Below are 61,246 nucleotides of genomic sequence, written 5' to 3'. Positions count from 1 at the left end.
AAGTCTCTAGTGTTGTTTAAGTGGGTTTTGTTCTTGGGCTCCTGCTGTTTAACCTGTTTACAAATGAACTGGAAAGAGGGCATATGGTGAGAAGACAATTTGGTAAAGGCACAAAGTTATTACACATGGTAGGGGCAAGTTGCCTTAACTCTTTTCAGGCTAGACAAGTATTCTGTTGAGGTGTCAGTATATGCCTGCTCTGCTCTTTGAAAGGCCTGGAGAAAACTAAATGATCATGGGAGACAACAAAGGAGAGATAAGAGGAAGATCAATGTCAAAAGGTCAGGAACGTACAAATAGGGAATCAGGGGAGGATGCAGGGCACACCACCCTGAAGACATCTGAGAAGTCAGTGGATGGTTGCCACTGATGCTGTGCTGGGAGATTTCAGAGGAAAAGGGAATGGGTTTGGGCACCGCAGTCACCAGGACTATGTCACCAGGCTTCCTCTTTCTTCTGCTGGGGATGGTGGGGGAAGTTGATCAGGAAATCCCATGACTCAGATGGGGAAGACATAAAAAAACCAAACAAGAGGTCTGGAAGCCACCAGGAGAGAGGCCACAGTCTGGCATAGCTGGTCTACATGCATGGTGGGTCCTCTGATGGCACACAGTGGTCAGGACATCCTGTAAGACTTGCTGTGAGCACAGGCTGCTCCCAGAAGGAGTTTCTGACTTACGTTTCTGGTGGACCATGGGATCAGCTAGAAGGACAAGGTGATCTACTGGGATCCTTCATTTCTTCCAGTGTAAGAAGTCCCATGGCATGTATGCCTAGGGAAGTTGTACAGGCAAGAGAAAAGAGAGAGGAGCATCAGGAGTAGTAAACATTTCTACAGCATGATTTGGGGGCAGACCAGCTGAAGTTTAGATCTCTAGTAAAACAGTGCCTAGCTGGGTGTGATAAGGAGATGCAAGGTCCAAGAAGGATCTCTGCAAAGCTGGGACTATATGGAGACTACTCTTGCAGAATTCAGTAGAGATGGCATGAGTGATAATTTGCTCTTTATCTTCTGTAGAAGTCAGCATGGATGGCCTCACATGCAGCACAATCAATGTAGAGCACACTGAAATCTGCAAATTGTTGTCCAAGGTGTCCCTAGGCCTGGTGACACCAGCACCATCTAGCAAAACTGATGATAAAAGAGGATCCAGGGACCTGTTAAAAAGGAGATTTCAATGTGTATCTCCAGCAGATACTGCAGTTTGAATGCAGCACCTTGGCCCACCTGGCTACCTGATAGCTCACTGCCTGCTTCTGCAGACAAGATGCTGAATTAGGTGGAGCTTCAGTACAGCCTTACTCTAATTCTTACAGTTGCATGTTTAGACATGGGATAATCTCTTGCTCTCTTTTTGCTTAAAGACAATTCCTAAACTCCCAGGCCAACAGTATCTAAAGAGGCTTCTGATTTTTCATGCCTCCATTTTGGGTCTGTGCTTTGGGTCATGTTTTAATTTCTGCATGAGTGTGCTTAGTTCCTACTTTGCCAAAGAGGGCTGGCACATCTCAAAAGGCTCACTCCAGAGTCGAGGCATTTCAGAGGAGTGGCTGTTTGTGTATAATTAATTGGGTGTTATTTACTGAGCTGCCAGTGGGAGACAGTCTGTAGCACAGAGCTCTGTGCCACCCAGCTGGTCACAGTTCCAGTGTTTTGGGTTCTCAGTATTGCTGGATTGCCACTGTTTAAACAGCAAAGGCAGTCCCTGACCTAACATCTGCCATGAAGGGGCAGAGAAGAGAATTTTGTCCTTAAATTTTCCTTGCTCTGTGAGTAATCCATGTACCTATCACTAGCTGCAACCTGGAAAGTCTCAGTTGCTTTTACTTGGTGTGGTGAGTACCAAGATCCAAGCATGGCAGGAAAATAAATGCTATGACTGCAGCTCTGCTGGGCCCCTCAGAATACATGACTACCTTGCTTTTGTGGCCGTGGATTCTTCTGTCACTGTTCCTTTGGTTGACATTGCCACATTACACAAAATATGTAATTTAAAAAAGAGTCGTCTACTAAAATATAAAACAAAAGCCTTCTGGATTTGTCAGCTGAACTGAAGCAGACAGTTTTTATTGCTGCACAGGAGATAATAATAATAAAAATAAACAAAAAAAAACCCTCACCAGAGGCTTCACAAGAGACATGAGGCACACGGATGGACCTTATTCAAAGCAGAAACTTAAATGCAGTGGAACAAATGACATTTGATAATCATATCCCAAATACAGAAAAATCTGTGCCTCCCCAAAAATGCTAAATGCTCTTTTGGCACCATTGTCTTAACCTTTGATCCTTCATTGTGCAAAGCTCTATACTCTTTGCACCTAGAGACCCAAGGCTTTGCTTTTTCTTAAAAAAACCACTCACACTTGGGAGAAAATACATGAAATAAGAAGCAATCTTACATATATTTTGCAGCAACACACTGGAGTAAAAAATCAGAAAAATCCACTACCCAAGTATTTGAGGGATGTAGTAGCTACCTGATTCAAGGAAACAGGCTATGATTCCACAACAGCATTCTCCACGCACTATCAACACTGAAAAAATATACAGTCTTGACTTTTAACCTTATCCTATGAATCCAGCCCACATCCTTGTGCTTCTAGCCTCATTTCCCACAGAGAATGAAATTTCTGTGATCACGCCATCTGGCTGTCTATCAGCCAGTATGTTCTGAACCTGCTTTCTATCAAGCTGACAGAGGGATCGGGGCTCAAAGAGAATTGAGTGCCTATGAAATTCATGAAAATCAGCAGCTGGGTCAAAGATGAAGATCCAAATGAGTCCCCTTGCTAAGGGAAAGGTAGGCAGAACCCAGCCATTTTACACACTGCTTGTTAATGTCAGTCATCACGTGTGTGGCTCTGGACTCACCAGAGCAGATGGTGCTTCTTCCTCAGTGAGATCAAGGGCTTACAGTTGTGTAGGGAGTAGTACAGGCAAAGGAAGGAGAGGAAGAGGCAATAGAACACTCCAGTAGGAAAGCAAGCCTCATTAGGTACACAGAACAATGTATTTAATGGTAAATTTCTACTTATTCACATAACTGTGCAGCTCCTGCAGTTCCTGAGGGGCCTGCAAAGATGTGGATCTGTTTCTTACAGAGAAGGCTGACAGGCAATCACTGCCTCTTAACTCCAACACACAAAGCCTTTCCATGGAGCTACCATTGCTTCCAACTGCTCAGGACGGGAGTGAAACTCAAAGCAGGTTCCAGGGCTCTGGGGACAATAGACTTGCTCTTTGAAACCATAGAAAGGATATTAAAATTTAGGATGGAAAGTCCAGTCCAGTTCAAAGTTTCCCTAAAGAAAAAAATCCCAACCAGGGAAAGTTTAGAAACAAAATTATTTCTCCTCCTCTAGCAAAGGGAGTTTCAGTTTTTGTTTTTTTTATATCGTGCTCTCCTGCTTCACATAGCGTGCTGTGGAACAGCAGCTGAACTTGCAAATACTTCTGGAGGAAAAGGGCTGTTTTCCTTGAAGCTATGCCTGTCCTGGAGGGAAAACCTGTGTGTTTTTAGGAGTCCTGTATTTTACATGACTGAGGAAGAATGTTGTTTAATATCTCCTTGGCAAGTGTGTGAGGCATGTACATTTCTCAGATTAAACTGAAGCCTGACCCTTTATGCTTACCTTCAGTGCACTTCTCTGTAGCCAAACTTGTGACCCCAGCCTTAGGCATTGCACAGCCCCTCCAGACCACATCTGGTCAGGATGTTATGGGAAGGATTGCTCTGGGCTGACCCACACCAGAGGCAGGAGCTTACTATGGTTTGCTCTCTGGGGGTTTCCCCACAGTGAAAAGGGAGGTAGAGAAGTTTTTTGCCTCTTGACGCATTTATGAAGGGTAAATACATAGCTCTGCAGGACTCACAGAAAGAAGCACTTGGGTGAAAGCTGAGTGCCCTTCTAAAGGCTGGGCCTGGTGTTTGACTGACTCACGGGGGCAGAAAAGTCATCATTTTAGGGAAGAACAGATGTGAAATATATTAACTGGTGCCCTCTTCTCTTTAAGATTTCCTTCAGCATCTCCCCCCCACTTCTGTCTTCTCAAGGACTCTGTTATTTCACACAGGAGAAAGCAGTGAGACTTCAGGATTTTCTCTCACTCTCAAAAGATCCACTGGGATTTACATTTTACCTATACCTTCTAAGTAATGGATTAAGGTCCTTGAAACCAGAAAATACGAAGAGAAAAATAAAGCTTAGAGCCTGTTATATTTACCATGACGGTCAATGAAGATAGAAGCAAAAAGCTTTAAAAATAAATGGGCTATTTCAATAGTGAGGTCCCTGGTGAAATTACTGTCTGACTTCCTTCACAGAACAAAGTGGAGTTTCCAAAAGTGTTACCCACCCACAGTGTTTACTCATCTGAGTTGGACTTTTGCATGGTGAGGACTTGCCAAACTGACTTCTCACAAAGTTTTCTAGAGGTGATTTGGATTTAGGATGCCCAGACTGAAGTGGCTTCTGGGACCCTGGTTTTTAAAAGAGGCTAACCATTCACTCTCCACCCTTCAAATCTCACCCCCCCCTCCTAAATGGCTTCTCTCCATCGTGATCTCAGTAGCCTAAAGACAGCAGCCACAATGGTTTTCCAAAAATAACATCAGCAACTTTCAGTTTCAGGATTTGTAAATGCTTCTGTGATCAACCTTGAACTTCCTCAAAAATTCTCCAGGGGCAAACAGCTCTCACAGATCACAAGGAAAGGATTTCCCTGCCTCCCTCCAGATATCTAGAGGGGATGTCCAAATGGTTCCCCTTCTGGGAGCTGTCTTGACTTTTTTCCATGATGAAATTTTTCAGCACATAATTTGGTAAAATTACATCAGTCCAGATGCCCTTGTTTGTCTTGAAAATGACAAAATATACTAAGAAGAGGTGCTGTTCTACATGAGGAATTGAATGTGTAGCACTACAGAAATACAGATTGTATTGCTCAGCCGTGCCGAAAACTCCTGCTTAGCCCTTAGCCCCAAGTCAAAACATTCTTGTGGTGCTATGACCTCAGGGCTTAAATGTGGTTTCAGAAATGTCATTTCATAAGGCCAACCTTTGCACAGACTCTGTTCTGTTAGAGCTGCAGAGAGAATGTTGAGAGGGGATTTTGGGAGGCTGACAAGCCCTTTCCCCTGAGATTTTGTCACTCAAGAGAGATTCTTTCGGTGCTGATTTTGGTGGCCTTTACACCAACCCACAGTGGTCAAACTTAAATCTGTTCAGACAAGCACAGAGGGGGGAAAAAGGAAGAAAAAAGGGAGGTGAGGTGCTACCGGCACAAGCGGCTGCAGAAATGGGAGTGACCTGACACATTTAGGGGGAGGAGCCTTGTTTCCTGCACGTAGGGATTTTCCCTGTGACAAACCTCAAGATAAGTCTGGGGCATTCCTCAGTCTGCCTTCAGAAATATCACTGTAGAAGCAGTAGCAGTTTCACTCGGCTCTCACAGTCCATCCTGCAAAGAGGCACACTGTTGCTGCTCTGTGATTTGAGGCAGTAAAAGCCATGTCTCCGGTAGTCTACACTCTTCTCATCATCCTATGCAATGGTAAGTGGGCAGCTCTGCATTTTTCTTTCTGGTCTTTATTTTGTGGGGATATGTTTTGGGAAAACAGGAAGGATTTACATAAGCAATCTTTTTCAAATGCAATATGTACCTGTGCTTTGCAGTTTGGTGCTTGATCCTTGGGACTTCTGTGGCGGCCCCAGACATTGCTGTAAGGTGTGCTGAAGAAGCACTCCTGCCCTGTAAGGTTCTTCAGGACACCTCAATCGCCTACCAGACAGCATCTTGGTATAAAGTAAGAAAAAAAACTAAGTTACTTGAGCAGTCTGCTTTGCTTTCCTACCTGATGCTGACTTGTCTTGTACAAAATGGGTTGCTTTCTGAAGAGGCATTCTCCTGTCAGTGCAGCAGAGATAAGGCAGCAGTGCGAGCATTTGAGCTGATCACGAAAAACAGATGCTTTCCATGCCATTGTAGACAGACTATTTGAGTGTGATTCTCTGAATTGCTCTTGGCCTGCTTTTCTATCTAACTATTGCTGGCTTCCATGGATCGGAATTCAGATGATGCCCCATGTGCAGCCTGCCAATTACTACTACAAAGAAGGGTCTTTCCAGGATTTTCTTCAGAGCAAAAAATGGCATCTAAGCCTTGCAATATCAATGATGTTCCTTGGTTAATTCTCCCCAAAGATTTTATCTTTGACATAGAAGAACTAAAAAAGTACTTGCTACTCTTCAGGAAGATTTGACTAGTGAGGTGGGCATAAGGGCAGGGTGTGCAGAAGGCAGATGCAGAGCCAGAAATTCTGAATTATCTCTTTGTAGTCATGAAGTAAAAGTCACATCTTGACTGCTCCGATTCAGAAATCCCATCTACAGAGCAGGAGAGCCCTGCTGACCACCTGTTTGCAGGAGGGGTTACATGGATCAATCAGCTAATGAGCCAAAAATCCTGATCAACATTTTCAAGATAAAATTTCTTATAGATAGAGAGGTAGAATTGCCCAGTGGTGAAAGAAGTGACTGTTGACATTCTGTATGGCACTGTGTATTTGCATCTTAGTGCATGATTTCAGTTTACAGTGTGAGCCAAATTAACAGGAAAAAATGAAGGTTTCGTTCTCCTCCATTCCCCACTCCCAGCCATACACTCCTGCCAATCTTGGTGGTCCTCTTGTTGCCTGTTAAGTCAACTTTTTGTTGCTTGTTATAGTAGTGGAAAATCAATCTGTGAATAAAGATTTTGTGGGTTAAAGTGTTGAATTACTTTCCCATGTGATGGTAGAGCAATGGAAGCCAAGGGAAAAAAACCCCCTATTTATGGTGGGTGAAAACTGTTAATTTATCTCTGCCAGAACATAAAGCCACAGCCTTGGCTTCCTCAGCAGTTTGGTCAGATATAGTTTTAAAACCATTCCCTAGGGTAAACCAACAGTGTATTTAGATAGGGTTTCTGTGGTTGAAAATTGCAATGCATCTGAATTTCATTGCTAGTACAAGAATGAGCATCTGCCTACTGATTAGATGACAACTGCATCCCAAAAGAGTTGTTTTGAACATCTGGCTAACAATCCACCACCAAGTGCAGCATCTATAGTCTTCTTTTCCAAAATGCTGAACTAAGCATGTGTGAGAGACAGAGAGGAGAGAATAATGCACTTTGTTGAATTTTACTATAGGAGCTGGGATATAAGTCAACTTATTCTTTTTTGATTTCTGCCTCTAAAGCTGGATAAGTATCTGTATTTTCCATCCAGACACATGCTAATTGTTTAAGGCTCCATTTTTCTCACAGTGTCTAAGAAAGGCAGAGAGCTCATTGAATGCAAACCATGGAGTCTGGTGGACCTGGAGGAGTTAAGCAGAAATGGAGAAACGGTAGGGGGTGGGGGAGGAAAAAATACAGAGGTTGACTGGATTTGAGAAATATTGTCCCCAAACCCAGTGTTGGAAGTCAACAAAAACAGGCTGAGGTGTGGCAATCCTCCAGAAGCACATCCTTCTCCGAGTTCAATGGCAGTTGGGAGGCCCAGGCAGCAAACAGCATTCCAAAGCCATTGCCCCAATGAAGAAGTGTAAGGAAGGCATGTAGACCCAATTCCTTGTTTTCTTGTAGCTCTTTACAGTTCCACCTGGGCACAAAATGACTGCATATGCAGGGGAGGGTGGTATTTGATAATGCTTTTTGTGTGGGCTCTTTCCTCAGCAGCCCTCACTAGTGCTGCTTCCCTTTGCAGCAGTCAGGCTGTTACAGTCCAGACTGCCAGTGCATGTCCCCTGCCCTGTCCCTTCAATCTCCTTTCCTTCCATTTTCTCCTTGCTCTTCCTGCTTCACCCGTTTTGCTCAGGAAAAGACTGTTTTCCCAATGTCAAGCATGACAGGACCTCACACTTTTTTCTCTGCTGACATAAGAAGTAATAAAAGTCTAGCTATCGTCAGCTCTTGCCACAATTCTCAGGGGTGATGGCACCAGCCATGGTACCGAAGTCTTCTGGGTACTCGTCCCAGGAGAGAGGTGAGAAGTGGGGATAGGCAGGTTGTGATGCTTGCCCAAGCCGCAGTTGCAGCCATATTAGGAAAAGCAGAGCACCAAATCTAAAAAGCCTGACTTCGAGCAGGAAGAAGTAATTTAGGCTCAGTATTTTGTGCTGAAGAAGCAATACTTCTACTTATGGGCCTAGCTAAATAGGCAGCAGCTTGAAGATCTCTCCCCTCACCTCGCTAACTCTGTGCTGCTGTCCCCACCCAACAGTGCAAAAAGGAGGGTGGGGGGATGGTGGAGTGTGACTGGGCTACCCAACATTGGTAATTAATATGTTATTTAGAAACAACTACTGAAGGATTAATCAATAAACACCACATATACCCCCAAAGGGCTAATTAAAAGGTAATTCCAACAAATGGTATGAAATTTCAGGCTGTAAAGTTCAAGCAGCTGTTAGGTGAAATCTTTTGTATGAGGTCACTTTGAACTGTGAAGTAAATGCAAGCAATTAACCTTTGTTTCTGCTGCTTTAAAAAAAATGATGGTGGCAACATTATAGTGCTGCATGTGCAGCTGTTTGCACAGGATGAGTGTTTGGTGAATGAACCCCTCCTTCCCACTGGCATCTCTGCGTGCTCAGACCAATTAAGTGGTGCTTTTAAACAGTTTGTTACAATCTCCTAAAAAAAAAAAAGATATAATTTAAAAGTACTTGTTTTTTCAGTTCTGTATGGAGAAAACTGTTTACAGGACTTAATATTGTCATGTAAAAATTCAACTGGATGTAAAAAAGAAAGTTTGCATTCAGTAATTCCTTCACTTTTGCTAATGTCTCATACTCCACAAAAATAGCATGGATGTGTTTCATCTGTTGTGCATCCAGGATCATTGGAGCTAATTATTCTCATGCATGAAGTTACCTGTGTAAGTAGTTCTGTATAGAATAGGACCACAGTCAGTCAGCTCAGACAAAATAGTTTTAACTCAAAAATAGTTTTTAACTAGGCTGGCCAAACACACTGGGGAGAAGGTAGAGCACCAAGTCCTCCTCCAGCCTGATGCAGCTCTCATCCCATTCACTGTGTGGCCATGAAAAAGAGAACTCATAATGATGGTGGTCTTACAGTGTGGTACATTTTTAGGACTGCTGGGCAACCTACATGCCATAAAACCATATATAAGCAGTGTGGAAGTTTGCTAACTGAGAACTGAAAACTAAGTAATTTTTGCCTGAGCACTCAGGCACTGGGAATTGTCTATGGAAATACTGGTTTTAATCTCTATGGCCCACCTACACGACAAGAATCTGTGTAATGAAACTTTACTTACCTTTCTGCCTCATAGAGATATTGAAAACTGAACAGTTTCTCTTTGTGCAGAACACTGAAAATGAGAACCACTTCATAAAACCTGATAATTATCACTTTATATCCAGTTTGAAAACTAAGTTTAAACACACAGAAATGAAGTCCCAGTGGATATTTTGCTATTTTGTTCATGTGATAGCCAGAAAAGTCTTAATCTAAAACAAATCTTGAGGAAGAGGAAAGAAGGTTGCGCTCTAGAGGAGAGAAATCTGTTAACTTTATAACATTTCCCTGAAAAATATAAAACTGGGGCAGAATTACAGTGGGAAGTCATATTACAAAATAAGAATAAAGATTATAGACATTTAAAATTAATTGCACCTTTCTTCAAAGGAAATAGCTTCTGCTAAATGTGCCTGTCTGTGATCTATTAGCATAGGTAAATTACTTCAGTCTAACTTCTAACATATGCAAAACAGTGAGTGAAATGCTCCTCAGACATCTATTCATCCCCAAGTAGCTTCATCACATGGATGATTTAGACAGAAAGGGAGCAGTGGAAATTATTTCATGATCAAAACAATTCTTTGCCTGACATGCACTGGTGCTGCATGCCCTTAGCTAAAAAAAAACAACAAACCAACCAAACAATAAAGAGACTGTGTGACTGAGTCTGAGTCAAAGGGCTTTTCCAGCTGGCTCATATGTCACACATAGTTCCTTCGCTGTTGTTTTGGGGTTGGGTTTTGGATTTTTTGGGGGTTTTGTTTTGTTTTTTCTTCTCCTCTATGGCACACACAGAGTTCACTCACATGTGCCCACAATTTATATATGTTATTTGCAAATTTAACTTTGGTACCTCTACATGACACTGTATAGGAACCATATGGATGCACCTTCAGCACTAATCGAATGTGAAAGTGCTTTTGTGCTGAAAAATACACCTATTAAGTGGTTTCAGCTCAGTTGTGTTTCATTATTTGTTGGCTATTGGGCATGGCCAGAATTCTATATATTTTGCTTTGGAAAATAAATTCCTTCTGGCCATATGTAGGTTTTAGCTCTCTATAACAGAAATTTCAGCTTGGCCATTATGCCTGGTATAATTTTAAACAAAACCATTTTTACAACCATCCCACCCTCAGAAGGAAATAATTTGATGTTAATATGTTCCACCTTTAAACTGACATCAGTTTTGGACCTGAATCATTTTGTTTAAAATAAAATTTTGCTTTTATGGGAAAAGTGGATTATACTGGCACTTTGATTTACCTGGAAGATAACCTTAGTGTGGGAAAAGTTCAATGAGAAAAGGTATTTAATGACAGCAGAGAGTTTACAACTGCTCACTCTCACATGTTAATGGTAAAATTAAAATTTAATTGATTAGTTGGGTGTAAGTACTACAGCGTGGGTGAATTGCCTTTGTTTAGTGGTACTACCATGTAATGCTGTAGCACTTTGCAAAACTGCAGCTAAAACCCAGACAGCTAGGACTGAGAAAAGTGTTGCTCCTCCTTCTTCCACCTTTTTTTTAGTTCTCTGAAAAAGAAATATTTGCTGAAGAGCACTTAAATTTTGGATGTCTAATTATTCTACCTATTTCTCATAATTCATCCAGTCAGAGAACAGGAATATATCAGCTCAGTGGTATTTACAATCAAACATATCTCTTTTTAATATCCCCTGTATCAGCACCACTGTTCTTATCAAAAAGCTCCGGGCTAGGAGAAACTTAATAAGAATCAGTCAATTGATTAGAGAATATATGTGGGAAAATCACAACCTCTTTAGACCAGCTGTTTCCAAGCTTTTGGGAACTATAATAATTTTCAATTACACTCACTAAAAAAAGACAACTAGAGCTAGTTGCTCATGGCTGTGTCCGGTTTAGTTTTGAATATCTCAAAGGATAGAGACTCCCCACCCTCTCTGGGCAGCCCATTCAAGCGTTTAACCACTCTGACAGTAAAAAAAGCTTTTCTTGTGTTTAAGTGTAATTTCCTTAATTTCAGTTTGTACCCATTGCCTCTTATCTTGTCTCTGAAGGCCACTGAGAAGAGGCTGGCTTTGTTTTTTGCATCCCTTTGGCAATCAGGTTGAATCAATATTGATAAGATGACCCTGAGCCTGGTCTCCTCCAGGCTGAATAATCTCTTCTACCCTCTGCTCATATGTCAGGTGCTCCAAGATACTAGTCATCTTTGTGGCCCTTAGCTGGACTCTCTCTGCTATGCCCATGCCTTTCTTGCACAAGGGAGCCCAGCGCTGACCCCGGCACTTCAGGGTGTGTCTCAGCAGGGACTGAGCAGAGGGGAAGGATCACCTCATTTCAGCATCTGGTGAAGATGTTCTGCCAAGTGCAGCCCAGGACTATCAACCTTCTTTGTCACAAGGGTTTATTGCTGATTTGTGGTCAACTTGGTGTCCACTGGGACACCAGGGCCTTCCCAGCATGTTGTCCTCAGCCTGTTTTGATGCCTGGGGTTATTCTACCCCGGGGACAGGACTTGGTGTTTCCATTTCTTGAATTTCACAAGGTTCTTGTCAGCCAATTCCTCCAGCGCATCAAGGTCCCTCTGGATGGCATGACCCTCTGGTGTTTCAGCCACTGTTCCCAGTTTTATGTCACCTGCAACTAGCTGAGTACTATCCCAGTGTCCAGGTCCTTAATGAAGGTGTTGGACAGTATCAGCCCTTGGCGGGAGCATTTCTTCTCATTGCTATGGAGGAGATGGAAAAAAACAGACTTCTGTAGGTTTTTTTCCCCCAAGCTGATTTCTGAAAGTCTGTCACAGACATTGCTGCAGGTCAATGTATATGTGACAATAAACATAAACTTGCATTTCTTTTGTTTTTTTTTTTTTTTAATTTTCTTGATGGGTAGTTTTATGCAGATAGGCAGAATGATGCTGGCAACCTGCAGGTCCCTGTTTCCCAGAAAAATTCTTGATTCAGTAACCCCCATCAGACAGCATGGAAACGAGGCCCTTTTTATGCAAATAGATTCACTAGAATTTCTACCTGTCCCCACTTTTGAATTTTGGTAAAGCCATTAGCAGCAAAAATGGGAGCAGGAACAGACCACCTCCCTTTTCTACTCCATTTGGAGGTCAGGAGCAGGGGAAGCTGGCATGCTGCAGCTGGCTCACCAGCAAAGTGTAAAGAAAATGAAACACAAATGAAACCTGGGCAGAAAATATTTTTTCACTGATTGGGAAAGGCATGGTCCCTACACAAGTGGATTGCTGTCACTGACAGCGCTTGCTTCGATCCCTCTAAGCATGTGTGGAATTAATTAGGTAAAACCCCTAGCAGTTACCTTGGGCTGTGGTATCACCTGGAGGACACTTGGCATGAATTAGAGCTGGTTTATCATAAAAGCTTGAGCTGCAAAATGATCTGTCTAGTGATAGTCTGCCAAGTAATTCACAGGAGGTGGCAAACAAAATGGCATTTTTGTAATTTTAATTAGGTTTGAGGGGAAAAGAGGTCAGCTTGAATAGAGCAAGAGGCAGAACGATGACCTTACTGAACATCTCACAGACTTCCTTTTATAAAGCTGGGATATGGGGACACACTGCAAATTTGCTGAGATGTTTCCTCTCTACTTTAAGAATTTTAAAAGGGAGGGGGAGGTTTTTTTTTTTAATAAGATGACAGGGGATAAGACTGCAGTGGAAACACGCTTGGTTCAGGCATCAGAGAAGGGCTTGCTGTGTCCTGAGTAGAAGTGGATGCGCTGCCTGTAGAGGCTGGAAAAATGCCACCAGATGTCTCTGCAGCCTAAAAAACGCTGCTGGGCACAGAGCACCCCCACAGACTGCCTTGCTTGCCTTTGCCCTTAAGTAAAGGGGAGATTTAATGAAGAAAGAGATGCATGCAAACCCCCAATTAAACCCACACATATGACCCCTTCCTCCTCCTCCTCCTCCTCCCCAAATGCAAGGTTTGCAATCCCCATCCAGGTCGCCACCGGTTTCACCACAAGTGGCAGAATCAGATTAGACCACAAAGTAACTTTTTCTTCTGTTTTGGGGAAAGGCACCTTGTTAGTGCAGCTTCATCGACACTGTTTTGCCCTACATGGGGCGGGTCTATGTAAGGCAAAATTCTGATTGGCTTGTCACCAGGGTCACTGTCATTCTGCTTTTGACAGCAACTGAGCGCCTTAAAAAGCTTTGGAGGCAATAACCAATCCTATCCCTCACTGTTCCCGTCAAACAGGGAAATTAAATCATTTACCCAACATTTCACTTGGAATAAGCACATAGGCATGGGATACATGGACTTGACTTCTCCCTTATATGAGCAGTGCTGATTACAATTGCATACAGAAAGATCAAAATGTTTTCTCATTCCCAGATCTCAGCCACAAGAACTGCAGCACCATTTGCCACCCAAGACAGCAATTATTTATGCTACCAGTGAGTTGAAAAAAGAAAAAAACACCCTAAAACAAAACTAATTTTCTGTGTGTAGCTCAGACCTTCTATCTGCAACTTAGGGCAATGCAAAGACCAGACAGGCTGGTTCTCCCTATTGCCCTATGGACAGTTTTAAATTTCACTGAGGAAGCGGATGGTAAGGAAAGGGAGAGTGGCAAAAATTAGTTTTGAGGGAGGTCAGCTATATCCACTTAACTGCTACTGACCGAGTTGTAACCAGAGCTGAGCCCAGCCTGGGTATTGGAATTCCTCTGGCCACATGTCTGACAATGTGCAGGGCCTGAAAATACCTAAATCCCTGTAGCACAGTGAAGGCCTTATAGCCTGAAAACTACCATACGCTGGTAGCTGCTTGGGGCTGGGTGTAATAAGAAAGAGAACCTGGGGTAAATTTACTGGGGGTTAAGAGGAAGAAGGTACTTTCTTCCCTCTTTCTGGGTAATGTATGGAAAGTCCCAGGGAATTACTGCTCTGTGTTTCAGTTCATGCACTAAAAAACCTGAAACCTTTCTGAGAAAGAATCTTTACAATTACGGAAATTTTGTGTTTTAGTGTCATTCTCCAGTTCCTGAAAAGTTCCTCAACTTGCAGCTTGTTTTACACCATTTTAGGGCTGCAAAAAACAGCAAAATATAATGGAGCAGCAGGCCCATATATCTCTCCAGACTCCCGAGTGTGCTTTCCTCATGCGAACACATGAAAGGGAAACCAGATACTCCTAGCCCCAGTATGAGAAAATTGTGTTAATTTTAATAACTTACAGTGTAACTGTTATACCCCGATGCAGTAGCTATATTGATAGCAAGTAAGCACCAACATACAACCCAAAAATGTGTCTATTAAAATAATAAAATGTCCTTGGCTTATATTAGTTATAGGTTTGGCTGAAATGCTGAGCCTTGGACTTACGAGCTGGCTCTGGCTCTACTGGTCTACAGAAAGACTGAATTCATTACTTGGGAAACCTTCATGGAGGGCATGCTGCCTCGAAATCCCTGGGAGTGACTTCGATGAATAAGAATGGACACGGGCTAATTCAAACCCTTCTCCCATCTTTCAAATCAGCTTAGTGATTTCTCTTTTCTTTGTGGTTCCCAGCCAATTGTCATTTTCAGTGCATCCTATCACCCTGCAATACGAACTGTTCTGGGAATATACTTCATTCCTCCAGCAGCCTCTCAGCAATGCCAAGGAATGTAGCTCTTCTGGTTATTATTAAGAAATTCAACATACAAATGCTCCCCAAGTGCACCAGGACCTGCTTGTGACCTTCACACAACTGAATCTGAAGGAGTCGAAGCAATTTTTTGTTCTTTGGTTCCAATAAAGAGCGGAAGGAAGGGAAGGGGAGAGGGGGAACCCCCATTCCTCCAGAGAGGCATCGTGGTTTCAGGCGTCAGCTGCACAGAAAGTGGCACAGGGCTGTTTCCAGGGCTGCATTCCCACACAAGGAACTCTGGGCTGGGGGGCTGCTGGGAGAATGGCAGGCCATGCCGGCAGAGGCATCGCACTGTGGCATGCTGGCTGGGTTAGCAGGATTAATTCTCACCACTGCATGGCAGAAATTGTGCTAGCAGGGCAAGCACAGGCAGTGGTGGAGCTTACCTGCCTGCTGCCATGCTCTCCTGGGGACCTGTGTTCCCCAGAGCCACAGATAAGCAACTGAGTAGTGCTGCCTCTTGCTGCCTTAGCTCCCCATGGGCTGTCTCTCTCTCTGAACTCTTCTGGGGCCTCTGCATAGGCACATTGAGAGCACATTCTACTACTGCCTTTTATTATGTTGCATCCCTACCAGGCTTGTATCCAGGTGAGGCAGCTTAAGAAATTAGTACAGAATAGCTCTATAGTACCTATTTATAAATGTAGGGTCCATTTAAGCAAAAGCCCTTATACTTTTGGATTGTGAGCATGAACGTATTAAATGGGTTTGAGGTTGTGTTCCCCCCCTCTCTTTAGCCTCTGCATTTTCAGCCATAAGCTGGCTTTAAAATTTTCTTTCTCCTAAAACTGAGGATGACACTGTTGCCCAAGAAAAGACATGTATTTGTGTTTTCCAGATGGCTGGAGACGGCAAAGGAATAGCATGGGAAGTCCTCGATGTGGAATCTCGTTATCCAAAAGAACTTGGGGGGTCCTTGGAGCTCTCCAACGACACCTTCTTTTCACTGAGGATCAAAAATGTTACCAGCCAAAACAGCGGGACATATAAGTGCACTTTGGGGGAACAGAGTGGAGAACACAATCTAAGCAGCACAGTCACATTAAAAGTAACAGGTACAGTAGAAAGCTTCAACTCTTCCATGCTCTATATGGCATTTCATGAAGGTAACAGTTTAAAAATATTTTACAAACACCAGAATAATGTTTTACAAACACCTTTCTTTACATTTTAGGTTGCCCTGGAATAGAAAAAGAAAAATTTAAAAAGTACAAGAGTGAGCTCTTCATGCTGACTTGCCTGGGGATTTTTTACTTGCTGCTCATCTTCTTTACCTGTGTAAGTAAATTGCTTTTTCATAATCAAAGCAATAAAAACAACAAAAACCCCCCACTCATTTTCTGTGCTAGCACTACTTTAGCACAGCTGTTCTGAAGTTGGTGTTCATACTTAATTTATGATCAAACTCAGGTTTGATCACAAGGAACACAGGATGGAGTTCCAAAGAGATAGAACATTTCACTGCACCCTGATATAACTCAAACCATCAGTTGTTTTTCTGCACCTCACTGCCCATTTCTGTTTCTAGTTACTCTGTGTGCAAACTACTCATCAGGTTATGGGTACAGCAGCAGCTCTTCTGGTTTGGTACCTGGGAATAGCATTTGCCTCAGATGGAGGCACAGGCCCATGGGATCCCTTTCCCACCTGTAGCATTGCTTTGTGTGGTGGCATGATAGACATGTTCAAGTCCACCTGAATTTTGCCTCAGTTTTCACACCTCTAAAGTGGTGACAATCCATTTCAGATGGGCATTTTTGTGAACGCCCGTCTTTCTTGTTAAACAGACATTTTCAGATACATGGAAAAGAACCTCCTTGGGTGTTTTATCCATACCTTTAATGCTTACTGGTAGTTCTGGGATGGAGGGGAGAGGAGGTACTCGGGAAGCTCACTCCACAGAAGCAAAACTATGCTTTGTCTGCGGTGGCAATGAGGACACCCCCTCGTGCAGAAGTCTCTGCCTCCTGGCTCTGAGACAGCATGAGTTTTGGGTGTTGATACAGTGCATCACTGGCTGCCTTTGTAATTAAAAATAAAACAAAACCAATCCCAGCATTTTGGGAGGCCAAATTTAACTTCTGCTGCCTATTTCATATTTGCCATCTTGTTTTGCTTCTCAGCAGATGAATCATAACTGTTGATTGGAGAATATCTAATTAGCTGAAACTAAATGTAGCTTTCCATGTATCTTCAGGGAGCAATTAAATTTATGCCTGCTCTTTTTTAGATTGACAATTCTGCCAGTAATTTGTGCTGTTCAGACTAAAGTTTGACAAGGCAAATCTTGTAGGAATTTGTTAGGATGAAAGTATGAAAGCAAGGATATCACTCAGAAGAGATAGATGCCCCCGTTCTTCTCAGTGTCCTGAAAGAATTTCAGATCTCTACAGAAATCAGTCCTTAGCTTTTGTTAAAAAAACAGTCCTAGTTTTAGTGCAGTTATAAAATGCAGAGCTGTGTAGTGAAGATAACCACTCTGGTGGAATTATGTGTATCTTACTCTTGGGTGAAGTCCAGTCTCAGGTATTAACCTAGCTTTCATCGAAATTTAATATTGCCCTGATCTCACAAGTGAGCTTCATTATTTAAAATTCCTGATAAGTTCTTACATGTTGCCTTGTCCTCTCCTTTAGTGGAGATTGTGCCTTATCTCCACTAAACTGAGCAGCGACATTCAGTTTAGAAGTGGTTGACAGGACTGGGGTTTTACTTTGATAACTTGAGGAAAATATTTCGGACCCTGGCTTGTATTGAAGGCAGGTAGAAGCCTACTTGCAAGAGCTTGATGCAAGGCCTGTTCAGATGAAAATGTGAATAAAATATAAATTTCCTTTTGTCACTAAGGCTTTTGTCCTATAAAATTCATTGATTTCGGAAGAAACAGCAGTTTTCTTTGTACTGGGTGCTTCTGGCAACAAACAAATGGAAAAGGTATATGGTTAGCAAGGAGAAAAAGCAAAACTTTCAAAATTTATTTTTTTTTAAATTGTCTTTCATAGGGATTCTCAGTTTTAATCTTTCCTTTGTGTTCTCTCTTTTAGACATGTCTAAGAAAAGAGAGTATGTCTCCCAGTTACCAAAAAACCAGACCAGATATGAAACACATGCTCACCCTCATCAATGTACATGAAATGACAACTTTCCAGGATTTAAACAGCAACAGCACTTGCAAAAATGAGCTTACTTCAAGTTCTGTCTAAGTTGACATTGATGACACCGTGGGCTCATCAGTAAACGCAAGCTGGATGGCCGAGTGGTATGGAGAGGAAATGAGTGATAACATAGGGTCTCTTCAGAACAGCCCGAAAGTACAGGTAACTTGTCAGTGATCTGTTTGTGCTGGACAAGCCTTCGACAAACACTGTTATGCACTACAGTAACTTTTGAGAGTTAGTCAGCTAAGAAATACCATTACAGCTACACAACGTGTTACAATGCTGTTATGAAGTTGGTACCAACTTTATTTCACTGTGCTGTGAAGCCCTCTTTTTCTGAGCAAGAACACACTTATAATATGAAGACCAGGTTATAGGGAGGCCATGGCAGTGCAAAGCTGGGGGATTAAGCTCTTCACTGAACTGATAGCTCTCACCTTTCCAAAGCAAACACAACAGGTGCTACGGTATGAAAAGCTACGTGTGTGGGGCTGTCTCCGTTCTGAGCCTGATTCTGGGTGGAGTTCCTTTACTGAAACTGAGATGTAACTTATCATGTGATGTTAAAGTAAGCTGAAGTGGTAACTTCATGGACTTGTCCTGGATGGATCAAAGCAACATCCACTTTTAAATCTTGGAATGACAGACAGGCCGAAACCACTTTTAAATCTTGGAGTTACAGGTAGGCTGACACTTAGAGAAGGGAGAAGATTTTCTCAAAATCTGTCTGGACAGAGATGAACTTTCTATCTCTGCAGGAGAAATAGGAACATATTTCCCAGAGGCATCTCTAGATTAATCCATAGGAAGCTTCAACGAGACTGTTAAATAAGAATGAAGAAGTCGGTGATATTAAGGACATATAAAGATGACTTATTTTGTGGTTTATAAAACATGAAACCAAATGTATGCAACACCTATATCAGTTACAGAAGTGACGACCAAAGCCATAGCTTAGAAGAAATCAATTGCCCATGTCTTTGCAACGTATTAATTAGCCATGAGATACAGGAATGGATGATGGGGCATCTGAGCACCTACTTTTGGTGCTGACAGTGTGTATATGTGAAAGAAGGACATGAAAAAGCTGAATTCAGGCACACAATAAAGGGAGAGAAGATTTGTCCTTTTGGACCAAAGCACAAGACACATCCTGGAGTCTGAAATCAAGGAACTTCCCTTTATCGGACTGCTGGTGCTGAAGGTGAGGGAAAAGGAGTCTAGAGTGGCTGTGGGTGCTTATGACACAATGTTGGAATTTGAGCCCAAACATGAGAATTTGCATGCCCTTAAAAACACAGTCTTAAAAAAATACTTCAAGAACTGACCAGCAACATTAGGATTTTTAATGCAGTTTGGAATTCCAGGCTGTTGGCAAGGAGGCCCTTCCCATAATCCTTTGACTAATTTTGAACTGCTCATGGGAAGAAAGCTGCACGTCATTCAGTATTGCCTCTGCGAGCAGGGTAGATGCCTACATTGCTGGAATTCAAGAGGCTTGTGACCAAGAAGAATGACTTCTAGCTACAAGGGATATGCAATTTACTTAGAACATAGTAAACTAATGCCACATTTGCTTTTTTTGTAATTTTTACTTGTAAATGTGTGTAGCATACTTAAAATAAAGATTCAGAGATAACCTAGCGTTTGGTTTTGTGTGCACATATGGCAAATAAACCCAGAAATACTCTGTATCAATTGCATTTTATTTTACAACCAATGAAATTACATCAATTAAGGTAGACACCTGATCCAGACTCTTCTGAGGGAGAGGGCATGTATGTGTGTATAATTGATTAAGCAATGGATTATTTTATGCATTTCTAAGGACTTCTATACTGCCTATTGCCATTAATGTATTTGAAAAAACTCATTTTATTGTTGCCTACATTTCTGGCCAGATTCAACTCCAGTTGAGCTTTGGCCACATGCATTTTCTCCCTACAGCAGCAAGGAACATTTCTGTATTCTTCTCACGTCACTTGACTTTGCTTCCACTGGGAATACACTTTCCTTTTTTTGCCTTATTTCTAAGAGAAGATCCCTGTTCAGCCAAGCCAGCCTTCTGCCTCGCCTAGTTGACTTCAGACATTTGGGAATTACCTGTTCCTGTGCACTTAGGATGTGATGTTTAAAAAGTGACCAGAATTGATGGACCCCATCACCTGCAAAAACACTTTTCCAAGGGACCTTACTTACTAATTCTCTGCGCAGCCTAAAGTCTGGTCTCCTCATGTCCAGAGTTCAGGTTTTGCTGGCAAACCAGGGAAGTGGTTGCAGCACCAAGCCTGACAGTTAAAGAAGTGTTTGGATGATACTCTTGGGCACATGCTGTGACTCTTGGAGGTGGTCCTGTGCAGGGCCAGGAGTTGGACTTGATGATCTTTTTGGGTCCCTTTCAAATCGGCATATTCTCTTTCCCAGGCTGAAGAGCTCCAATGTTCTCAGCCTCTCTTCCTAGCAGAGTTGCTCCAGTCCTCTTATCAATTTCGTGGCCCTCCTCTGGACTTACTCCAAAAGTTCCATGTCTTTCTTATGTTGGGGACACCAGAACTGTACACAGTACTCCAGGTGGGGTCTCACAAGAACAGAGCAGAGGGGGAGAATCCCCTCCCTTGACCTGCTCCTTTTGATGCAGCTCAGTATTCCATTGGCTTTCTGAGCTGCGAGCACACACTGCCAGTTCATGTTGAGCTTTTCATCAGCCACCACCCTGAAGTCTTTCTTCACAGGGCTGCTCTCAATCACTTCTTAATCCAGCCTGTAGGTGTGCCTGGGATTGCCACGACCCAGGTGTAGGACCTTGCACTTTGCTTTGCTGAATTTCATGAGATTTGCATCGGCACACCACTTAAGCCTGTCCAGGTCCCTCTGGATGGCATCCCTTCCCTCCAGTGTGTCAACTGTACCACACAGCTTGCTGTCATCCATAAATTTGCCAAGGGTGCACTTAATCCCACTGTCCATGTCAATATCATTGACAAAGATGTTGAACAGTATAAGCCCCAGTACCGATGCCTGAGGCACACCACTCGTCACTGGTCTCCACATGGATGGTGAGTCACTGACCACAGCTCTTTGCGTGCAGTCATTCAGCCAGTCCTTTATGCACTGAGTTGTCCATCCATCAAATCCATGTCTCTCCAATTTGGAGACAAAGATATTGTGTTGGACAATGTCAAACTCTTTGCATAAGTCCAGGTTACTATGAGTTACTCTGCTCATATCCCTCAATGCTGTAGCCCTGTTATAGAAGGTCATCATATTTGTCAGACATGATTTTGTAAAGCCATGTTGCCTGTTACCATGTTACCATTGTTACCATTAACCTTTTTGTTTTCTATATGCTTTAGTAGAGTTCCTAGGAGAATCTGCTCCATGATTCTTGCCTGGCACAGAGGTAGGACTGACTGGTTTGTAGTTCCCTGGGTCTTCTGCTTTCCCCTTTTTAAAAATGGGGGTTATATTTCCCTTCTTCCAGTCACTGGGGACCTCACCTGGCTGCCACAATTTTTCGAAAAGGATGGATAGTGGCTTAACAACTTCATCTACCAGCTCCCTTGGGACCCGTGGATGGATCTCATCAGGTCCCATGGACTTGTGCAGAATGACGTTCTTTAGATGGTCTCAGACTTGGCCCTCTCCTACAGTGGGCTTAGGGTCTTCTTTCTCCCAGTCTCTGCAATTGTCTTTCTTGACTTTGATGGCATGCCTGGAGCACTTGCTGTTGAAGACTGAGGTATAGAAATCACTGAGAACCTCAGCCTTCTCTTTGTCCAGGGTAGCCAAATCTCCCGTTTCCTTCTGGAGAGGGCCTACATTGTCCCTAGTCTTTCTTTTGCTTGCAACATATCTATAGAAGCCATTCCTCTTATCCTTAATATCCCTGGCCAGACTCAATTCCAACTGGGCCGTTGCTTCCCTAACCTTGTCCCTAGCTTCCCGTACAATTTCTCTGTATTCCTCCCAGGCCACCTGTCCTCATTTCCACTTCCTGAAAGCTTCTTTTTTTTCTTTGACCTTGCTCAGCAGATCCTTATCTATCTATGAAGGCCTCCAGGCATTTTTTCACGATTTCCTCCTTGTTGGGATGCATTGCTGCTAAGCTTGGAGGAAGTGTTCCCTGAAATTCAGCCAGCATTTCTGGGCTCCTCTGCCTTCCAGTGCTCTATCTCATGGTACTTTATGGAGTAGGTCCTTGAACAGGCCAATGTCTGCTCTCCTGAAGTCCAGAGCAGTAAGCTTGCTGTGTGCCCTCCTCACTGCCCTGAGGATCTTGAACTCCACCATCTCGTGGTCACTACAGCCAAGGCTGCCTTGGAGCACTGCATTCCCTACCAGCTCCTCCCCAGTGGTGACCACAAGGTCCAGCATTGCACCTCTGCTTGGTGTCTCCTCAATCACCTGTGTAAGGAAGTTGTCTTTGACACATTCAAAGAATCTTCAGGATTGCTTGGGCCCTGTCTTGTTGTCCCTCCAGCAGATAACAGAGTGGTTGAAATTCCCCTTGTGGACCAGGGCTTGTGAGCGTGAGGCTGCTCCTGTCTGCCTATAGAGGGCTTCATCAACACCATCCTCCTGATTGGGTGGCCTGTAACAGACCCCCACTATAACATCCCCTGTCCCTGCCCTCCCCTTAATCTTCACCCACAAGCTCTTGGCTGGCTCCTCATCCTTCCCCAGGCAGAGGCAGAGTTCCATACTCTCCAGCTGGTCGTTGACATAGAGGGTTACACCTTCACCTTGTCTTCCTAGCCTGTCTTTCCTAAAAAGCCTAAACCTTCCATTCCATTGCTCCATTCATAGGAACCATTCCACCACGTCTCTGTGATGCTGGTAATATCATACCCACATAGGTGTGCGCACGTCTCTAGTTCCTCTTGTTTGTTCCCCCCACTACATGTGTTTGTGTGTAGACATCTGAGCTGGGCCCTGGATAAAGCTGACTCACTGGCTGGAGTATCTGGAATGCCTTTGCATTATCTTTACATATTTTTAAAATATCTTTAAATTTTTTTTTTTTTTAGGAGAGCAGACAAGAGCAAGGAAGGGAAAATTCACTTGAAAGGAGTTGACAAATAATCAGCAGCAAATGCTGAAACACTTTTAAAATTATTTCTTCAGAAGGATAAATAGGATCAGATCAGATAGGACAGAATGGGAAAAAAAGGACTTTGCACAAACAGCTATACCCATTATTTTTTTCTGAGCCAAACTGCAATACAGAAGACTGTGCCTGAGGCAACAACACTGTGAGTCAAATTTCAGGCTTAGAAGTTTCAGGCTGGTTGATTCTGGGGATTTGCTGTAGGCCCAGCTGTGCAGTAGAAGTGATCGTGTTCAAGGCCACCTAAATGCGTTAAATTGTTTAGAAGAAGTAAAGCAGACGGAAAATCTTATGCCAAGATGCTTCACTAAATCACAAAGCTGGAGAGAAACAGGCAACCTCCTAATGTGATGAAGGTGCTTGCACATCTGGGGTGTAAAGGATACAAAGAAACTCTTGAGGCACTGTAGGACAAAAACTAACATTAGCTAGAAATATTACGAATCAGAACCAGACAACTGAAGGATATAAGTTCATATACTTCAGCGACTCCAGCACTAACAGGAAAATATAAAAAAAAAAATGTATTACCTGATAATCTTACAGAATGAGATACACATGTTTTTCAGCATAGTATCTCAGAAGAGACAGTCTTTTCCTTGCAATATGGATCTCTGGATCTAAGTAAACTGATTCAAAAATGATGCCTCAGTCAGCCCAGCATACAGAGGATGAGCATACACACACATTCCTTACACTTTAAGACTTCATTATTGAAGAGAACGTGTTTCTGTATTGCACAGTCTAAAGCCTGTTTTCATTACACAGAATAATTGCTTTGTTGGACAGAAAAATTTGTTTGATTTTCTACCACTCGTCTTATTATACATGTCCTCAGTTTTGTAAGATAACATAACAGCATACATGTATGCTGGAACTGCTCTTCATAATACTTTCTAACAATACTTTTTAGAAGGAGGAATTCAGTTAATGTTGATAAATCCACGAGGTGGGAAACACCATAATATTTGTTTTATAAATAAAAGCCAGACACCTGGAAATCAGAAAGCTCCAGCAGAAGTCTGGATCAGAATCACTGAGATGAGTTTTCCTGACTCTCCTGTGGATGCCTTAACTACAGGACCTTTCTTGTTATTATTTCTTGTGGGTTTCGTAATTTTTTCACTGATTTTTTTTCCCTGTGACCTGCATTTTTCTATTGTTCTATCCAACAGTGAACTATCTGCATTCAAAGATAACAATAAGCATTATATATAAAATTACTCATACAGAGTGAGTTTGTACATCTGTGATTAAGAAATATACAGGGAAACACTGTGTCACATGGGGAAATTACCCCAAAGAGAAATTTCAAGAGTCACGCACTGGAGCTAAATGAATATCCAAAATGGCAATGAGGGAAAGCTAAAGGACATAATCCACAAAATGCTGAGTGTAGGAATTACAGCCCTTAGCTAAGCCTGATTTGTGAGACTAGTACTTACACAGCAGATAGCCCAGACTGACAGTGACCTTGGCAGCACCGCAACAGTAATAGTTTCTGTAAAGGCTGAACAGTTTTCAACCTATTTCTCCTGAGTGGGAGCTACAAGCATGCTTGTATTCAACAACATGGACCAAAGTAATCATCAGTTTGTGCCCATAAATGATACAAACAGAATATGGCTCTTTGAGCACACTAAGTTGCTCCCTCCTGTGTCTTTCTTCTGCCCTTGATAAGACCCTTTTGGAGAGCATAAAGAGCTTCTCCCTCTGGAGCATGCGTCCCCTCTCTTCCTACTCTCAGTGCTGAGCCGAGCAGCGATGCAGAGCAAAGGGGATCTAGTTCCAAGTCCATTGATCAACTGCAAGTATTTAGTGACCTTCTCAACCAATACCCCTGCCCTCTGGGAGCTGCAATTGAATTTCTTCATCTCTGTATGTGAAGACAACGTTCTACATTATGTTACAGCTACACAGATAGGTAAACTGGAAGTGCTTTCCCCACAACCCCTTTCTAAGCATCAGTGAAACTCTGGTTCTTAGTCATTTGTGGAACAAATTGCTGGGGAGATTAAAGACTTTAAAAAATAAACGCAATACCAAATTTTTTAGCTGATGGTCTGTTCTCTCTTCACTTTGCTGCCAAGATCTGTGTTTGTAGTACTCTGCTTTTCACTGGCTACAGCTGATATTACTTCTGCGTCAAGCTGCGAGAAGAGTGCTGTTAACTCTCTGGAGTGGTGACGTAAATCCTGAAAAATCCAGCAAGGGAATGGGCGGTGACAAGACTGACAGATCACTGCAAGGAGTGGTGAGTCCTTTGAAGGCTTCATTTTGTGTCCAAGCCATATGACTCTTGTGGCTGAGTTGCAAGTGCATCTGTTACACTGGAAACGGACAGCCTGGGCTGAAGTGTTTGCTCTGTTACAAGACAGATACCACAACCACTTTCAAAAAAACCCTCAAACAAAGCCAGAAACCAACCCCGTGGACAGATTGAAGGCAAGGGGCAACAACTGAGAGCAGAGACAGGTCCTAGGGGAAACATGGTTTGTACAAGCCCAGCACAAACATGGGCTTTGGTCCTTGCAGAGTCTTTCAGTTGCTTCTGTGAAGGGAATAAGAACAGCCTGTAGTGGTTGCGGTTTCTTGTGTGTTTATTTAAAAAAAAAACATTTGCACTGCGTACCTCAGTTTCCCTATCTATAAGTGGGAGTGAATGGGTTCAAGTGTGATAGGTAGAGAAACTGGCAGTATTTACAACTTTTCTACTTGGAGCTGAAAGGAACTTTTTGCCCAAGTTGTCCTTCAGGAGAGAGAACAGGAGGTTTGAGCTGCTGGACATTAATGTTAAGGGAAAAAGGTCCTGCTGACAAGAGAAACTGGATTAATAAGAATTAGTAACAGGAAAAATTCAGGAGTCTCTGCAAATGCTGGGGTCTAGACCAAGCACCTGTAACACAAATGTGTGACAGTTCCCACCCACTCCATTTTGCTATTTTCGTCACATCTGAATTCCAGCTCCGCCAATTCACTCTCACATCTGTTCTCAGACTTGGTATCAACACCGATTTAATCACATTCCTTCCATCTATCAAGCTGGAAGTGTAGGACTATGTACAAGCCAAGAGAAATTAACCCCTTCCCTTCATTAGCACCAGCTAGCATGCCTCTCTTGAGACGTGGCTGCTGGTGTTTGGGTGGGCAGCAGGGTTGATGGGGCTGTGTCAGCTCCCCAAATGGAGAGTGAGCTGATCACATTACTGCCAAAATAGCCTTGCTGATACATAGTGATTACAGGAGGTCTGGAAGGCCAGCAGCATCTGGGGGTCTGTGAACAGGAACACAATCAGCAGATCAAGTAGGTCCACCTACTCAGCTCAGCCTCTTAGACTGTGCCTGGCTCCATCATCCAGTTCCATCATCCCAAAACTGTCCCCAAGGCAGTCGGGGCTAGAGGGCTAGTCCTGTGAGGAGAGGCTGAGGGACTGGGGCTTGCTCAGCCTGGAGAAAAGGTGGGTTTGGGGAGACCCTAAAAGCAGTTCTCCAGTACCTATGAGGAAGTTATCAAGAAGACAGAGCCAGGCTTTTCATAGTGATGCATGGTTGGAGGCTGAAAGGCAAGGAGCATAAATTGAACAAGAATAGTTCAGACAGGAATATCATTTTCCCTGTGAGGACAGCCAAACAGCAGAACAGGTTGTTCATAGAGGTTGTGGGGTCTCCATTCTCAAAGGTTTTCAAGAGCTAACTGGACAAAGCTGTAAGGAACTTGGTCTGGTCCTATAGCTTACCCTACTTTGAGCAGGAGGCTGGACTAGAGACTTTCTGAGGTCCCTTCCCACCTTAATTATCCTATGAATCTTCACTTTTCATGGTCAGAGAGAAACTGTTTATCACTGCTCTTCAAGATGTTAATCGCACTACGAATAGAGTGCTCTAAGACATTTGCCCTCTGCCAGTAATGACCAAAAGTATCTCACACAGAATTTTTAGACTACAGTACGAAAAGTAGCTGTGGATAAAAGAAAGAACAAACTGTGGACAATTTGTGCCTCAAAAGAAGAATGCAAGTCAAAAAAGGTAACAAACTTGATTTTTTAAACTTCACCTCTTCACTCAAGGACAAAAACACAAGGATACATGGAATGCTATCAGAGACATTTCTCTGTGTTCTGGCTTTTCTCAACATGAAATACTGATGATATTGGCCCTTGCAGGAATTCACAGTCTCGTGTCCAGAATATCTCGTACTTGAATTTTGGAAGTGCTCATAATATGTGACATTTAATAACAACAATTTTTGTCTTCATCCCATCCCTGAGTCTCAGAACTATATGACAGCAATGGGCAAGTGACTACACATGCACACATGAGCTCAAGGAGCCAAGCACACAGTCTCATAGGTTTTTTTGGTCTATGCAGCATTGTGCCACACCGGGTTTTATGTGTGGATTAAAAAAACCCCAAAATAAATTCCTAACCTGTGGCACACTGTGGCAAAAGAGCCTTTGTCCTTGCATGTTTACAAAGCCTTTGTTCTTGCAGACATCAGGGTTTGGAAACTGCTGCCTTGTGGGGCAGTTCAGCAGGAGGGTCACTGCTGAGGGAGCTGCAAATCCACTTTCCTAGCTGAAGGAAGCAGCTCTCCTCCACACTGTCTCACACAGCTCCCATTCTTGGGCTTGCAGCTGTGCCCTTAACTTGCCAAAAGTTGAGATCCCAGATCAGATGCTGGGACCTTCCTTCTAGGATGAAAATCACTGTTTCTGAGGCTATGTCTTTCAGCTAAGCTCCTCTAAACATGCATTTTGCAGGACCTAAGTTGTTCAGAAACTCCTTATTTTCTAGGGATAGTAGCAGTAAGCCTCTGTTAAGGACTATGAAGTGCCCAGGATAAACAGGTGATCTGTGTGGGACTTTTGGGAGGGCATCTGGTACCCAGGAAGAAAAGAGATTTCTACACTATAAGCTCTTTTGTTAAGTGCAGAGAGCAGTGTCTACAGGCAAATCAGGTTGCCAGGCCCCCTGTCCTACTTATTACATAAATACAGGCAAGTGGATTAAGATCCAGGCCATTGTCACTGACTCACTGCTTTAAACTTAAAAGGACTAGTTGAAGTGCTCCTTCCCTTGGAAAAAAAACCCCTACTCTCCCATGCTACTACCCCCAAAACCCACCCAACATCAGTAAAACAAGACAAGCAACACTCCCACAGCTCCTAAACAACCAAATTTGGCAAAGTTTGCATTGACCCTAAAGTAAGAGATTCTCCCCTTAGTTCATGCTTCCTGTCACCTAAGCAGGTGTCAAATCTCCTGGATTTGTCTTCACACAACTTCTTTCCATTTCACTCCATCTTAACAGTTGTGCCTCTGGTAAATTGTGCTAGTACATTTCCATTAACATTAGCAAAAGGAAAAAAAAAAGCCAACTCGGCTGACAACTGTCGGTATATGAAGATTAATCTTTATATAGCATGCAGAACACTGATCTGTTCTACATCTTCCAGAACAGCCCGCACTTTGTTTCTACTCCTTCTCAACAATAGCTTTCATTAAAAAAAAAATTAAAAAATAAAAAAAATCACTGTATTTTAGCATTAGTGCGTTCACACTGTTATTCTCCCAGGCTTCACAATTCATGCTCTAGTTGGCAAACTATTTCTCTTTCTGCTAGCAGCACAGTAGACAAACGGAGTTACTCACTCCATTTTCCGAGGAAGGAAAAAATACAGCTTTGTTCCACTTTGAAGAAATACTCACAGGTTATTATTAACATTTTGCAGCATAGAAAGAGTTAAAGCTTTTGCCACGTTAAATAGCAACACGCAACCAAATGCATGGGAGGCCTACCCTGACATAAACACAATGGCATGGCAAGTGTTAAAGCTTTGTATATGGTAAATTAGGTCTTTGAAAACATCTCAGTTGGGAGCAATTTTGGAAATTTTTGAAACATGAATTACTGACTTTTTTTTCTCCTCCCCCCTTCAAATGGTCTGTGAGGATTGGTCGCCTTGGAGAAAAAAAATAAAATAAAGCATCGACACTTGACATACTCAATCCATCCATAAACGTAAACATGCTTGAACTGCAGTTGAGCTTTTCTTTTACTAAAGAGCATGTGGAAGCAATTACCTGAATGTAGATGTGATAAAGAAAGGATGAAATGCAAACCAAATGATGCCTTATTACTTAATATAAAGAGACTGTTCTGTGAGATCAAAGTTGTGCAGCACAAAATCTAATGGGCTTTGCTGGAGAGAGAGGCATCGGAGGCTTGTTTAAAACATGGATGCATTTTGATGAAATGCTAAGTAGACAAAATTAGGGTAAGTTTAAAGAGTTTCACAGAACCTGACCTATGATCTTCAATAACATCTTTACTCTCCTCCCACCTTTTGCTGCTCTGTGCTATTCCCAGATGCTGTGAGGGTAGGAATGAGAAACTTCCCTGGCCTCATCGTTGCTGAGGATGAGAACTTCGCTAGCCCAAGACGTGAAAGAAATGTCACCATCGGGACCCCCTGTGAGCATGGGAAAGACCTTCTCTGTGCATTTGCATCAACCCCTTGCACTGTGGCCATCCTGTGCCTCAGCCATCGCTCCGTGCACACTTGCTACATCAGAACATATTTGTCCTTCGAGTTAATATGATAAAGGAAAGACAGCAAGACAACTCTCCCGGGGACAAAAAACCTGAAGCAGAACAGAAACCTCAAGAGTGATTTCCAAACATTTTCCTACCACAGACCAGTTAATAAAATACAGTTCCCATCAAGATCCTGCTTTGTACTCCGCCACCTTCTCTGGTGTTAGTTTTGCTTCTCTATCACGTTATAGCAACTTGTATTTTTAAAAAGCTACATACAACAGGTAAGGAGAAGGTATACCGGGAAAGTGGGGTAGCAGTTTCTGCAGAACTCCACAAAAACATGTGAACTTGTTCCCTTGCCTTGTCTTCCCTCCCCATCCCCCCCATTCCCCTGGCCTGGGAGCTGCTGCTTATTGCTTTTGCCCAAATGTTATTTCTGATCATGTAGATTTGGCAGAAGTCTGTAGAGTAGCTCAGTGATTGACAGTGCTGGGTCCCACCGTAACCAAAATCAATGAGCAATAAAGTTAAGTATCCAAGTCATGCATAGAGAAAGCTAACTGACATTGGACTGTAAGAATTAATTAAAAAAAAAAAAAGGGCACTTTTAACTAGGAACATTGGGTCTTTAGTTATTGAAAAGATTAAAAAAAAATCAAGTTAAAAAGAGCATGCACAGAATTAATGCTGCCTATCTCCTACAGCATAAGCTCTTTAAAAGAAATCATATATCTTAAACTTCCAAAGAGATTATTTTGTTTTGTTTTTCAATTACATATGATTATGGGGACCATTTTGTGAATGACTCTGATGCTTATGCCTCCAATAAAACCCAGGGTACTCTACCTCATTCATACTTATTTAACAATCTCATAAAGGAAAAAAACCTACAACACCACCATAACAAAATTATGATTGAATCGGACATTCTTTCTTGTCACCAGTGAAGGGTTGTTAAGTGTTGCTGTTGAAAACTCATTGTTATGCACTATTTTTGCAGTGGCCACAGTGTTCAAAGAAGCTTAGGAACCAAGTATGAAACACACTTGCCACCTCAAAGAACACAGAGCTTACAGTGGCTTTGATCATACACTACCTAATCCTTTCATTTTAGAGGGGTTATTCACAAGAATAAATATTAAAATAATACCAAGTATTGGCACTGTCAGATCATAATTAGATGTGAACATGACACATTGCAAGAAAGGTGGAAAAATGTACAGCTCACCTGGGTGCTGTACCAGCTTCTCTATTTTCCCTTCTTCTCCTTTCATGCTTGCTTGGAGTCAGAAACCAGAGGCCCAGAGAGAGCCAGGAACAACAGGGTGGGGACTGGGGTCTGTGGTATACTGGCAGCAGCACTGCCAGTATAGAGTAATGGCAATGTTGCTAAAACAACCATCAGCAGAGAGATTCACTTTTGTACAACAGAAATTCAGCTTGCAAAGACAACCTTAAATCTGCGTTTAATCATTCATTTCGATCATTATTTGTACCCCCCTACAAAATTTAACTTCCAATCGGATAAATGAAGGATTCGAAGCTGCTCTCTTGCTAACAGTTGAACAACTTGTCATTGCTGCAGTGTTCAGGCCAACATCTCCCACTCGAGATCAAGGTTGGGCTGGCAGCACCTCGTTAGCTCATTAGCTTCATTACCTGTGGGTAACGGTCAAGTCAGAATAATTTGCTGTTATGTGGGTCGTATGCTTCGGAGCTCATTTTGTGCCCTGCGGAGCATTGACAGCCCATCATTTCACTTTTAAAAATAAAACCTACTTCTGCTGGCACACAGGCTCACTCTGGGAGACCTGCCTTGTTCAAAACACTCTACATGGTCTTGTGTTAATGTGGTCTGATCTCTTCCTTCCTACACAGCCATATTAATTAAGAGTTAATCATTGTCCTTAAGGATTCTTTAAAATTATTTATTTATTTTGACCCTTCCTTTAAATTCAGGTTTTTTCTGAGTTAATACTTGGGCTGTGAGATTTTTGTTACTCTTCCAGTGTTGAGATGCCAGCGATTTTAGTGAAAGGGAAAGGTATTAGTTTGGGGGATGGACTTCAGTTTAGGACGCTGGTTACAACCTTAGTGGGTTTGTAACAATGGATACTGCAGGGCAGGACACATCTGTCACTTAAAAAGCGCAAATACATAGAGTCAGCTTTGTTATGCCATTCTCCTTAAATTCTCAATGAAGTGCCTTCCTGTGGGATTTATTCACAGCTTCAAATCCATGCATGCAGCACCTAATAACTGCCTTGACTTCATACAGATGTAGCTTTGAGCAGAATCTGACCCCGGCCTCTGAATTTTTCATGAAAATAAGGGGTTTAATTATTGAGATGAGAAACTGAAAAGCTCCTAGTGACAGCAGCTGGAAAACCTTACATTTGCAAAATGTACCGGGCGACCCTAAGTATGTCCACTTCAGCTGTCTGAATTCGTTGACCCAAGAGACAGATTTCAGGTGTTTTCACCAGACAACACCCAGTGCTTCCTGATGGGGTAGACCTGTGTTATCTAACAGACAATTTCCAATTCAGCAGCTAATGGTTGCACTGACAGACTGGGAGGCAAAAGGAGGTCTGGCTGTCCTGGAGAGGAGCACTCTGCTGGCAGCAGACCTACTCCTTCAGCCCACATACATCAATCAGAAATTAACGGTGTCCAGCTCCAGAGCCCCCAGCATAAGGAGGAGGGGTTGAGGAAGATGGCTGGGGGGCTGAAGCACCTCTCCTATGAGGACAGGCTGAGAGAGTTAGGGCTGTTCAGCCTAAAGAAAGGAAGACTCCAGAGACACCTTAGAGCAGCCTTCCAGTACTTTAAGGGGGCCTGCAGGAGGGCTGGAGAGGAACTTTTCATAAGGGCATGTAGTGACAGGACAAGGGGAAATGGCTTTAAAGTGAAAGACAGTGGGTTTAGATTAGATATTAGGAAGAAATTCTTTACTGCGAGGGTGGTGAGGCACTGGAACAGGTTGCCTAGAGAACCTGTGGATGTCCCATTCCTGGCAGTGTTCAAGGGATGGGGCTTTGAGCAACCTGGTGTAATGGACTGATTATAAGATGGAGTCTGCTTCACCATTGTCTTGAGCACAGAGCTAAAAAGCCTTGATGCTAGAGCTAGGCTGCTGCAGGAGCTGAGGTATTTGCAAAAGCTCCAGGAGGTACCTAGCAAGCCATCAGAGGCAGGTAGAACAGCAAAAAGATAAAAAATTGTTACAATCAAGAACATGGCAAGGATTTACTCTCCCACATAAGGTATGCCAGGCAGATCTTACTTGAAGACTGGGGAACCTGCCAGTGGTCACTCAGGGCCCATCTTGGTACCAGGCGATCTTTGCTTGGATACTAGTGAGTCTGGGGGCTACCATGACGAGGGTATTTAAGGCCATGCCTGGGGACTCCTGAGGGGGCTGTTGGAGGACTGCTGAGGGAGCTGCTGCCACTCTGTTACCCTGCCTGTTCGGCTTGTTCCTCAGAGGCTACAAGGTGACCAGGGAAAAAGCCCAGCAGAGATCTACCAGCTTGCAAGCCAGCGGCACTTCATAGTGGTGGTAACTCCTGTGCTTTTGACAATTATGCTTAGCTTTTCCTACTTTTCTATCTTCCTTCTTTCTCTCTGCTCTTTTATGTTACACAGTAAAGTTGAATTATTGTTTTGGGATCCAGCATCTGGCCTCGTTTGTGCCTTAATCTCATTTATGGGAATGTTTTAGAACCTGGTTCCCCTCTGCATCTAAGTGGATCAGAAAGAACACCTGGTCTAGTGGAAGGTCTCCCTGCCCATGGCAGGGGGGCTGGAACAGGTGATCTCTTCCAATCATTCCGTGACTCTGTGTTTCTATGAAATCTGTGTGCTCACTGTTTCCCCTGTGGACTGATGATGCTTCAAGCACCAAAGAGTGGTCCAGGTGGTCTTGCTGACACCTGTGCTTAATTGCTGAGTGCTGGAAGGGATATGTGAGAATGGATGGGGACTAGGGTTGGGCATCACTCAGGAGACAGGATTTGGAGCCTCTGCTCCCATCTAAAAAAAAGCATCAGGTTGCAGAGGCAGCTGGAGGAGGTGCTCCATCATTCTTTGACATGGGGTGCTTTTTTCTGCTCTGAAAACAACTCTCATGCCTGGCAACTGCATTCAAGTCAAATATTAGACCCACTGCTGCAACCAACTGCTTGTCAATCCCACATGCCCCAAGAGGAGCTGCAGTATCTGTCCTTCACAGCTGTGGAAATGCAATTGTATTGTGGAGAGGCAATCTTTAGTCACTCAGAAATTCACCATTTCATTTCCTTTTAAAGCAATTTCAGGATTTATTTTTTCCCCTGAGTGTTGAGAGCTTTCTTTAAAATAAAATAAAATAAAACAGGTTCATCTCCAAGGAGATGTGGGAAGCAGTTTTGGGGAAAACTAACACTTAACAGAAGTCTCAGATAACAACATGAACACGACATGAAGACGTGACAGAAGGCTGCAATGGTGCACATGCCCTCTTGACCGTGTGCAAGGTGCCCAGGGTGTGCTCCAGACTCCAGAACAACTCTGTGTGTCTTTCAGGCCACCTCACTGTTCTCATCTGCTTTTTATGGCCACATCACAGCTTCAGAAAGCAGACTTCACCGTCTTTTAAACTTGACCTGCGCAGCCTAATTGCATGAGGACATAGCCCAGTGTCTGCAACATCACAGCCACTTCCATGATGAATTGGATTTGTCAGTTTCCGGGCTGTGGTCTTATAATGTGCTATATTATTAAGTTTCTTTTGCCTTAAGTTGCCAGCTAATGGAATAACCTCTTTGTCTTTATTAGAAGGAGTCCACAGCTTTATTAAGTTACATAATTTACAACCAATAGTGTAATCAATAAAACATTAACAAACATATAACCTTAGACAAACATCACATACTGATTTCTTTAAACATTCTCACAAAGCCTGCCTTTGGCTTAAAAATCCATTCGTTCCCAGTGGCAACCCTCCCCAAAATGATGCATGAAGGTGTGGGCACTGGAGGACAAATTGAGTCGGCTTCCTTGGAAATAAAGCTGGCTCTCTTCTGGTCTCTGTGCATCCGCTTCAGAAGGATTATTTTTTGCAATTTGGAAGGAAGCTCCAATTTTCTCTTTTGTGTCTCAGCTTTGCAAGAAAACAGTGCATGTTGCAAAATACAGTAAGTAGCACAGAGTTAAAAATGAACATAAATAATCTCTTGGCATGGACAAAAATGGATACCTGTATTACCTGAGGGTGATTAACGCTGGGGATTCTCAGGTGGACTGTAACTAGCTGTGGTAGTATAATCTTTGACCTAGCCCTGTGTCTGCATTAGGTAGGAAGTTGTGGTTAACATCAGGCAAGAAACTCATTTTTTTAACACCTCATGTAAATGTATTTTCCAACTGTAAAAAATGTATCTCATGCCTTTTGAGTGCAATTTAATGGATGATACTGACATACCTGCAGTTATGTTTTTGATGCAATCAGGAGAGCTGGTATTGTGTTATCCCTACCATTCTAATTTCAAGATTATGGGAAAAAACCCCAAACCATCAGACACTGTCTGCCAGAGAATCTATGTGCATTATTGCACTGCAGAATTGCACCAATGATAATTTCACAGGTAATTTAGAACCAAGCAGGAGGAGGTAGCACAAAAAGCATCTCAGGGACGTAGTGGAAAGGAAATAGAGCAAATGTGCATCTGCTCCATCTTCAGTTTCAGTGATTTGGTGAAGACATACATATAGTTTCTGAAACAATTAAGTGCTTAATCTTTTGGTAACCTATATCCTTTAGCAGTACATTTATGTAGGGAAATTTTGTGGACTCTGCTTTCCTTTAAAACCAGAAAACTCTATTCATTTTGCAAGACACTGAAAGGTTTCCTTCTCAAAAGGGATGTATGTAGGCAAGGTGGAGGAATAAAGCTTCCCAGCAAATGTTGGGGACTAGTGTGCAGAGTTCCCATGTCCCCTTTGGAGACTTTATCATTTAACAGCCACAACTCCCCTTTATTAGATCACTATAAAACAAGTGCCTGGAGGGAGTCAGAAATGAATTGAATTTTGTAGATTTAAATGATTGTGTGGGACCTTTTTGGTTTAATATATACCCTAGAGAGGTTTGCTAGTAGAACTTGGGAACTTTATAATAAGAATAATTCCTTAGCTAGAGATCTTTATCTTGTTACATTAATGATTCACTGGGGGGTTATACTGGAAAATTAAGGCAAATTTTTAAAAAGGCTATTAGATCAAATGTTCTTATATAGACATGCACAGAGATGGTCAACAAAGATTTATAGGCTGGTGAGATAAGCAGTTTACTGCCTTTGTGCTGCAAGCACAGGGCAGCCAGCTGTTTCAGGGGGTCCTGCCTGCGCTGCTGCTCAGTGTCGTCTCCAGCTCACAGTCAGCACGCAACAAGGCAAGGCTTTGCAGGCTCCCTCCTGCTTGTGCGCTGCAAAACACACACAGCAAGGGAATTCACATAAGTTGTGGGTTTAACTTCCTTAGCTTCAAAGGTATGGTGCGGACTCTGCATCCAGACCTATTTATTTTACATCTCTGCCTTTATCCCAGGGGTTTCACAGCACCATTCCTCAGCTCCAGCTTTGCTGTGTCAGTCCTAGCATGGTCTATTTATAGTGCCCACAGTTCCTGCTGGGTTTAGTGGATGCTCAAGGTCTCTAAATAGCAGCTGTGTGGTCTCCAAGGATGTGCCATTTAGAGAATGTAGACTCTGCTTGTACTTTGCCCATGCAAAACATTTACTGTGTTTCTGCCATTTATAGCTGCCAGTGTAAAGGGCTTTGAAAGCCTGTTTCCTAAATCACATGGTTTTACCTGTGATCACAACCCACCAGTTTTAATGATAATATCAGGGAATTGAAGGATCAACTACAATCCCCACAGCTGAAGCTAAGCATCCAAAAATAACAAGGCAATTAGGAACATGCAGAGTGGCATTTTAGGCCTAAGGAGGGTGATTTTTTTCATCCAGTTATGATGAATTCCTGTTGACAGTCAATAGAAATGAATAATACTGTACCTTTTGCAAATCCAAGTGAAAATGGAAAGAAATGGGGATTGCAGGAACATCCACTTGGATTTTGCTATCAAGTCACCATCAGGATTTACAAAGAAATTGCTGGTAATGGATATATTTGCAGTCATAGCCAGTGCTTGGATCTTGAGTGTGACAGTGGGGAAAGAGAAAGCATGCTGGCTTTTGCTTGTCAGGGGCTGCAGAGAGAGTGGTAGCCACCAGGGTTGTCCGAGAAGCCCTGTTTGGCACATTCACTAAGAACATCTGCTCCTATGTCTGTAAAAGTGCAGGTGTTGTCTCAAGTGCCATACACCAAGCACCCTTTGGTCCTTTCTTTGCTGTTTTTACCTCATCCCTGTGTCAATGATGGGTGAAAGGTAATTCCCTTGGCCACTTCTTCTCTCCTATGCACATATCTTCCAAGACAGCTGTAAAGCTAGATGTAAGAACCCCAAGGAGACTTGTGGAGGAGAAGAGCCCAAGGCTAAACTCTACTGCAAGAGATACAAGGAGAAGAAAATCTATACAGCTGCTCTGTAGCTCAGTGGGAGTTGAGGAAATCCAGTACCTCTTGGGACCAACTCTCCCGAGAATGATTTTGGGATAATCCTGGACAAAGAGCCTTCCATGCTTAACATTTTTATGAAGGCAGAATAAGAGCATTGTGAAGAGCGTAACATGCACTTAGTATAGATCTGAAAAAAAATGTCAAAGGAAATGAATTTAAATTCCTCTAAATGCAATTAGAGGTGACAAGATTTCTCATGGTGAGAGACTGCGTTAAAGCAAAAGCTAAAAGTTCCCATCCACTTCATAAAGCCTTAGGTAGCTATTGGTAATATGAATTAAATTAATCAAAATGGGTAAAAGCTAATGATCCTCTTGGGAACAAAATTAGCTCCTTAATGAAAGAAATGGAGTTCAGAAATTATAATAGAATATTAGCAGATGTGCCCTTTGGAAATTATAAATTTGCAAAATCCCCTTATGTAGATATTAGTTTGAGTCAAATTATCACTAAATCTGACCCTGGAGATGTGATGTGAATACGTGCACTACAATCTGCTCAGGAAAACCTGGAATCCTCTGTCAGCAGTTCTGCTGGGCTGGATTGTGTGCCACAAAGCACTTTCCCAAATGAGCAACAGGGGATAGTCAAAACCCAAAACTTCTACTCATAATCTGCTAAGATCTTGCTAAGGAGTCCTACTGCCTCTTGTGGCCTCTGGCTTGCTGAGAGTAATTATCCTATAGGAGAAATTTTAAGGAAGACTCACATTTCATCAGGACAGAGGTGGTCCTTGTCCTTGTGGCGATCTCAGGCAGTGGGTGTTCAGTTCTGGATGTGGGTCACTACTTTGTAACCAAAGCTTAAAGAACAATTTGGATCAGTGTGGATCAGCATGTAGTGAGGAATGAGAGACTCATCAGAGTTCCAAGGCATGTCAAAGTACCAGAAAGCAAACAAAATCCCAGAAAACAAACAAACAAAAATATGATGAATTGCTCATGTTGAGACTACAAAGAATTTATTACATGTTTTTATGGCTCTTTCCAGCCAAGAACTTTTCTCATCCATTTATGGAAAACATAAAAGCCACTGGGAGTTAAATAGGATAAAAACTAGATTTAAATCATCCTTACACATGCTGCTCACATCAGCATACAGCTGTTTTTCAGCATTTGGAGTCCTTGAAACTTTTAAGCCATTTAGAACAGCATGTGATTGGTATGAAAAATAGCACAGGCTTTCTTTTTAAAAAAAGAAATCACGCTCCGGGGTGCTGGATGCAGGGACACCAGAAGCCAAGAAAGATGTTTGAAGTGCTTATTGGCATTCCAGGACCCAGAAAACTCTTCCTGCCTCACGCTATTTCATAGCAATCCTGATGCATCCGTCCTGGGAACAGAACAAGGAAGACATTCCCTCTGCTGCAGATGGCTAGTGTACAGCACAAAGCCTGCTTAAGTCCCCAGTTTGAGGATGTAATGTGCACAGTTTAGGGGATGAGCTCTTCCTCTTAATTTTGTATTTATGGGCACTGTGAGCTTTCTCATACCGTCCTGCCAAAGTTGATTCAGGTCTGCTTGGACTGTCAGGAGTTGGCATGCTCCACTCAATAAGCCAGTAATCATAAAGAGATCTTGGACGAGGGCAAATCCAATAGCCCTCAAGAAAGGAACTCCTCCCTCCATTCCAGAAGGGAACAATGCGCAGTTTGCATGAATCAGAAGGCAAACCAAAAACATTAGACGGGGACAGGAAGAAAAGGAGAGGGGAAAAAGAAGTCCCACTGAAATTTGTGAACATGTGACTAGGGGAAAGAGGGCCACAGCTGAAAGTGGTCGTATTAAGATGGTGCTTGGGAATCATGCAATTTTAGCATCAGGCACAGAAATGTGGGATTCTTCCCTGCTCAGTCTGAAAAAGCTTTGCAAAGATGTATCTGCAACATTACTGCTACCTTTCAGATTAGCAAACTGAAAGAGAAAGAACAGAGTGACTTTGCCCAAGTTTTAAAGAGCGAGAGTCCTGGTTTTTGCAGACTTTTTAGGTTTCAAAAGTTGACTTTATTCTGAATTGCAATGAAACCCCCAAAGTCTGAAATTCTCAGAAAAGGAAAATTTAAAAAAAAACAACCCTCAATGTATTTCAAGTTGATTGACAGGTTTTGTTGTAATGGAAACTGAAACATTCTATTTTGACTTTGACTTTTTCCAGTTAGTATTATGTTGTAGCAAGAAAGCTAATACAAAGTAAAAAAAAAAATCAAGGTAGAAAAATATTTCAAAATAAAAGATAGATTGAGATGGTTCAACACTACAATGTCAGAACTTTTTCCAGTGATTTCCTTCCAGGAGTCTACTGAAAGAAGTCCTCTTTTGCAAACTGTTTTGATTTCTGATGGTAATGAAGTCTTTCTGCAATTTTTCTGACCAACTGTGCCAAGAACAAAACTCTGACAGCTCAACTCTCCGTCTAAGGAAAAGCGACATTTTAAATGTAAGAATACTTTAATACAAGAAGTACCATTTCGCGTCTTTAGCAGCATGACTTTTTTTCCACAGGGCATTGAAACTGCCACACTGGGCCTGAAATTCATTCACACCAGCATGTCTTAGTCACTGATAGCCCTGAGTTGCCTGATCTGGTTTTGAACTTATTTTTAGTTGACATCTGCAATGTTCAGTGGTAACGAGTACCACAGTTTAAGAATTTATATATATTGTGAAAAAAATACTTTTATTTATTTCAGTCTTGCTGCTTCACAGTTTTCATTGGGTACCTCATGGCTCTGCTACTGACAGAAATAATGAATCACCATTCCCCATTTGCCTGCTCTACATCACTCTCAAATCTGTAGACTTCTTTGATATTCTCCCTCAAAAGTTTTCTCATATTTTATTATCCTGAGTAATTTTATTCTTTCTGCAGAATTTTGTCACTTCATGATTCACTAGCTTTGCTGAAAATCACACAAATACGTAGAAAAAGAGCAAGAACTTTGCTGCCTGATAACTCCCCTCCCTGCCTTGTTCCTTGTACTGTGGAACACACAAGAATGTCCCTTCCTTAAAATCTTGTGGTGAGAGATCTTGTCAAAAGACTTGTGAAACATAAGTTCATTACTTATCAGCTGGATCACATCTGTTCCAAGTCTCTGTTTTAAAGTTTAGATTTTACAAAATCCGTGCAGTTCTTTCTAAACAACATGCATGTATTTTTGTGTCTGAGAATTCTGTTTATGATTGTTTAGAAAAGTTTTACTGGGGATTTACTGGTCTGTAGTTCCTAGTGATGCCTACAGTCATTACTAAAGACTGGTGACACATTTATCACTATACATTATTCTGACAAAAAATGATAGGTTACAGACGACAATTAGTTGTTGAATAATTTCATATTGGAATTCCGCTATAACTCTTCAATGACCTCTATCTTGTTCTTGTGATTTGTGCAGCAATCTCTTCTATTGAGGCTTCTGTTTTAGATAGCTCCTTAGGCTACTCACTACCAAATACAGTTCTGGTGTAATCCTTGTCCAAATACAGTACCTGTGCCACAGGTAATGAGTAATGAGACCAATTATTTGTTTCATCTTGCCATGATGACATTGCCTCTCTTGAATGTCTTTTGCTTCTTGTTCATCTGCTGGTTTCATCAACTCTTGTCCTGTATCACTTGTAACAAGTGGTTGCATTTGTTATTGCTGATTCTGCTGCCCCTTTCACCACTGGTACCATTTATGTTTTTGGCAAAGTTCTCCTGAAAATCTATTTTTTCTACTTAATTTAGTTTTACATTTAACATGCAAAAAATTATCTTTTCTAATTTTCTCATATTAATGCTTGTTTTATCTCTAATAATTCTCTTTTACTAACAACCAGAGTGGCTTTCTGAAGCATTGTTTTCATATTTAGTATGGTATCTCTAGTTTTCTTCCTGTCTGCAAACATTATTTTCTCCTTCTATTTTTCTAATACTGGTAGCTCCAGTATTAAAGCACATTTGATGACAAATACTGAAACTTACTGTTGATATTTAGCACATGCATTAATCAAGGGCTATTTTGTGACTAGTGCCACCTAAGGAGTATAAAATGTTAATAGCTATTGGATCAGTTTAATTTCTTTGTCAATCGTTGACATTTTTATTTCACTACTGTAAGCTGAGAAAGAGTAAAGGCAATAAATCCCTGATAAAACATACTTCAGTCTCCTAGTCTGGTGACTTATTCTCTAATCTATAGCACTTTTTAACCCCCAACCTTGCTTTTCCAAGTCCAGAACTTGTGAAATCTAGATTATGTTCTAGCTTTCTTAGAGATTTCCTATCTGTCCATCATTAAACAACCCCATATATCCAATAAGAATAACAGCACTTCCTCACTTCAGAGACATAATGACTGTGAGGAGATATACAGTAAGGCAAGCATGCACCAGTTCAGTGCATGCTGTATGTGAGAAAGATTTTCATCACCCCGTTATGCGACACTTTCTTTGAAGATTTCCAGACCTCAATCCCTTTATCTACATGTTCTGTGAAAATGGAGTCTACTTACTGAGATGTAAGACCTTACACATGTGAAAATGGATTCACATCTGCTGTTAAGGATTGCCTACAATTTTCTGTATTTGGGAAGAGAAATAATTTTTGTTGAAATGAACAAACTTGCCCTGGAGCCCAGTTAAACACTGTAGACAAGTTCATACATAGTAGGAAGGGTTGAGCCTCCTGCGGTTCAAGGTTTTATGATTCCTCTGAACTGCCTTTGGGGAGAATTGGAGAGTTTTTGAGCCTGGATTGAACCTGTGAGTCATGTCTTCCCAATTCTGAAACATGAGGGTCCACAGATGAGGAGCACCCAGTCTATTCCCAAAGAGCCAGATGCACACAGGGCAGAGGTGATTTGGCAGACAGCTTTCATTTATGGCCACCCTCCAGAACCTAAGGGGCTTTCTGACAGCAAATGGTTACTGGTTACTCCTCACCTGGGTGGGATTTGTCCTCTGGAAATGTGTCCCTGCTGGGGCACCAAATAGACCAGCATACTCCTGAACAGGGTTGGTGGCAAGGCTTTTGTGGGGTGGTGTATATGCAGCATGACACTGCTCAGATCTCTGCTGAGGCTCAAGCTGCCTTTACATGCCCCATGATATGAGGAGATGAGGAAACATCACCCCAGTGCTCCAGTACTGTAGAGGCAGCATCCAATATTCAGCCTCTTGGGAGGACCTAGCCCAAAATGCTTGCTACTTGTTTTCACAAGCCTGAAGCCTTTTAGAAGTTCTATTTAATGTTCACCCTTAGTAGTACTTAGTATTGCCTTCAAGAATCTCTGTGTTCCTAGGGGCTTGGAGCCCCTTGGAAGTTATCTAGCTCTGACACAGGTCTGAGAGAAACAGCTAGACAGAGTCATTTGTACTGGGAAATGCTTGATGTCTATTCTCATTAGAAACAACACTGTACTATTATGTACATATATATATTAGCAAAAAGTCTTTTTAAAAGGGTCAATAACTCACAGATACAGAGAGAATAATTTACTGAAGTGTGTTGTGCTTTGTTCATCTGGAGACCCTCTGGGAAAAAAAAACCATCAAGGATAACAAGCACACTAAATACTAATAGTCACAATTATAAAAAATTACATGCATAATTAAAATATTCATTTCAAGGCACTCTTGCATTTGGTAATAAAAGTCTCCTTATGAATATCAAAATACAATTTTCCACATAAAAAGACAAGCAAAAACCAAATGACATCTTAGCTTTATTTTCAGTGACCTTGCAAGATTTCGAAACATTTGACCTCCCTATTGTTTAAATGAATCTATGTAAATGATTTAGATAAGGACGTCAGATGTGAGATACCAGTGTGGCTGATACTGCCAGAACTGAAGAGAAGAAGTGAATAATGAACAATGTAGCCGGATTCAGGATGAAGCAGATCTTTGAGGCAACTGGGCCAGTAAATATAAAACACTATTTAAATTAGACAAATGTTACATAATAAATCTAGAGTCAGTGAACCAGGACAGCAAGAGTACATTTTAAGCAAAGGAGTAATTCAGAGTGATCTGACCAGGAAAGGCATTTTCTCCAGGGGTTACTTTAGCAAAGCCTTCCGAGCCATCCGGACAGGTTCAGCTCCAGCACAAGGGGAGACTGGATAAATAAGAGACTATAAATCAGGAGAAGGGATAAAATTTCTGCATGAGGCAGGGCAGGTCTTCATTTGAAGCACTGTGCTCGGTCACCTTTTCAACACAAAAAAAGAAGATATTACTGCCCTGCAGTGGGTATAGCCTCAGTCAACCAGACTGAGGGCAGATTTTTGGAAAATTACTTATAAAGCAGGGGATATGCCTATAAGAAGCAAGCCCTTTCAAGCAACTAAATGAAACCACCCAAATGATCAAAGAGCAGGGCCATCCTGGCTGCACAATGGCGAGCAACCTGTGACCAGAGCTGAGGACCTTCTGCTCCAGGCACTGTGCAGCTTGCTGCAAAGCAGCTCCAATGTCTCACCCTGGAAATCTGAGACTGCAAATATTCCACAGAGCAGTGTTTATGTTCCTCTGAAATCCACAACAAACTATGCCCTTTGAGAATCTTAGCTCAGGGTTTCACCAGTCAATCCCAGAAGCAGATAGCTGAGAAAAAGAGGAGGCCAGACATCAAGATCACTCTCAGTCTTTGCTTTTCTCTCAGGTGTTTGACACAACACTGATTCTCTCAGTTTGAGAATCAGACTATATGCAGGCACCACCATCCTCCTCCAAATGCATGATCAGACATTTTAACATGTGTATGACTGTAGCACAGTCTGACATTGGGACCTAAGGGGGATACAAGTGCCTAGCTGCTATGAGCTAATTGCTCATCTCCTTTAGCTCAGACAGCAGAGATCTCCACTAGGCAGCCAGGGTGCAGCCGAGCGTTATACTTTCAGCATATGGACTATTTAAATTCCTAGCAAAAAGAGCAGTTTAAACCACTTGGTGCTCGGGTAGGATTTCTGCCATCTGGTACCCTATATCTTCTGCTGGCAGAAGCTGAGGTTGGTTGCAGCTCTAGGATAGCAATTTTAGTGTCATTTCCATACAAATGGCTTGTAACTGGTGAGTGCGGAGGCAGGCCCATCAGAAAGCATTTGCCTTGCAAACATTTCGCCTGTCTATTGCTGTGTAGCAAGAACCCAAAGGAAACACGTGACCCTCTCAAGAACATTACTGGTGCATCCACAATGTGGATCTGAAAGGGGTGAGCTGAAGATCTCGATGCTTGTTTTGTTCATTCTTGCTGAAGGCTGAACGAGGGATGCTGAAAATATCCTTCCTTTCTGGTAGGAGGAACATCCAGTGAGATCGGAGAGGAGGTTACTGATCTGATCACTTCAGGGCTCAGAAGCAGACTTGGACTTCAGGGCATTTTGTAGTGACTGCCAAGATACAGGCCTTTAATATGACCATGAAATTACAAATGAAACATCTTAGCTGACACACTTCCCTAACAAGCAGATGAAACACCTGTTTCATAATAGAAGCTCCTGCCTTCTCTATGAAGCTTCTGAACATGGTCCAAATCCACGCTTAGATAGAGAGCTCCAGTTGACATGAACTTGAGCCCCAGTACGTGCTCAACAGACACAAATTCATGCTCTGGTGTCTTTCTTGAGCAAGGCACTTTAAGTCTTTAGGGCTAGAGGAAAAATATAATCTTGCCCTCCGAATGCCAGTGAGCCTACCTGTGTGACCTGGTTCTCAGATAATTTGCCCATGTCAAATTGAACTCATAATTCTTCCTCTATTTAGGCTGAAAAGAACCTCTTCCCCACAGCAGAAAGGATCTCTATATGACTGATATTACTAGCTACCTAACAGCAGTGTTTCCCAGGAATTATGCTGAGGATACCTGGTGATCATGAGAGGTGTTCTCTCACACAGAATGAGGGCAGTGTTATGCTCTGCTCTGCTTTAAAAGGACCCTGTATCCTCCTTCAGACACACCTAGTGTCTCAATGAAACACATCCTCAAGTGATGTTTGTCTAAAAGCCACTCTGTGTATAGTTACATATACTTCTGAGGGCAATTCTGATTTTATATCCCTGATCAACTGAACAAGGTGCACCACCTCTTATGGGATATTCACACTTATGCCACACTTAAATGCATCCTGCTCTAAATGCATACTGTTGCAATGTCTAACATTAACTTGCTAAGTGCTGAACCCATTTATCATGATTTAACTGAAGCTCATTTTCTTAACCATTAAATGATGTGATATACTTTGTATTTTTTGTCAAGGAGACTGATGGAAGCTAATTGCTGGAGTCTGTTTTGACCACAGGACTTGCTAGAAAGCCAGTGTGACAGAACACTCATTATTTAACAACTGATTATTGCTTTGTCTGTTCAGAAACCAGAGATGGCATTTATACTACTGTCTAAAAATTTATCGACCTTAAAGTGAAGCAACAAGTCAGAGTCAGCTGGTTAGACTGGCAAAATGCCCACTGTGGCAGCTTGTGGGCATTGAGGCACACCACTCTAAGGTGGGTATTTAACACAAGAATGACTTGTGTCCATATCAGGATGAGCAGCTTCTCTCCAGTGACCAGCTGGTCTCTGGTTTGGCCTTGGTGCCTGACTCATGGATTGAGTCTGATGGACCAAAGCGGGTGCAATGAAAGCCATTCCCAACTGCTACCACCTTTCTACAGACCTCTACCCTCTACATTTGGTTTCAGAAGTGGGCTATAGGGAGGCCACTGACCGAGCACATCTCTCTCTGCATTATGACCCAAGGAACCCCACGGGCTCCATTGCTGAAGGCTTTTTCAGTGTATCTGGACAGAGAGGACTGCTGGGTGAGCTGCCTGTAGCATTCTCACAGAGAAAAATGCATCAGTGAGCATCCCCCCTGTTCTGTTAACATCTCTCACCTATTCTAATATCTATACAGTTATTAAAAGCTCCAGGGGGTTGTGAAGGACTTTTTATTAACGGATATGAGAGAAAAAAGTCTTTGTTCAAGAGTCAAAACATCCAGGTAAAACCTCAAGGACCTTTACTGTTGATACCTGCAAGAAGTTTTCCATCAGAGACAGCTGAACAACAAAATTGAGACAGATAATATTGCCAACAAGTAGAGAGATGGAAAGAAAATAGGGCCCTGAAAAAACACATCTTTCATCATTCTTTACACATAAACCCCAAACAAGTGGCCAAAAGCACAGAGATTACTTTTTTTCCGTCCAACTTTTACATTCCATACAATGTGTGACACCTAACCTGGCACCTAAACAACCACAGATGTATCTGCATCCCGCATGATTACCTCCAGCAAGATATTGGTAGTTTTATGGTAAGAAAGCAGAAAGGTCTGAAGCTTCTATAAATTCATCCCCCAGGCTTTTCTGTTTTCTTTTTCAGCCTCTGGTGTCTTTCCACTGAGGTACAGCAGTGCCACTTGTATAATTCTCTGAGGAGATGTGAAATAAATACACAGCTTATTAAAGCAGCCTTACCATCTATTTGGAGCAGATGAAAGCTTCCTACCAGCTGGAAGGTGTTTGCTGTAGCCCTCTGTCCACTCTCTCTCTCTTTCTGCCCTTCAGAGACAGGTGGCACAGCAGAGGGAGGCACTGAGAGGGTTTTTGCAAGGTATCTGACATGGTCCTTGTGTGACAGGCTGGCTCACCGAAAGACCCATACCTTGGGTGGTGGTTGGAATAAGAGCAGGGGTGGGTCCATATGCATCCAATGTGTACTTGAAATCAACTGTTTCTCTATTTGCTTCCAACAAATTTCTTGATGTGTGGATTATGCAGATTTAAAAATCACATTCATAGTCCCTAGAAGTTTTTCATTTTTCTGTGATGAATCTAAGCAAAATATATTAAATTATGCTCAAGCCTTCCCACCCCACATCCTTTTATTTGAATGAATTTAGCTACCTTCCTTCATCTTCATCCTGGAATTATGTATTATTCTGACATGAATCTTATATTTGGTGTTTTCCCTTGGAACTCAAGCTACTGGAGAATCTCAGGCTCCATCAAAAATATTTTTTAAGTAGATAAGTGATTTCAGAGAACAGCTTGAAAAGATAATTTGAGTGCAGGCTATATCTGCCACCAGGTCTCAAAGCGAAGTCACACATGACTTTTAGCTATTAAGATGCACTTTCCAGCAGTATCTTCACTTCTGAACACTTGCCTTTTGATCAGCTGCAACTCTCCTCCATCCTTCAAAAAGCTGCTGTGTCCCCCTGCTCCTACCCCAGCATTCAGCAGGCACAGGCTGTCATTTGCCAGGGGAGCCACCAGCTCCAAATTCAAGCCACGAGGCTGAGGAGACAACTGTGGCCAAAGGAGGACATTTTTGCTCTGCATTGACAATGTCCAACAGTTCACTGGTGCTGGAACAGCCTGTGAGAGCTGGATGGAGTAACCTGGGAACAGCAGTTGTGTTGCTAATAACAAAGATTTTTTTGTGAACTGGTTAATGACATGGGTCTGTCAACTACCACATGCAAAGTGTTGGGGAGGAAAGCAACCGCTTGGCTTTCCAGGATAAATTGGAAAGGGAACTTCTTATTTGTGAGAGCTAACAGCCTTCTCCAGAAGATAAAGTTTGTAAGAGAGAAGGTGACAAAAGTCCTGACCTAAGGAGATCAGGAGATTTGACCCAAAACCAGAGGCAGCCTTGATCAATGGGCTATCATAATGTCCCTTGTATAAGAAAGTCTATGGTATAAACAAAGGTGTTATCAAGATATTTCTGACAATGAATTTTCTTTTCTAGGAATCAATGTTTCTTCCACCTGGATTTAAAAAAAAATTCCCAGCCTGGGTCTCGGTTTGCTCGCAGCTGGACTGTATGAGTTCAGGCTCCCTATTAAATGCCGTATGTTCACAGCCATTTCTGTGGAGCTCTGCTGACTTTACTCTCTGAGGCTTTCAGTCCAACCTTGATTTATTCTGCAGAAGCACACAGCTGGCTTGCTACTTTTCCAGTGGTGCTCATACCTGAAAAATACAGTTGCTCTACCTGAGTCTGACAGCAAGCTTATTACTGGGTAGTGATGTTTGATTTTGTGGTTTTGTGGTTGTTTTGCTGTTTTTCCCCCCTCTTTTTTTCTTCTCTCTCCCTCTATCAGAGTGACAATCACCGTCTCGGGGATCTGGCACGAAAGGCTGGAGCAGCATAATGTGGCTGATACAGTCGAGAAGGCAGAACATTTTGTGTAGGTTAACTGTCCTCCTAGGCAGAGAACATCCCTCAGCTCAGACATATGCCAACAGCCAGCCATTCCTCCGCTCCTCCTCCCCTCCCCAGCTATTCCTCCCACCTCCCACTCAGATTTTCATGCTCAGCCCAAGTTGATTAAAATGTTGCTGTCATTAAAAAAAAGCGGTGGGGGTGGGGGGAAGTGGTGGTGATGGAGAAATTTCCTTGCAGCTGCTGCTTCTGTCAGTTGGCAAGTTGCTTTTAACCTCTCCCTGATAGAAAGCAGAAGTGTGCTCTGGCTTTCCTTTCCTCACTGCTGAAGGGCTCCGGCATGTACTTGCTTCCATGCCAGAGCCATCCAGAGAAACCTGCTCATGATGGTGGGCATGACAACTGCGAGCATCCTTCCCTACTGTCTCCCACCCATGGCTGGGCACGCATGGTGCAAGGTCCTGGTCCCCCAGGAGAACCCAGCCTGGGGACATCTGGGCGAATTGTGGTGGAATGAGCCAAGACATTGTGGCCATATGTGGGCTGTCTGGCAGTGAAAGATGAGGTGGTGATGTGCTACCTGTTTGTGCTATCACCATGGGAAAACTGTGTGCAGAAGGCTGTCATCCCTGTCCCATGCCATTTCTGATACACTGAGGTGGGCACATGCAAAGCCTGAGCTCTGAGCAGAGCTTTTTGGGGAATGTGGACTTGAACACAGATGTGGAGCACACAGCTGATATGTATCCTTGGAACAGGCCAAGCCCAAACACAGATCTGCATCATACCTCACTGTTCCTGGGGCCTGCAGAACACAACTTGAGGTTTACAGCCTGAAACAGATGCTCTTGTGTTGTTATAATGAACACAAGAAAGTAATTTGGCTTCTTGTCTCTGCTTGGGAACAAATGTTGTTCCTCCACTCAACAGTGTGCGTGAGCAGCTAGTGACCTCCAAAGGATGCAAACATGGGAAGGGGTTTCTGGGAGAGTACCATTGCTTGGACAACAAAATATTATGCTTTACAAATTACATGAAAAATATCCCAAAAAAAAGGAGAAAAAAAAGAAAGAAAAACACAAGCATATCAGACGACCTTCCCAATTCTGCAAACACTTCACCTTCCTTATTCTTTTTCTGTTTCTCACAAAGTCCTTCTCTGTCTCCATGGCTCTGGTTCCCTTCACACTGAAGACTTGGTAAGATTTGGTTTCATAAGGCAGGTAAGCATTGGTATACTCAAAAATTAATTTATTGAATGTTCTTTCAGCCCTCCAAAATTTTAAAGGCTCAAAAAAGATGACAAAAAAGCAAAGAGTAAGTTGAAAAATCATATGCTAACCCCTAAATCCATGCTTTTGTTTGTACTTCTGCAGCTCAAGGCACAGAATAACCACATTTAAGTCATTATAAGCTTTAAGCTTGGTACTTCATATATGGTGACCCATATTTTCAAAAATCAATGAAAGAATGATGGTTCTCCACTTCAAGTATCTCAAATAGAGGCTCATTTTCTTAGGTCAGGCAGCTAAAAAGAAAAAAATTAATTTCTGTAGAGGTAAGCAGTCATTTAATAAACCAAGCTGATTACTTTTTCCATGATTACCCACTGCAGCATTTAAGACCAGAAATACTATAGAATACAGCAGATAAGAAAAGAAATGAGCCACTTAGTTGTTGGAACAAGACCAACAAAACTTTTGCTATTTCTTCATTAATCTGATAATAAAACATGGCTTCCAATAAATCTGTTGCATGGCTTGTTATCCTAAAGCTGAAATTCTGAAGTTTTCAATTCCTCTTATTTCAATATTAATTTCCTTCCTCCATCAAAATGACAATCCATTCAAAATTTCTCCTAAGAAAAATTTCAAGGGTAAAAAAGTTCAAATCAGATGGGAAATTTCTCTTGGTAAAACTATGTTTAATTTCACTTTCAACTTAAAAAACAAAATCAAAGATCTTCTAAAGAACAAGAAAATGAAAATGAGGACTACTTTATTCTAAAATACTTTGAAATAAAGTGTTCTTGCATCTTCAAGGTAATTTTATTTCAATTATTTTTTTTAAAAAAGTATTGTCAACCTGGGCTGAAAAAGCCTTTTTTTTTCTTTTTTTTTTTTTTTGATATAACTGGTCTTTCCAGGCAAGAAATGTTACTTTGGGCAACACTGGGCTAGCTAAAACTGCATGTTTGCAGGCAAGGATGAGCAGGTGCCTCTTGACTAACAGGTTGCAGGCCAAACTCTGCCCTTGTAGGATCTAAACACATAGATATATTCGATCACCGGAAAAAATGGTTAATGCAATTACCAGCTGACCCATTCCAGCAGCGAAGCATGTTGATGCTGGAATTATCCAAATGACTGCCTGATGAAAGGATGCATTTGTTCAAAGCACATTTGCCTAGCTCACTAATCTCTGCAGATATCCTGTTGGGAAATCCTTTGAATCCAATACCTGATAAATGAATTTGGCAAGTGAATAAACATCCCACCAGCCTATTACTGAAATATAACGCACCTGTTACAAGAACACTACCCTGCATTAATTTTCATGCAGTATCAGTCCTCTTTAAAAATGTTTTTTGATGGAGTGTGAAAAGCTGTTACTGAAACTAATCTTACCTTGAGCTCAGCGTTGCAACCCCCATGCTCAGATGCATCTCAAGAAAAGCCTGCCTTCTGTGGGTTGGGCTCTCCACACATCCCCCTTCTCCTGTGCAGGGCTAAGAGCTGGACTCTATGATTCTTGTGGGTTCCTTCCAACTCATCATATTCTGTGATTCTATGAAGTCCACTGGAGACAATGATCCCACTCTAAACCCAGATAGTCAGATATGCACATTTAGTTGCTCACACCCAAGGTCTGTGTGAATTTAATTTATCCTGGGTGTGGAAGTCAGGCAAAGCGAAATGCTGCAAGGAGCAGGGCTGTTTGCTTGGTGGTGGAGGGTCATTACACGTACAATTTAGGTTTTTGGCCGCTTGTGAAGTATGCTATAATCTTTATTATCAAAAATGGTAAGCTTCATGAATGCTTCCTGGTGAATAAACATCCACCTTGCTGACAAGGACTTCAGCAAGTAGGCATGAGATTATTGGCAATGAATTTTATGACTTTGAATTTAACAACTGTGCTTCATGGCTGCTTTGATCAGACAATTGATATTCTGGAGAGGTTGCCTCTACATTGAGATAAGCTTAAGCAAAGGACTCTGTGCAGGACTGGTGAAGGAGAAAGAGTGAAAATTCCCTGAGCATGCCAGAGGGGAAAGCTCACAAAGACACATCATGTCGGACACAGGAGGGGAAGTGCTGGACAGACTTTCCAGATCATTGTTCTAGTAAACGGGTTCTCAGGCAGAGATATTTCTATGCCATGGTTAATAATATTTGTGGAAGGTCACCTCTACATTTGTAACAATGAACATCAGTTTTTCAAGGCACATATTAAAAGCTAGTTGTTTAATCAAGGAAGAACACTAACTCCAGTGCCCTTGTCCACTGAAAAACCAAAAGCCAGAGCTTACATTTCAAGCCACATAGGGGTCAACTACATGCAGAGAAATCATTTGCTGTCTAGGAGCTGAATGCAATAAAATTGCAAACTTTTCATAGATAATTTGCAAAAGAAAGAGAGGCTAAATTAATTGAATAAATTATTTCCTATGAATCATTCACTCTACTCTAATTAACTGGAGCTTGTGTACTCAGCTCCTTCTGCAGCATTTCCATGGCTGCCCCTAAGGGTCATAGTCCCTGAGAAACTCATCATTTTACTTTCAAATGTGTTTTCATTAAGTTGTAGCTGGAAACAACAACAAAAAAGATAGTCTGAGGAAAAAAGGAGGAGAAATCATCAAGGAGACTTAGTAGCAGTTGAACTTCAATAAGGGATGGCATCCCAGTTCTTCACAGAAATATTTGGGTGCTTATCTGAACTCCTGCTTACACCACCTGGATGAAGGGCTTCTCAAAAGCTACCCCTTTCCACATGCCACAATTCCCCTAATTAATCCTCCTTTGGATCTAGCTAGCCTGCACACTGATGTCTCCCAGGATTGCTGCAAACATTATTAGCCTGTACATTAGAGCAGTTGCCAGGAAATTAGAAGGGCAGGCACAGATTAGCTGGTGGTGGAGGGATGGGGAAATAAGAGGAACATTAGTTCCCTCATGGGTACCAGCAGATGAGTGCCTGCTTATGCAGCACGTAACACACTCATTGCAATGCAGCACCTTCCCTGTCCCCACTTCCAGAGAGGTGAGAGAAGTCTCTGCCCCGATGCCATCATTGTAAAGGTTTAAGCTATAGGGATTTTTGTTTGATGGGAGTATTTGTTTCTTTAAATGGTTGCGTTCAATATGGGAATCACTGACATTACCAATAAAACATTTGCTGTATTGAAAAATAAAGTGTTTGCTCCACTGCAATCCTCTGGGCTGGTGGACCCTGGAGGATTGCAGAGTAGCAGTGGACAGCCCACTTCCCTTGCTGGAGATGATACTCTCTCCTGCAACCCAAAAACCTGTACAGTCCAAAGGATTTGTCAGTGAATAAGGAGAGAAGGGAAGAGAAGAGGGAAGCAGAATGACTGGCCAAAACCCACTGATCCTCAGTCAGGAAAAAGAAGAAACATCAAAGAGTTAAGCCTAGATCTTAGATTTCAAAGAACACTTTGCTCTGAGCTCAGGTCAGTAAACATTTGGGAATTTTCAGGGTTTTGCTAATTCTCTATCCTTACTGCATACTTCAAAATTTTTCTCTTGACCTATAATGACTTTTACTGCATTTAGTGCCCCAGGGCCCTAACCCACATCAGACCCCCACTGTGCTGGGCACATGGTGGCAGAGACTGCCCTGAAGAGCTCACACAGTAATTAGGCAAGGCAGAATGAAGGTGGGAAAGGGAATAGAGATGCAGGGAAGACCTGGGGTCTCAGCAAGGTGGCTGCCTCTCTGACCTGCTGCAGAAGAAGCAGAGAGTGGGTCTTCTGGCACAGTATGAGCTGGCCTCGTCTGCCTCATCTAGATGTGGCTGTTGCTCCACATTAAACACTGGGAGCAGTTAAATCCTCCCTCTGCAGAAGGAAGCATCATGGAACCCCCTTCCCCTGCCTGCCTTTTGCCCTGAGAAAAAGGCAGGAAGCTACGGTGTTTGGCAGCTGACCCCAGACTGGCAGGAACCTGAGTTTTTTGCTGTTTTTCAGCATGCCAGAGTTTCTACTCTGTCTGTTGGTAGGGAGGAAGTCTGAGGGGAAATTTTAATGGAAAAAGCTCACACAGAAAGATCATTTCCTCTTGTAAAAGGACCCTGAGAACAAGACAAGTGTTACAGTAATTGGAGAGAAATAAAATTAAACTAAAATTAAATTCTCCTGAAAAATGAGGATTGTGTTCCTGGAAAGAGCCCCCTGTCTCTTTACTCAGTAGTCAAGCAGAGGTCAAAGCAATTAATATTAAAGTATCCATGTAATAGGATGTGTAGAATCCAGTTATAAATACAAACTGCATTATAAAACCATCTTCTGAAAAGAGACAAAATTATACGTACAGGATTCAGAACTACTCTCCCAGACAGTATACACAATTATGTCTAATCAGGACAAGCTATTGGAGGAGTATATTGGTAACAGAACAATTATAAATAGCCCAGTTTGTTTCCTTGCTTCCTTTGGTATTTTTCTCTTTACTATACAGACTTCTCATACCTCTATAGGGACAGGAGAAGAATTGGGCCATGTGCTTTGCAACAAATACATGAGCAGAGGCAAAGCAGGTGTAACTTTGCTCACCAACTCTCTTCTGGCTGTAATTTGTGTTGCTCTTACCCCAGCTGGAATTGTGACCCTTCTGTGCTTAGTGCCACACAGACACACAGGGTGACCTGTTTCTGTATTTACCTTCAAGGTTTGGTGGGGGTTTTTGGTTTGGTTTGGGTTTTTTTAACCAAAAAGACACGGAGTGTCTCAGTGTTGAACCCAAAATTTCCCCTTTTCCAAGGAGACTTAAAAGGTTGGCATGTGTGTGCACACACATTTCCAAAATTGAAAAATAATTTAGGGAGAACCAAGAAAGCTTGGGCCAACTGAGCCAAATGGTGGCTTTATGCCAAGGGTTGTCTGAGCTCTCCGTTTTGTAAATAACATCAAAGCCATATACTTGCCTTTGCTTAGACATCTTCCTATATTCCCAGGTCTCCACTTTCCTCAAGGCTGTTCAGTGCTGATATTGACATTCAAATTCTTAAGAATAACACTGCAACAGGTATTATTCTGCCTTATTCAAAAGATGTAGGAGAATCATGCCCTTAATCTGTCAAAGGGTATCTTTTACATGAAAGTTTTCCCTTGAAAATTGAAGTAGAAGCTGCAAAGATTGAAATCAAGGGGTATGTAGGAATGCTTTGACTCACATTACAAATAACACTTAATGGGTTGTTACTCAAGATGGAGAACTGCTCAAGAGGGAGGGAGAGCGATCCAAGTTTCTGAAGTGCCAGGCTTAGTGGTCCTTTGTTATTGTACATGATACTGCTACACCCCAAGTATTCCTTCAAGCTACACAAAGGCACATTGAAGATTGGACAGAAGCCTGATTTAGGACATTTTTCAGATAACTAACTGGATAATCAACTAAAGCTTCCCAAGACAAAGGTTTAAATCCTCCACATTTTTCCCTTTCATATGGGTTTTCTGCTTCTTGTTGTAGTAAGTGACTGTTCTGTTCTATTTATTACCCATGATCTCCTTTTCGGGGCTCAAAAGCTAATAATAAGCTACAGGGAACTGTTTTTATTCTCTTTCCAACTGTTCTTTTTTCCCTCTATAGCGCAATTAAATGCAAGAGTCATGGAAATATTTCTAGTTCACATTTGGTTTTAGGGAACTCAAGCTGTGTGTATATGAAAGTAGTTTTTCATACAATTTACTAATAAATACTGAATTTGATTCAGTAAAAGCACTAGAGACCTGAGATGTTTTTAATACCTGCATAAAGTTATATAATGTGCATAAGTGCTTTCCTTATTGCAAGTGACCTAAAGTTATTTAAGTACTTTCTTCAGTACTAATCTAAATGCACAATATAAGAAAAACAACATCCATTATTCTAATGTTCATCCCAACATAAAAAAAAAGGTTTTGTGCATGCTTATTCTCAGCTGTGGAACAACATATTTCAACTGAAGTGCTGCTTATTACCTTCTTTCCAGAGCTAAACTATCTTCCTGGGCTTCATAGTTAAACCTGTGTTAAAAGACTTTTGTGGTTGTCCATGGAATCTAATGTTTAGTCTTCACACCCAGAGTTATAAAATTCAGACTTGCTAGATGCAGATGATTGAGGGCATATCCAAGCCAAGACTCCTGTGACTGTATTAACAAGCTCCTCCTTACTGTTTTATCTCATCAGCTCGGTGAAAGTGTGGCTTTCATTATCCTGCCTTTGACTCGTGTGATTTTGTACTCAGGCATATAACATTTCCAATGCTGGCCACATTAAAAAAAAACCCCAAACACAAAAAACTAAAGCAACAAACAAAAACTTACCACATTAGTAAGAAAGTCTGCAAAAGATTTTTCAGATTCATATCATAAATGTTTTTATCTAGACTTCATAGACTGCAGCCAGGGGCAAATCTGACCCTCCCACTTGGAAATAATGCAGAAAAGTAACCAGGATTCAGGATTGCTCAATATTTCCTTGCCTTTATTACTATCCTAATTCTTTCTATACACAAAGGTGCATTCATCCTATGATACCTTTGGCACTAGGAGCCAGGACAGGTAACACCAAAAAAAATCTTTGCTTAGTTAGGAAAAACATGTTTTCTAGGCAGAAGAATCTATCCACACAACAAAAATTAATACCAAACTGTGCAATATTTGGGTTCTGGCAGTTGTGGCCCAGTTTCCATGTTGTGTGGCTACCAGCTCCAGGCTGCATGGGATGGAGACCACAGTTTATCTGAGTCAAGGTCCTTGCTGGCCTCAGAGCACCACCAGCCATGTCACTTACACTGCAGCCATTTGGCTGGACTCATAACTGCAGCACTTCTCCTCTTTTTCAGCATCAATTTCCCTTAGCATTTTAAAATGTTTACTGTCTTTTCAGGTGCTTTTCTCTGCCTTCCTAGTTCTGGTGCCCCAGGGTACAAAGTGCACAGAGTGCTGCTCCTACCAGGCCTGGGCTAACAGCACTCTCCCGTCTTCATTGTCTGTAGGCCCCTCTAAAACTCATCCCCTCATAGTCCAACCAAAACACATCTTTAGTTAGTGCTCTTCCCAAATCAGAAACTTCTGTAAATAGGAAAGAGAGATGACAGATGAGCAGTGTAGAATTTGCCTTAAGATTAGGTGTTAGGAACAACCCGCAAGCAGCAGGATGTCAGAAGTGTACTACATACTGCTTAAAACCTTTCAGAAATGGCAAAGGGCTGGCATTCAGAGCCACACTGGGGCAGAACCAGGCCAAAGGATAAGGCTCTTTGTATCCTGGTTGTACAGTCATCAGAGTACAAGAACTGGCTTATTTGCCACACCACTGAAGACACCTGGATAAAATATGCTGCAAGTAAATTCTCCAGTTAGGTGTTTATGCGAGGGTTGGTGGAGTAGAAGAGTTGCCAAAAAGACTTAGGAATTTTATTGAGTGTTGCATGGAAATTACAGACACCACCCCTCTCCCCCCATGATAATACTTAACCAAGAATTTGACAGATTTTTTACCACCATCAGCCACTTCTGGCAAAATTACACAGAACAAGCAAAAAAGTCATATTAAATCATCCACTTTTCTTCAGGTTGGCTTTTTTCACCTCTCCTCAGCAGAGCAAGTAGAACAGCACCAACACTGTACCTACTGGTAGTCATCTACTTTGACTTTTTTTTCCCATTTACTTTGACTATTTGGAATAAAGCGTCAAAGTGTAGAACTGCCTTTTGAGGTATGAAGAGACAACAGCAAGATCCTGCAAAGCTAATTCCTAACATAAGGAACAGATGTAGGTAAGTAGCTGGAGCAGTCATGGAGCCTTACCAATGATAAAAGGCATTTGTAAGTGTAAAAAAACCAGAGCTGCCCTTAACATGTCATGAATTCCAGTTCAGAATAAAAACACATATATGTTCAGATACATGACATGATATGAAATCAGGGTATACTGCTGTTTATTTAAAACCCAAAATTTGTGTATAAGCTAATGAATTGTGGACAGATTGATACAAGAGAAATCAGAGCTGACATTCCTCACCTTGAACAAAGCTGATCCCTTCAGGCACAAAAAAACAAACAAAAGTGTCTTTTAGCTGAACATTGCAACCAGCCCCATGGACTTCAGTCAGCCTCAGGAACACCTTGCTTTCTGCAGGGACACATTGTGCAAAGCCAGATGCAGAAAGAAGCCTCATTTAGGGACCACAGTAGTCCAGAAGGCTCTAACAAAGATCTCCACTACAAAAATGAAGGTCATTCTTTCCTCATGAGTGAAGCTTTTTATACTGACAAGGTTTATTCATCCCAGCTGCTCTGCATTCTTGTAACATAACCCTGAGCGTTCCCCCCCACTACCCCTTCCCCCTACACCCCATTTACCTGCAAAATAAAATTTCTGGGCCATTTCTGCAGAATATTTGCATCTCAGTTTTAATAGAGCTAGAGTCACTCATCCTTAGCTTGGTTTATTTATTTCTCAACCTTGCTGTGGAAACAAATCCAGCAATCATCTTCTGCCTCTGGTCACCCTCTTCTTGCAATAGAAGAACTGAACCCTTTTCTAGAACTGCTCTCTCTTCCCTCAGTCCCTCTCAGCACCTTTTCCCCAGTTCTATTTAATGTCTGCTCTGTTAACATGATTATATGAAGCCCTGAAAGATAATCTTTATGGAAACATTTGACAAATAGTCAAAAAAGCACTACTGATACCCAAATGTGGAGAGGAACAAAACACATTAATGTACTTGCTAGATTGCACAGAAAGCATCTATTTGATGGGCACACGTGACATGCTAAGAAGATTAAATTGGGAGATGAAAATAAATGACAGGGAGCAGAGAAAACAAAGTAGATGGTGCCTGGGTGTCTCAGGGGGTGTATAATAGGATAGAGAGATTTTCACCTCGAGGTCAGCTGCCTGAAGCCGATGCAGGCTCACAGCAGCAGAGCCCTCACAGCCCCTCAGATGCCAGGCTGGCATTAGCAGACATGAAATAAGTTGTTAGCCTGGGTTTATCCCTGAAGGAATAATGGTCAGACCTCTTCATCAAGAAACACGACCTACCTGCTGCATTTCTTTTCTTACCTTCAAGGGGCCAGACAAGCCTGACTGTGCCAGCTACCCAAACGTGTCTAGCCCATGTCCCTGTCACTGTATTTCGTGGGTGTATCATTGCAAAGGATGAGCAGTAGCCAGGTAGTTTCTGAGAGGTGAATCCAAAGCCAGCCAGTAATCAGGTAGAATAAGGAGAGGATCCTTCCCATGCCAATGAGAGGATGAAGCTTTTAAAACACAAGGTAGGGACACACTGCCAGAGCTGGCTGAAAACCAGAAATTCTGTTTTCTTGGGAGAAGAAGGTGAAAAAAGTATGATTGGGAACTTTGTTGCCTCCAAATTAGGAGTACAGAAATATTGATAATTTCTTGTAGTGCAGAAAGTCAAAATGATTTAATTTTAGTTGTAGTAAAATTGAGTATTTAATGTTCAAAAGTTGAGGTAACATATTTTTGTTCTGACCTTTTCAACTCAATTGTCCTTCTATTCACTCAGGAAAGCAAGAGTAAGTTCAGGTGTTTCTCACAAGAACAATGTGGCACAGATTTCAGAAAAACCTTTAAACAAAAAATAGCAATCTCATGGGAAAATATAACAAAACATGCACTTCGTTCTGAGTGGCTCTTGAAGAAATATGTTGACAAATCACCACCAAAATTAAGATGAGACCAAACAGATTTTTATTTCTGCAAAGTGTGCATTTTTTCCAAAAATATAAATGTTTTAAACAGGTTCTTTTGCCAAAACCAGTGTTTAACCCCATATTATGCCACAGTCTTTTCACATTATACATAACACAAGTCATTTTAGGTGAAATCCCAGCCCTGCCAAGGTCAAACTTGGGAATTCATCTGTTCATTTCAGCGTGTCCTGGATTCCTCTCTAAATCTGTGCTTTGTAAATCCCTGGCTGTGAAGAAAGGATAATGGTACCTTCTGTAATGGACAGGGAGCTGCTATACAGCAATTAAGAAAAACAGATGAACACTAAACTATGCTTTTAGCTTATATTCCCTGCGTGGTCTGGTATTACCCATAATGTCACAGGGAAAAAAGGCACATCATTGCCAGCATAGCTCTTTCCAGTCTCCGTGGTAGAATAATGTCTATCTTCATACTGCTGAAGTGCCCGCACCTAGTGCCAAGAGGGACAGAGAAGGCATTTCTTTCACTGCAAATTTAGGGGCTTGACATCCAACAGGAGCAATCCCACCAGCAGCTGGCGGGCAGCTGATGTTGCCAGATTTTGGTCTAGAAGCAGCTGCATGTTGCTCCATGTTGCCTGGCTGATTGTAACAAGGTGAACCCTGCAAGTTATTAGCCAGACAGGAAAGACAGATAATGGAGCAGGGATCTGAAATGTGCTGTATTGGGTGTGGGCAGTTTGTCTGACAGTTCTGTTGATGGATGGTGCTGAAGATGGGTGCTGGATTAGAGAGTGAATTTGTGTCCTGGAGAGCTTGACTGTGGGCTGCTTGTTGAGAAGGTGGGGATTGAAGCTGAAGTTGGGTACCCCTAGAGCGCTTGTCAGTGCCCAGCTAAGCCAGTGCAGGAGCAAATCACCTTTTAGCCTGGGGAACGTCCAAAGGAGGAGTATTAATTATTGTGGTGGAGGGTAAAGTAGGTGGCTTGATCCCCTGCGAGTTTCACTCATGTAGTTGCAGGGGCTGGCTTAGACTAGCATTTTGACAGCCACCACTGTAAGTTACAGCATGGCTAGTTTTGTATGTGCTTGGATTTTGGTTTACTGGAACATGTAAGAACCTAAGAAGGAAAGAGAAGGTGTGGGGTTTTTTTGTCATCTGCAAGTTACGTTATCCTACAATAGTTTTAGAAATTATCTATATTCATGTGATACAAATCAGAGAAAAAGTCACATTGATGTTAAGAAACATGGTGTTGAGGAACGGGGGTGAGCTGTGCTCATGTGTAAATATGCAGATGTGTGTATATGTACTTGACTTTATGTGTTTATATGTGCACACAAGACTGGCTGGGATGCTGCTTCTCTTAGACTCATAGAACCACCTAGTTTGGAAAAGACTTTCCAGATCATTGACTCAACAATGAACCCAGCACTGCCATGTCCCTAAATGCCACATCTACGTGTCTTTTAAATACCTGCAGGGATGGTGATTCAACCACTTTCCTGGGCAGCCTGTTCCAGTGCTAGACCCCTCTTTCCCTAAAGAAATTTTTCCTAATATCCAACCTAAACTTCCCCTGGTCCAACCTGAGGCCATTTCTTCATCCTATCTCTTGCTACAGGGGAATAGAGACCAATTCCCACCTCAATACAACTTCCTTTCAGGTAGTCATGGAGAGTGATAAGGTTCCCTCTGAGCCTCTGTTTCTGCAGACTAAACAACCCCAGCTCCCTCAGCCACTCCTCATAGGACTTGTGCT

The 61,246-nt window shown here is 42.2% G+C and overlaps 1 protein-coding gene across 1 annotated transcript; it reads left to right on the top strand.

Moving 5' to 3' along the window:
* Positions 1-5,403: 5,403 nt before the first annotated feature.
* CD83 (CD83 molecule) lies at positions 5,404-18,318 on the top strand. The gene is made up of 5 exons (XM_032704945.1): positions 5,404-5,557; positions 5,680-5,810; positions 15,816-16,032; positions 16,152-16,255; positions 18,022-18,318. Exons 1-5 carry the CDS (start codon positions 5,515-5,517, stop codon positions 18,178-18,180), a joined length of 654 nt encoding a protein of 217 aa, XP_032560836.1. The 5' UTR covers positions 5,404-5,514; the 3' UTR covers positions 18,181-18,318.
* Positions 18,319-61,246: the final 42,928 nt, after the last annotated feature.

Source organism: Chiroxiphia lanceolata, chromosome 1, assembly GCF_009829145.1.
Source record: "Chiroxiphia lanceolata isolate bChiLan1 chromosome 1, bChiLan1.pri, whole genome shotgun sequence".
In the NCBI taxonomy this organism is placed as follows: Eukaryota; Metazoa; Chordata; class Aves; order Passeriformes; family Pipridae; genus Chiroxiphia; species Chiroxiphia lanceolata.
This window is presented reverse-complemented; position numbering and strand designations above follow the sequence as displayed.

Bases quoted from the DNA above. Each gene is read 5' to 3' on its own strand.
- CD83 (XM_032704945.1), top strand. From the start codon at position 5,515: ATGTCTCCGGTAGTCTACACTCTTCTCATCATCCTATGCAATG. The intron at 5,811-15,815 runs GTAAGAAAAAAA...TGTGTTTTCCAG, and splicing joins AGACAGCATCTTGGTATAAA to ATGGCTGGAGACGGCAAAGG. The intron at 16,256-18,021 runs GTAAGTAAATTG...TCTCTCTTTTAG, and splicing joins TGCTCATCTTCTTTACCTGT to ACATGTCTAAGAAAAGAGAG.